At 39.2% G+C, this 72,049-nt stretch overlaps 5 long non-coding RNA genes, 2 other non-coding genes and 4 pseudogenes across 7 annotated transcripts; 2 read left to right on the forward strand and 9 right to left on the reverse strand.

Moving 5' to 3' along the window:
• Window positions 1–10,580: 10,580 nt before the first annotated feature.
• On the reverse strand, window positions 10,581–10,739 carry LOC121988273 (annotated as a pseudogene).
• Window positions 10,740–12,203: 1,464 nt separating this feature from the next.
• Window positions 12,204–12,383, reverse strand: LOC121988272 (annotated as a pseudogene).
• A 1,502-nt stretch (window positions 12,384–13,885) lies between these two features.
• LOC121988253 lies at window positions 13,886–14,082 on the reverse strand. Its single transcript, XR_006113986.1, has one exon. It is a non-coding gene; the product is annotated as a U2 spliceosomal RNA (small nuclear RNA).
• A 241-nt stretch (window positions 14,083–14,323) lies between these two features.
• On the forward strand, window positions 14,324–15,746 carry LOC121983961. The gene is made up of 2 exons (XR_006112742.1): window positions 14,324–14,460; window positions 14,545–15,746. It is a non-coding gene; the product is annotated as an uncharacterized LOC121983961 (long non-coding RNA).
• An 18,459-nt stretch (window positions 15,747–34,205) lies between these two features.
• LOC121988264 lies at window positions 34,206–34,402 on the reverse strand. The gene has a single exon (XR_006113997.1). It is a non-coding gene; the product is annotated as a U2 spliceosomal RNA (small nuclear RNA).
• A 152-nt stretch (window positions 34,403–34,554) lies between these two features.
• LOC121983960 lies at window positions 34,555–35,064 on the reverse strand. The gene is made up of 2 exons (XR_006112741.1): window positions 34,924–35,064; window positions 34,555–34,845 (listed from the first exon to the last, which is right to left on the reverse strand). It is a non-coding gene; the product is annotated as an uncharacterized LOC121983960 (long non-coding RNA).
• Window positions 35,065–36,915: 1,851 nt separating this feature from the next.
• Window positions 36,916–37,144, reverse strand: LOC121988269 (annotated as a pseudogene).
• Window positions 37,053–38,241, reverse strand: LOC121983962. Its single transcript, XR_006112743.1, has 2 exons — window positions 37,655–38,241; window positions 37,053–37,496 (listed from the first exon to the last, which is right to left on the reverse strand). It is a non-coding gene; the product is annotated as an uncharacterized LOC121983962 (long non-coding RNA).
• Window positions 37,387–38,316, forward strand: LOC121983963. Its single transcript, XR_006112744.1, has 2 exons — window positions 37,387–37,523; window positions 37,608–38,316. It is a non-coding gene; the product is annotated as an uncharacterized LOC121983963 (long non-coding RNA).
• A 1,725-nt stretch (window positions 38,317–40,041) lies between these two features.
• LOC121988274 lies at window positions 40,042–40,202 on the reverse strand (annotated as a pseudogene).
• Window positions 40,203–40,235: 33 nt separating this feature from the next.
• On the reverse strand, window positions 40,236–41,007 carry LOC121983964. The gene is made up of 2 exons (XR_006112745.1): window positions 40,799–41,007; window positions 40,236–40,566 (listed from the first exon to the last, which is right to left on the reverse strand). It is a non-coding gene; the product is annotated as an uncharacterized LOC121983964 (long non-coding RNA).
• Between the last annotated feature and the right edge of the window lie 31,042 nt (window positions 41,008–72,049).

Below are 72,049 nucleotides of genomic sequence, written 5' to 3' on the forward strand. Positions count from 1 at the left end.
AGAATTTGTGATTGGATCACAACTAGTGAACATCTTTACATTTGCAATTATGAATGCATTAAAATAAACTCTAGTCATTAAATTGATGAGTACGGATATGATCGATTCTGTGAGACTAGTACGTGTTATACTTTTTAGTTTATCCAAGCAGTTGTTCCTTACTATTGGAGACATTAGGGTATCAAGAGTTAAACTTGGATACTAGTTATGGTAACTAGTTCTTTGGAGTGACCTGTTATGAGACTTCATATGATTCTCTATATATATATAGATATATCAATGAATATCTCATTGCAGCTCGAATGCAAGTTTCTATTAACTTGATGTATTCAAGTCACTTTAGATATGAAGACTTATATTTTGATATTTTAAGCAACCATCACCGTATAGTATGAGTTCAGGATTATTGCGTATAAGTCAAAATGTGAAGGTTTTTGAATAGCCAATAAAGAATTCACCGCTCCTTATGATGAGATATATACCCTCTAGTCACTTGTGAGGATTGTTACTGTATTTGGCTAAAGCATTACATGTTAAGGATATTGTATTCTTAGATACATGTACGAGTAATTTGAATTGGCAGGACAGGGAAGTATTACTTGGGCTAGGTGTGACGTAATTAACTTAGTGGAAACTACAAATAGACTATGCTCTAAACCAAGCGGGTATAAGACAAATGAAAGGAACGAGATATAACTCACTGTAGCTGTTGAAAGGTTCAGAAATGGTTCTAGAATCGATTGTCAAATTTTTAATTAATTAGGGATCATAATGTACTATTAGGTGCTACTCATAATCGTTCTATAATTAATGGTTAATTATGCGCAACCAACATAAATAGATAATTTTTTGGGTCACAAGTACAATGAACGTATCCGAAAGACTTAAAATGAGTTTGACAATTTGATTTTCAAATCGAGAGAGATTAAGTTTGATTGGACTAGATGAAGGCCAAATATAGGAGATATTTTGTCGAAACGGACGCATGGATGAATCATATTTTTTGAAGACGAGTTGGACCTTTTTTGGTTTAATTATAAATTAAATTAGTTTAGTTTTAATTAAAAGAGTTTTGGTTATTAAACTAAATGGTTTAATTTTGAATCAAATGCTAATGGTATGGATTGTGCGTTAGTGGATATGAGTTTGGATGTGATCCAAATTCGATAGGAGATTTCTTTATTCTCTATCCCTTTTATTCTTTTCTTCCATCGTTTTCGAACAGAGAAAAAATGAAGAACCGACACCAACAAAAGGGGGTCTGTCGTCGCCGCCCCTTCTTTGTTGCCCAAGCCATCCGGACCCCACCTCCCTTCCGGCCATAAGCACCAGTTGGCCAAAAGGACGTCGAAGGGTGTTCTCCAGCCTTGGTTCGCCGCCCACGCAACGAAGAACCAGCGGATAGTATCAGTTCGTCGGCACTCATCTTCCCCCACCGGCTAAGCTGTTGTTTCAGCCAAAGGAAGCACTGCCAGCAAGCTTCCTCCTGTCAACAAATGTTGCTGTCGGATAGCGTCGATGTTGGTGGTGGCTCTGCTCCAGCCGAACAGAAAAGGAAGGCGGTGGAAGTCTGTTTCTGCTGATCTGTTGCTGTCGCATCCGTCCGCTAGAAGATTTGTTTCGGCTAACAACTGTTGCTGTTGGAACCTCTATTGTAACCGAATTTGCTTCGGCCGTTGGACACAAATCGAATAGTGATCCTGTCAATAAGTGCCCTGTGATAGTTTTGATGTGGTCCACCAATAAGTTAGATCCTGTTGCGTTTGACCTTGTGTCTAAGTGTGTAGGAACTTTGAAGCATAATTAGTCGAGCGAAAAATATAGCTAGTGAGAAGAATGACATGAGAAAGAGTCGATGGATTTGGTACGTCCGAGGGACGAGGTGCTGCGGAAGAGTACGTTGTCGGGCGAGAAGGAAGCGCGCGACATTTCTGAGAGACGAGAAGTTGGAGTGGAAGATTGCTTAAGGATGAAGATCAGCTAAGGAGCTGATCTGCTGAAGAGAAAGCGCATTCAATAGCTTGGAAGGCGTCTTCCATGAACAATGCTGAAGGCGCCTTCCAATCGGTTAAAGACGTCTTCCCTAGCCGTTAGTCGAAGATAAAACATTATCTTCTACAGATAAAGTTTTTCACTTGAAGGCGCCTTGAATCCTCTTGAAGGCGTCTTCCACCTACGGATAGGATTTTCAGGAGCTATAAAAAAAACTCCGAAGCTAGGAATTAATCAATAACTTGAGTAACATGTCTTGCACTTTTTCCTAGTCATTCTTTTGAGTTGTCAAATTGTGTAAGAGGTTTCTCCGCCTGCAGCGAAGGAGAATTCTTTAATGAGCTTTTCAATACCTTGGATTAACAACCACCTATGCTATAATTAAGTATTTCTTCCGCCTTTTTTATTTTAGTTGTTCAATAATTGTGCTGCTAATCTAAGTTGAAAAAATGAGAAGGGGTTAAATTTCATTTGACAGACAATTCACCCTCTCTTGTCGGTTGCATGAGACCAACAAATGGTATCAAAGCACAACCACTTCAGAAGGACTAATTACCGACTGAAGCACAGAAGACGATGGCCAGAACAAGTATTCATCTGCCTAAGTTCAAGGGAGACTTTGCCTACTAGAAGAAAATGGAGGTATGCTTTGAAAAAAATATTTTTCTAGTTTTGAAAAATGATTTTGTAGTATCTATTGACACCAACGACGATCTAAAGAAAGAGGACAACTGGACAAAGAAGGAACAAGTCAAATTTATGACCAACAGACAAATAGAATTTCATTTGTTGAGTGTGCTACCACCATAAAAGGTCAACATGATCGTAGTTTACAAGTTTGCAAAAGATCTCTAGAAATAATTCCTAGAACTTTATGAAGGATCCTCTGAAGTCAAGCTCGCAAGAAGAGATATACTTTGGAACCAACTAACAAATCTTCGATTGAAGGAAGGTGAAACGGTACCTCAACTGCACGCCAAGCTAAATAAGCTAATCATTGAATTCACGAATCTCAGAGAAAAGATAACCAACCGAAATTCGCTAAGGTATGCGGTTAACGTTTTTCCAAGAATACCAGAATGGTCGGCCTTAGTAGATGTATATTACATCTCTAGGGATTTAGAGATAAGTAACCTAGAAGAATTATTTTCTACATTTGAAATTCTTAAATCTAGATGTGCAGAACGAAAGAAGAAGCCGAATCAGAATGTTGCCGTAAGGACAAAAATGGATGAATTAGATTCAGATATTTCTATCGACGAAAATGAAGTAGTCCTAATGGTAAGAAAATTTAGTAAGTTTATTAAATGTAATAAATTTAATAAGATGTAGGCTAAGAAATAATCTCGGAGCAAAAGGAAGGTCAGATGCTACAACTGCCAAGAAGAAAGGTACATTAAGGACGACTGTCTTAAACTGAAGAATAAGGGCAAAAGACTAACAAGATCGAAACTCAAAACCCTGAAGACGACGTGGGACGAATGCCATCATTAAAATCAGAAGTTGAAGAATGCACCGGTCTAACCTTATTGGCAAACCACCAAGGAGAAGATGAAAACAGCTCAGAGATGAGCATCGATGAAGGGGGAGGATCTTCGGAAGAAAGTTACGATGAAAGAGGAGCATCACACCATAAGGTAAGTGAGGTACGTGCATTACCTCTGAATAATCTTTTAAATTTATCAAGATGTTATCTATGAATTTGTTAAAACTAGAAAAAGAGAATGCTAGGTTAAAATTAAACTTAACAAATTCATGCTTCTTATCTATGATAATTTAAAAATAGAAAATAAAAATATGAAAGAAAATTTTGTAAAAATGATAATGATCATGTATGTTCAAATAATTTTCAAAAAATCAAAGTTTAAAAATTATAATAGAATTAATTGTACATTAGAAATCAGAGACAAATTAAGAGAATCCTTAAGAAAAAAATATCACCAAGTTCTTGGTAAATCCAGTAGGTAGAAACTTATATTGGGTTCTAAAATCCATTTTAGATTAAATTTTAAATTTTTTTGAATTATTAAAATAAAAATTATTTTAATATGAAAAATATTTTTCAAGGAATTTTATATTCAAATTTCTTATTCAAAATTTTTATACTGATAGAATAATAAATTTTCTATTAATTTATATATTTTAAAAATTATTTGATGTATAATGCATTCATTGCAAATTAATTACCGAAAAATTATTTTTAATACTAAAAATTCATAAAAATCAAAATTTAAAATTTTAAAATTTTTCTATAGATCTACTTTCTGTTATAAAGATTTAGAAAAATTAATAGATTTTTTATACATAAAAACATACTTTTAAATATTAATTTCCAAAAAAATAGGTTTTTTAATAAAATAATTTATTACTATTGAAGTACAAAATATTTGTTTGTAACAATTTTTATACTGATCTAATGTTGTTGGTTAGAGTTTAACAAATTTTTTTTGGATTTTTCAAAATCAAGAAGTAATTTTTAATATTATTTTGGTCAAAATAGAAGATTAATCAATAAAATTTAAATATTTTTGAAAATAATTTTTGAAAAATGTTACTTTACTGGATATTCTTTTCATAAACCTCGAGAGAATTTCTCAAAATTCTATAACTATTTTTTAATATTTTTTATCATTTTTTTAAGTGATTAAAGGGAAGAAATTGGTCAAAGTTAAGAGAGATTAAAGGTGATACGGGTTATGATGAGTGGACCCAGAAGATGATGTGGTGGTCAAAATCCAAATGAGGGAGCGGTCAAAATCAATGTGTGGTAACAATCATACTCTAGAAGGAGTAAAATCCCCTCATCCGATTTTGATCAAATTGCCCCGTACTAAGCTTCTTTGATTCCATTTGATCGAATTTTAATCCGGTCGAGGAATGATGATTAGCCCTTAAACCGAACGAATCAGGAAGTCTAAGGTCTCATGGGCGGCCAAATCTTAAGATGATCGAACCTAAGGCCGACCGATCCTACATATCGGCCAGAATAAATGACTCACTCCATAGCTTACCAATCATATGTAACATTGTGCATGTACATCCATCCAGCCTCAGGGTCAGACGAGTATATATACCTTGACCATATAAAAATTCGGTCGGGCAAGGACATGACGTAGTTCAACTCAATATATCAACCGAGCTTATCAAAACATAGCTGCCTCTCTTAGTAGCCATTATAATCCTAGGCGGGAAAAGAACGACCGGGCTTACAGTACCTATCCTCATATTATCACCGGGGTGGGATTTCAACAAAGCACATGTTATCAGATGGACTTCTAGAGAGCATAGGGTGCTATATTATTTCTCGAGCATATTTTCAATGTGACTAAGATATTATTATAATACCCTCAAACGAATATCTCAGAACTGCGTAGAATATAACAGAGCGGCTGAATGACTGGTTAGGATAGAAGCGGTCGGCTTAAAGACTAATTGAGATATATTCAGCAGGTTACATCATCTTAACAAAGTGGTCGTCTTAAAGACTGACCGAGACATATTCAGCCAACAACATCATTTTAACAGGGCAACCGACTTAAGGACCGATCGAGTTTTATTCAGTTGACAATAACATCTCAACAGGACGGCCAGCTTAAGGACCGACAGAATCATGTTCAGCAGACAATATTCCAATAACTTACCATGATAACAACTTTGTGTCAGAGAATATTCTTCTGGAAACTTGTTCAAGGATCATCATGTCTCCTATCAGCAGACTAATAATAACAACATATTCCTTCGACAACCTTAGCAATAACAGAAGTTGTAAACGACAAAAAGGGTATACATGTGGGTACAACAATTTTCTCGCACGATTCTGGTGAACTGCTTAACAAACTCTGACACATTTTGCCACCTTATGATTGCAGATATTATAAGAGGTGACATACAAAGGGGGAGTCCTTTCCGCAACGAAGGTACACTCACTGACATTTGCAACTCCACTCTCGCGCATACGTTCTGACTGTTCTTCCATTCGTTCGGATCAGGACTAACTTGAGCGTCGGAGGACCTTTACTAGGGACTCCCCCTGGTTTCTAGGCACGAACGTTTTGTTGAATTGCTTGCTTGTGGCCAAGATCAAAGGAGAAATTTCTTTTGAAGAGAAAAGTCTTCTGACGGTCAATCACTCATCCACCATGCCTAACATGTTATCTCCGCAGGTCTCAGATGGGATCAAAGGAGGAGTTAGGATAATTTTTATAATTTTTATCCTTGTACTTATTTTGCAATATTAATGTAGTTAATTCATTGTGTTGCAATTTTTTTTTATATATAAGTACAATTTACTATGTTATTTCGTTATAATTTAACTCTAACTTTAACTTGAGTTGATGGACATAAAAAAGGGGGAGATTGTAAGTACTTCATGATAGTTTGGATATAATTAACCAAGTTAAGTTAGGTCATATTATGTTTGACCTTGTGTCTATGTGTGCAGGAACTTAGGAGCACAAGAAGTCAAGCGAAAGACGCAGCTAACAAGAAGAATGATATGGAAAGAGTGGACGGGCTCGGTGCGTCTAAGAGAGGTGCTGCGGAACAGTATGTTGGCGGACGAGAAGGAAACACGAGGCATTTTTGAGGGATAAGAAGTCGGAGCGGAAGATTACTCGAGGATGAAGATCAACTAAGGAGTTGATGGAAGACACCTTCCATGAACAGTGTCGAGGTGCATTCTAGCCAGTTGAAGGTGCTTTCCCTAGCCATTATCCATTAGCCGAAGATAAAACCTTATCTTCGGTGGATAAAGTTTGCCACTCGAAGGCGTCTTCCACCCACGGATAGAATTTTCCAGGAGCTATAAAAAAACCCCTAGAGTTAAGAATTAATCAATAACTTGAATAATAAATTTTGTACTTTTTCCTAGTCATTCTTTTAAGTTGTCTACTTTTGTAAGAGGCTTCTCCGCTTGCAACGAAGGAGAATTCTTTAGTGAGCTTTTCAACGTATTGGATTAACAACTACCTAGATTGTAACTAAGTAATTCTTCAGTCTCTTTTATTTTAGTTGTTCAATTAATTTATTAAAATTGTGCTACTAATCTAAGTTAAAAGAATGAGAAGGGGTTAATTTCATTTGATAGACAATTCATCACCTCTTGTTGGTCTCACAGGATCAACAAGTGATATCATAGTCCAACCGCTTCAGAAGGACTAACCGCCGATTAAAGCACAAAATACGATGGTCGGAACAAGTAATCATCCACCTAAGTTTGAGGGAGACTTCGCTCATTGAAAGAAGAAAATGGAGGTATACTTCAAAACATAGTTTGATATTTTTCTAATTTTGAAAAATAGTTCAGTAGTACCTACCGACACCAATGATGATCTAAAGAAAGAGGACAATTAGACAAAGAAGGAACAAGCTGAATTTGTGGCCAACAGAAAAGTAAAATTTCATCTGCTGACTGCTACCACAAGAGGTCAACCGGATCAGAGTCCACAAGTATGCAAAAGATCTCTGGAAAAAAATTCCTAGAGCTTCACGAAGGATCCTTCGATGTTAAGCTCGCAAGAAGATATCTACTTCGGAACAACTAACAAATCCTCGGCTGAAGGAAGGTGAAACGGTCCCTCAACTGCACACCAAACTAAAGGAGCTAATCACGAAACTCACAAATCTTGAAGAAAAAGTGACCAACCGAGATTCGCTAAGGTATATGGTTAACATTTTTTCAAAAACACCAGAATGGTCAACCTTAGTAAATACATACTACACTCTAGGGACTTAGAACTAAGTAATCTAGAAGACTAATTTTCTACTTTTAAAATTCATGAATCTAGATGTGCAGAACTAAGGAAGCAGACGAATCAGAACGTTGTCTTAAGGACAAAAATGGACAAACCAGATTCTGAAACTTCGATCGATGAAAATGAAGCAACTCTAATGGTAAGAAAATTTTGTAAATTTATTAAATCTAATAATTTTAATAAGACATAGGCTAAGAAATAATCTCATAGCAAAAAGAATGTCTTATGTTACATCTGCCAAGAAAAAGATCACATCAAAGACGATTGCCCTAAACTGAAGAACAAGGGCATAAGACAAACAAGATCGAAGTTCAAACCCCTGAAGGTGACGTGGGACGAAACGTTGTCATCAGAATGAAAAGTTGAAGAATAAGGTGACGTGGGATGAATCGTTGTCATCAGAATGAAAAGTTGAAGAATACGCTGACTAGCCCCTATTAGCGAACCATCAATGAGAAGATGAAAGTTGCTTAGAGATGAACATCGTTAAAGGAGGAAGGTCTTTAGAGGAAAGCTACGATAAAGGGGGAGCATCACACCACGAAGTAAGGTATGTGTATTATCCCCTAAATAATCTTTTGAATTTATCAAGATGTTATCTAAGAATTTGTTAAAAAAAAAGAAGATAAAGTTAGACTAAAATTAAATTTAGTAAATTCATGTCTCTTACTTATGTATTATGTATGATAATTTACAACTAGGAAATGAAAATCTGAAAGAAAAATTAGAGAAAATAGAAAATAGCCATGCATGTTAAAATAGTTTTCAAAAATTAAAATTTAGAAATTATGATAGAATCGTATATTATAAATTATTAAGGATAAATTAGGAATATTCCTAAGAAAAAAGTATCGCCAAAGTTCTTGATAAATCTAGTAGGTAGGAACCTATATTGAGTTCTAAATTTTTTTTAAGATTAAACTCTTAAATCTTTTGAATTATTTGGATAGATATTATTTTAATAAAAAATAATTTTTAAGTAATTTTTATCTTCGAATTTCTTATTAAAATTTTTATAGAGATATAATAGTGAACTTTCTATTAGTCTAAGTATTTTCGAATTGTTTGATTTATAATAAATTTATTATGAATTAATTATTGAAAATAAATTTAATACTAAAAATTCACACAAATCGAAATTAAAATTTTTTAATTTTTCTACCATTCTAGTTTTTTATACTGATTTAAAAAAATTAACAAAATTTTTAAATATAAAATTATATTTTTAAATAGTAGTTTTTGAAAAACAAGTTATGTACTAAAATGATTTATTTCTATTAAAATATAAAATATTTTTTGTCAAAATATTGTGTATTGATCTAACGCTAATGTTTGAGTTTGATAAAAAAAAAAATTTAGATTTCTGAAATCAAAGAAGTAATTTTTAACATTATTTTGGTCAAAATAGAAAATTGAAGATTAATCAGTAAAATTTAAATATTTTTTAATATAATTTCTGAGAAATATTATTTTACTGGATATTCCTTTTATAAATCGCAAGACAATTTTTCAAATTTTTATCGCAATTTTTTAATATTTTTTTATGTGATCGAAAAGGAGAAATAAGTTAAAGTTAAGGGGTATTAAGGGGAAGTTTGGATAATTTTTATAATTTTTATCCTTATACTTATTTTGCAATATTAACTTAGTTAATATATTGCATTGCAATTTTTTAAATATAATTATAATTTACTATGTTATTCAAAACATTAACTTAGATTGATGGGAGAGATTGTAAGCACCCGTGTCAGTTTTGATGTGGTTAATCAATTTAAGTTAGGTCCTGTCGTGTTTGACCTTGCGTATGAGTGTATAGAAACTTAGGACTACAAGAAGTCGAGCGAAAGACAGCTAGTGAGAAGGATGACATGAAGAAGAGTCGACGAGCTCAGTGCGTCCGAGAGACGAGGTACTGCAGAAAAGTACGCTGGCGAACAAGGAAGCATGCTGCGTTTTCGAAGGACGAGAAGCTGGAGCGAAAAATTGCTCGAGGATGAAGATTAGTTAAGGAGTTGATCTGCTGTAGGGAAGACACCTTCAATGGCTTGGAAGGCGTTTTACATGAACACTACCGAGGCGCATTCTTGTCGGTTGAAGGCGCCTTCCCTAGTCATTAGCCGAAGGTAAAATCTTATTTTCGAAGGATTAAATTTTCCACTTGAAGGCGCCTTAAACCCTCTTGAAGGCGCCTCCAAGAGGCGCCTTCAACCTATGGATAGGATTTATCAGGAACTGGAAAAAGGTCTATGGAGCTAAGACTTAATCAATAACTTGAACAAGTCTTGTACTTTTTCTTTGTCATTCTTTTGAGCCGTCAACTTTTGTAAGAGGGTTCTTCGCGTTCTTCGCCTACAACGAAGGAGAATTTTTTAGTGAGATTTTCAATGCCTTGGATTAATAACTATCTAGGTTATAACCAAATAATTCTTCCGCCTATTTTATTTTAGTTGTTCAATTACTTTTTTTATAATTGTACTTCTAATCTAAGTTGAAACAACGTAAAGAGATAATTTTGCCTATTTTATTTTAGTTGTTCAATTAGTTTTTTATAATTGTACTACTAATCTAAGTTGAAAGAACATAAAGAGATTAATTTCATTTGACTGGCTCTTGTTGATCGCATGGGACCAATATATCTCCTCTTGTTGATCGCAGGGGACGAACATATCCCTCTCGACATCGCTCGTGGATACGAATAGAGACAAAACAAATTTGTTAATCCTATCATGATTAATTTCTATAAAATTTCAATTGTATCCTTACATGCATGTTTTAGCTTTGCAAAAAATTAATATAATTTTTACCAAACTAATTTTGTAATTTAAATTATATTTGGTCAGGTGCACCAACCTATGCAATAGTGCAACACAAAGGAGATGGAATCCAATAGGAAGTTATTGTGGTGAACCCTGGACCAATGGCCCACGTATCAAATATTAAATTGATAAGAACAGATACTACACTTGATCTTAGCCAAATGGCCGAGAAAGGTATGAATTAAACGATAGGATCCTTCCTTCTTTTAAGGTTCTCAGTCGCACTCGGAGAGTTAGATTTAGCGATGTGGGACTAAAATTTCATTGTTCTTCGACCTCACCTCCTCTTCGTCTCGCTCAACACTTCGCTCCTCCCCTTCTCCTCTTGAGCTCTCTGGCCATTGTTCTTTGTTTATCATGCCTCACCTCCTCTTCGTCTCGCTCAACCCTTTGTTGCTCCCCTTCTCCACTTAAACTCTCTGTCTCTTTAGCGGCTCGGTTTGCTTGGATCATACTCCCCGACTTCTAATGGAGACGTTGATGATGTCGACTCTTGGTGGCACTCTGGTTGCTGGAAGAGCCCCTCTTCCTTAGGGATCCATGGGGACAAAGTAAGGTATCAAATGTTTTTCAAAGAACAAAACTGTATCTTTTTTTCCTTGCTCAAAATAGACTTTATATCTGTTTTTTTTCATTCAGATTCAAAAAAACTCAGAGACACAGATAACATTAACCTTGAAAACTCACAAGTACTTCACTGCTCATCGATATCTGTTAGATTGATGCACACCAAAATGGGAGAGATTGCAAGCACCCTGTGTTAGTTTTGATGTGGTTAACCAAGTTAATTTAGGTCCTGTCGTGTTTGATATTGCGTATAAGTGTATAGGAACTTAGGAGTACAAGAAGTCGAGCGAAAGACAGCTAGCGAGAAGAATGACACGGGAAAGAGTCGACATGCTCAGCGCGTCTGAGGGATAAGGTACTGCAGAAAAGTATGCTGGCGAACATGGAAGCGTGCTGCATTTTGGAAAGACGAGAAGCTAGAGTGAAAGATTGTTCGAGGATGAAAATCAGTTAAGGAGTTGATCTGCTGTAGGGAAGACACCTTCAATGGCTTGGAAGGCGTTTTCCATGAACAATACCGAGGCGCATTCTAGTCGGTTGAAGGTGTCTTCCCTAGTCATTACCCGAAGATAAAATCTTATTTTCGACGGATTAAGTTTTCCACTTGAAGGTGCCTTAAACCCTCTTGAAGACGCCTTCAACTTATGGATAAGATTTTTCAGGAGCTATAAAAAGGTCTCTGGAGGTAGAAAATTAATCAATAACTTGAACAAGTCTTGTACTTTTTCTTAGTCATTCTTTTGAGCCGTCAACTTTTGTAAGAGGGTTCTTCGCCTGCAATGAAAGAGAATTTTTTAGTGAGCTTTTCAACGTCTTGGATTAACAACCACTTAAGTTATAACCAAATAATTCTTCCGCCTATTTTATTTTACTACTAATCTAAGTTGAAAGAACATAACGAGATCATATCTCTCTCGACATCGTATCAGATACGAATAGAGGCAAAACAAATTCGTTAATCCTATCATAATTAATTTCTATAAAATTTCAATTGTATCCTTACATACATGTTTTAGCTTTGCAAAATTTTAATATAATTTTTACCAAGCTAATTTTGTAACTTAAATTATATTTGGTCGGGTGCGCCAGCTGATGCAATAGTGCAACGCAAACGCGACACGCAAGGATTCCAATAGCAAGCTATTGTGGTGAACCCTCTCCTCATAAAATATTAATTTAATATCATAGTGGACCAATGGTCCACGTATCAGACAGATACTACACTTGATCTTAGCCAAAAGGCTGAGAAAGGTATGAATTAAACGATAGGATCCTTCCTTCTTTTAAGGTTCTCAGTCGCACTCGGAGAGTTAGATTTAGCGATGTGGGACTAAAATTTCATTGTTCTTCGACCTCACCTCCTCTTCGTCTCGCTCAACACTTCGCTCCTCCCCTTCTCCTCTTGAGCTCTCTGGCCATTGTTCTTTGTTTATCATGCCTCACCTCCTCTTCGTCTCGCTCAACCCTTTGTTGCTCCCCTTCTCCACTTAAACTCTCTGTCTCTTTAGCGGCTCGGTTTGCTTGGATCATACTCCTCGACTTCTAATGGAGACGTTGATGATGTCGACTCTTGGTGGCACTCTGGTTGCTGGAAGAGCCCCTCTTCCTTAGGGATCCATGGGGACAAAGTAAGGTATCAAATGTTTTTCAAAGAACAAAACTGTATCTTTTTCCTTGCTCAAAATAGACTTTATATCTGTTTTTTTTCATTCAGATTCAAAAAAACTTAGACACAGATAACATTAACCTTGAAAACTCACAAGTATTTCACTGATCATCAATATCTGTTAGATTGATGCACATCAAAATGGGAGAGATTGTAAGCACCCCGTGTTAGTTTTGATGTGGTTAACCAAGTTAAGTTAGGTTCTGTCGTGTTTGACCTTGCGTATAAGTGTATAGGAACTTAAAAGTACAAGAAGTCGAGCGAAAGATAGCTAGCGAGAAGGATGACACGGGAAGGAGTCGACAGGCTCAGCGCGTCCGAGGGACGAGGTACTGCAGAAAAGTATGCTGGCGAATAAGGAAACGTGCTGCGTTTTGGAATGACGAGAAGCTGGAGTGAAAGATTGCTCAAGGATGAAGATCAGTTAAGGAGCTGATCTGCTGTAGAGAAGACACCTTCAATGACTTGGAAGGCGTTTTCCAATCGGTTGAAGGTGCCTTCCCTAGTCATTAGCCGAAGATAAAATCTTATTTTCGACGGATTAAGTTTTCCAATTGAAAGATCCTTAAACCCTCCTGAAGGCGCCTTCACCTTATGGATAGGATTTTTTAGGAGCTATAAAAGGGTCTCTTAAGGTAGGAATTAATCAATAACTTGCCCAAGTCTTGTACTTTTTCTTAGTCATTCTTTTGAGCCATCAACTTTTGTAAGAGGGTTCTCCGCCTGCAACGAAAGAGAATTTTTTAGTGAGCTTTTCAACGTCTTGGATTAACAACCACTAAAGTTATAATCAAATAATTTTTCTACCTATTTTTTTTTAGTTGTTAAATTAATTTTTTTATAATTATACTACTAATCTAAATTGAAAGAATGTAAAAAGATTAACTTCATTTGACTAGCTCTTGTTGATCGCATGGGACCAACATCTCTCTCAACATCGTATCAAATACGAATAGAGGCAAAACAAATTCATTAATATATCATAATTAATTTCTATAAAATTTCAATTGTATCCTTACATGCATGTTTTAGCTTTGCAAAAATTTAATATAATTTTTACCAAGCTAATTTTGTAACTTAAATTATATTTGGTCGAGTGCGCCAGCCTATGCAATAGTGCAACACAAAGGCGACGCGCAAGGATTCCAATAGCAAGCTATTGTGGTGAACCCTCTACCCATAAAAAATTAATTTAATATCATAGTGGACCAATGGCCCACGTATCAGATATTAAACTGATAAGAACAGATACTACACTTGATCTTAGCCAAAAGGCCGAGAAAGGTATGAGTTAAACAATAGGATCCATCCTTCTTTTAAGGTTCTCAGTCGCACTCGGAGAGTTATATTTAGCGATGTGGGACTAAAATTCCATTATTCTTCAGCCTCACCTTCTCTTCGTCTCGCTCAGCACTTCGCTCCTCCCCTTCTCCACTTGAGCTCTCTGGCCATTGTTCTTTGTTTATCATGCCTCACCTCCTCTTCGTCTCGCTCAACATTTTGCTCCTCCCCTTCTCCACTTAAGCTCTCCGTCTCTTTAGCGGCTTGGTTTGCTTGGATCATACTCTCTGGCTTCTAATGGAGGCGTTGATGATGTTGACTCTTGGTGGCACTCCAGTCGCTGGAAGAGCCCCTCTTCCTTGGGGATCCATGGGAACAAAGCAAGGTATCAAATGTTTTTCAAAGATCCAAACTGTATCTTTTTTTCCTTGCTCAAAATAGACTTTATATCTATTTTTTTTTCATTCAGATTCAAAAAACGCAGCGACACAGATAACATTAACCTTGAAAACTCACAAGTATTTCACTGCTCCCCGATATCAGTAAGTTAACAATTAAAGGGAATTTTACTCGAATTGAGAATGGCAGTAAGAGGACCTAGATATATGGCAGCAGGTATAGTGCCGGCGTCGATTGAGAAGGCGATGAGTGCGACTCCGAGCCCGTCAGTGGCCAGGCAGTTCGGATCCTCTGTCCCGAACATTCTTTGTCCCCATGTCCCACTGTCGATCGAACGGTCCAGATTATATCTCAAGGTATCATGATATCTTTAAGATGTGTAAAGTATCCTTAAGATGTAATCTGGATCGTCCGATCGATAGTGGAATATGGGGACAGAGAAGATTCGGAACAGAGGATCCGAACTAGTGGCCAGGAGGGAGAAGCAGATGTTTGCGTCGGTTTCTTCTCTCTCTTTCTATCGGGATGGGGATTTGGGAAGTAGCCGTTGGTGGTGGAATGAATCAGCGTTCTCATTGCTGCCCCTCTCTTTCCTCGTCAGCGGCGTCAGGGCGTGTCGACGGTCAAGTTAACCCCGCCGTCACGCACGGACGAAACACGGTGAAGAGATAGACGGACGGCTGAGATGGGCCTGTTAATGATCAAGTTAACCACGTCGTCACGCACGGAGGTGGACCCCAGACAGCGAAGCTTTTTTGGCAGGTAGGGACCGCTGCTTTCTTATCTCGTTATTGGTTGGGGCATGGGTGGAATTATTGCTGGTAATTTATTGCACCAACCAACGTGGTTGTCTTCTCGCACGCTCCTTGTCAATAATTGGCGGAGGTGGAACCTGGCGAGTGCCAATTTTCTAGCCCTATTAACTATTTTGAAAAAATAATCAATACCATAAGACGAGTTGTGTGAATAGAAGTATTGATTTGATGAACTTTGATAATATTCCGACCCATGCTGCTCAACCACATCTCTCCACGGATTCAAACCGGTAGAGATTTTATTTTTCTGCACTCGGACGGTTATTGGAACCTTTGTCAACATGCATCACGCAGTCAGTGTGATCCCTCGAACGATCAAGTTAGCGTGAGACTGAGAAAAAGAAAAATGGAAGAGCATAAATGAAAGGCTTGGGCTCTCGTAGAGAAAAGTTTGTCTTCAATAATCATCACATCATCATTATCCGCTCTTTTATACAGTTGAACCATGTTTATAAAATCGTGATCTTGAATTGTAAGATCGTATGATCCTACCATCTAGAACATCTAATTGATCTTGGATCATGTAGGATCATTTTTTAGTAGAATCGGAACATGATTGGTGGGATCATGGCACGATCGGTAAGATCAAAGCAAGATTGGTGTAGGAACAAACAAAAGTTTGAGGAATCATAACTTTTGATTCAGGTTGAACATGAGACTTATAATACATCAAATTGGAGTTTATTCAGAAATCTATAATTGATTATCGGAAACCTATAACAACTCAGTTTCAGACTAAAAAATATCATTTAAAACCTTTTTAGAGGTCTAAAAGATATTTAGTCTTTATTTATTATATTTTAAATTATTTTATAATTTAAGTTATTTTGGTTAAAGCTAGATGTTCTTGTCCAAAAACGGAGAAGATGACAAGCTGGCGATGTGGTTAGAAAGTTAACGGGACGAAGACTCCACGTAGTCCTGCAACATAGAAGCGTTAGCGCCGGGACGGGAAGGGGTTCCCGGCGTCGGTCTTCCGACGCTCAAGTCAATTTCCGATGATATAGAGAATAGTGAAAAACTGTAGCTAAAGCATGTAGAATAACAAAGTTGTGCATACCTTCGCCTGCATATGGGAACTCCTTTTTATAGTGTCACTGTAGTACCTGTGCACGCATCTCAAAGCGTACCTACATTTTCTCAATTGTCCTATGAAAAGACAAGTCAAAAGATGTCCCTAACACCTTTCCTTAAGCGTCCATGCATATCTTTGATGCAACAGGTTGGAAACTTCCGAAGTATGATTTGCCTACGGAACATGCTCTGTTGTCAGTGGCACAAACCTCCAAAAGAGTATGAGGAGATACGCGACTGGGTCCCATTGTAGGTCGGTCTGCGTCCGCTCGGTCGAGACACATCTGCTCGGTCGTGCTGAACATCACAATCTTCCTTTACTTAGCTTTTCCGATGTTGGAAGGTTGCCTCTCATCCAGACGGGCATGCCTTCCACTCGGCGGGGACAATGACAGGGGGATACACTACATGTTTGTCTCTTATCTTCGAGCTATCTATTTAGCCTTACTCGTTCGCTCGAACATGCTGTTCACTCGACTGTAACACCTCTCGCTCGGCCGACTGTGATTTTCTTTGCTCAAAGATTTATAGCTATCGCTTGACTGTAATGCTCATCTGCCGCACGACAATCTCATAGCCAACACTTAGCCCTTTTTTGCTTTCCTTCTGATCTTTGTTACAACTGCTCAATCCACGTTGTGCCTTTCAGATATTGCTAATGTCACCCTGATTTCTAGAAAGTCGTTCAAACCCCCAACCATTAATGCAAAGCATGTTTGACCACACCCTGTAATCATGCTCTCTGCCTTCTCAATAATGTCACCTGTAATCAAATGTCGTGTGTCGCCTCCTGTAGGTCGTCGCGTGTGTGATGTGACAGGTGACTGTTTAAGCTTGATGTGATGGCTGCCTTTTCGAATTCAACGGTCACGATAAAGCCTCGTTTTCCAAAACCCTCAATCGGACGGCCCGAGTCGATTGCCCATTGGGGTTTTAAACCCTTAGCTTTTTTCTTAGTCCCATCGCATTCCTTGCCTTCGCCTTCCTCATCTCCTTGCTCTTCTTTTTGTGCTTATCATCGGTGATCTCTCTATTCCAGTAAGTTCCTTCTCCTTGTAAGATTGTAAAGTCGCTAGCGAGTGAATAGCGATTTTCAAAAATTGAGAGTTAAAAACAAGTCGCAACGGAAGAGTAAAAGAGAGAAGCTAGAAGAAGAAAGATAATCACATACTAACACAAGTAGTTTTACTTGGTTTAGAGTCTTCGACGACTCCTACTTCAAGATCCACTCATTGAGTACTTTCGTTGGGCAATCCACTAATAGTTTGAATAATTACAAAATTAAGTATAAAAACTACAAGAAAATGTTACCGATAATAGAGAAAATAAACAAATCTTGATCGTTAGTTGTCGAAGGAATTTTACAGCGCCATAGGACCTTTTTCGGAGCACCACACAAGAATGAAACTCATAGCAGTTGATGTTATGAAGCTACTCATTGAAGGCCCTTATATAGGCTCATTCCGGACGTTTGGAACCCCTCCGAGCGCTTGGACCATACTGACGTGGCTCGACCACTCGACGCGCTCCAACTCAGCTCCTGGAAAAGTTTTCTGGTCAGAGCGTAGACTAACTCCGGGCGCCTGGACCGCCTGAGTGCTTGCAGCACTTGCCCGGGCAAATAGGTCCGGGCGCTCGGACTCTCCTTTTCTTTAGCAACTTCTTCCCTACAAAAAGGGTTAGTCTAGGCAACAGAAAATATATTTACCCTGCAAAACAGAGTTACTACAACATAATAAAATAGTAGTAATTAGATCCTGCCTCCCTGACACCAGGATCCAGTCAAGGTCTCAGCTTCTGTTTCCCAAATGGGCCTAAGCTGGATCGACGCCTACAGTTCCCTCAACAGGGGAATGCGTCCTTACTGGATCTCTCCTCCAATTGCTTACCTTCACTTACCAACTGCAATCGTTTGACTTGCCTTTGACCCACTAGGTCTTCCCGTCAGATGTTAGGTCCGCCGTATGCTTGCTTACCTCCAAGCACTACCATATGCTTGCTTTACTTCTAATCTCCACCACTATATACATAAGAGTGCACAATAAAATAATGAAGCCATTTTTGAAATGTAAGGGAAATATAATCAAGGCAAATGATAGTGGTAAGAAAAGGAATAAGGAAGGTAAAATAAGGTAATGGTGGAAGACATGTATATATTGGAATGTTACATAGATGAGTACAATAGAACAATGCCCAAAAAGATATTCCATCCAACTCCCAAGCTAGCTCTAAAAACTCAATAAAAATGTGAACAATCTCTACGATAGCTTTTCAATAAGCATTCACTCATGATCTACAATAAAATCCAAATTTTGCTATCATAAAGATTGTTACTCACAAAAAATTCTATCACATTCCATCAATACAATAAAAAATGTGAACAACTCATACTCTAGCATTTCACACTAAAAATCTACACATGATATACAATAATATCTCAATATCGCTAAAGTAAAAAATTGTCATTCACAAAAATTCTACCACAAATGAATAAAAATGGCACATGTCAACGTTTCTCACAAATCCAATAAACATGTAGACAACCTCTACTATAGCTTTCTAATAAAAATCACTACTCATGATATACAATAAAATCTAAATATTGTTACAATAAAGATTGTCTCTCTAAAAAGTTCTACCACACATGAATACAAAAATAACACAACATGTCAAATGTTTTTTTTTTTGGTTTTCACATTTTTTTTCTCTGTTTTTGTTTGTTTTTCACGTTTCTGTTTCCTTTGTTTTTTTTTCTTTTTGTTTCTCTTTTTTTTTTTCTTTCTTTCTTTTTGTTTGCTGATTTTTTTTTTCTTTTTTTTTCACTTTTATTTTTCAACATGTTGTGCAACATTATACAACATTATCAATAGCTCAAATAAAAAGATAAATAACATGGTTTACCTATGGTGATCAAGCATGATTCACCTATGCTTCCACTAAATTCCACTAAGCTATCTCTCTCCCCCACACTTAAACTTTTGACCGTGTCGGGCAAAATACTCATCATATAACATTAAAAAATATCCACATCCTTAGAGAGTAAGAGAGTGCAATAAATGGAAATAAATGGAAGAGAGAAAAGAATGATATAATGGATGATGTGGAATTTATTTAAGAAACATATGATAACAAAAGGAATGAATAAAAGAAAGTGAGATAGCCTTCATAAAAATCATGCAAACTTATGATAATGTGGTCTTGAAAGAATTAAGAAAGTTCTAGAGTAGCATTAACCACAAGTGCATCACACATCAATAGGAATAATAGACTCAAAAATATCCTCACTAGGTATATCAAAAATTATCATCTCAATCTACCAATATGAAATCCATCACCAAGTTGTAATCACATGTAATCCAAGAATCCAATCATGACAATAAATCATCAAATTCGACAATCAAATTTAACTAGCTTTCACAATATCTAAAATGATAAAAGAATGCATAGGAAATTTATTATAAAAAACCCGACTAGACAAACTAAAAATGAACTACCTAGTAAAAATAAACCAAGCAAATAAAGCAAAGAAATATATACAAGTAAAAAAGAAAAAGAAAAAGTAAGATGAAACAGACTCCCCTGAAATTCTGGTGGTCGGAGTCTATTTAGGTCCAGAAGCCAATCTTTAAGTGGAATGGTTATAGGTGAAGTGAAGAATGCTTCCCCCACGTTCGTCTCCTCAAAAATTTTCTCCGGTGGACGAAGACGGTTCAATTGGAGTGTCCACTCCAGGAGCTTCATTATTGCATAAAATGTTAGGGCTTTCTTCAAGTGATAAAATGTATCCTTGAATGATTTACTGCAAATAAAATATCTGAAAAATTCCTGTGAAATAAAAAGAGGATGCAAATCCTGCACGCATACTGAGTAAGATGTATCAGAAACAATATCAAAAGTAACAGAGCATAAATCAAAAGACATGTCACATCCACTACAATCAAAATGAACTACCTCCATGGTATTTCCTAAAAATTCAGAAGAAATATCAACCTTACCAGCCTGAAAGATACCTGGAGGCTCTAGTATAGTGAATGTGGCATCATCTCGATCAGGTAAAGGTACTGGCTCTGGATCAAGTTCAATCAACGAAAGTGATTCTTGAGTTTCCCCTACACTTCCATCGTCACTAGGTACAATAAAAAACTCAACCGGTGGTAGAATAATCGAAGGAAGCGATTCTTGGGTCTCCCCTACACTTCCATCATCAATATCACCTACAACATCAAGACTATCTGGAACAACAATATCATCGACAACAACATTATCAGGATCAACTACAACATCACAATGTAAAAAACTAGAAAAGTCATGTAGAGAAGCAGAATAAAAGTCAGGAATATCACAAACTCTACAATTTATCTTCTCATGAATTGATGTGGTAGGTTGATCTGAATGCAACTGTAACTGTGTTGATGAATGTGTTCTTGGCTGAAACTGTATTTCTTGATGTTGCAAAAATTGTTGTGACTGCTCCCAAAAATTCTGCTCAAGCTGATGGTGCTGAAAATAAGGCTGAAAAGACTAGGGCCACTCAGAAGTCCCTTGTTGTATATTCTCACACCCGAATCCTTCAATTAAATTATACCTGTCCTGCTGATGAGTCTGATAATACTGAGGATCAAGCTGGTGATACTGGATCCTGGTCGGAAATACACTGGCAAAGGAATGAACATCCTCGATAATCGTCGGTCTAGTCCCATATTGCTGATAATTTGAAGCCATAATCTCGATAAGTTATTTGGCCTGAGTAGATGTTTTGTTAACTAGAGCCCCTCCACTAGCTGCATCAACCATACTCCTGTCGATGGGAAGCAATCCCTCATAGAAGTATACAATTAGAAGCTGATCGCTTATCTGGTGCTGAGAACAACTAGCAACAAGCCTTTTAAATCTTTCCCAATATTGTTGAAATGGTTCTCCTGTGAATTGTTGGATTCCACAAATACTCCTCCGAATAACTGCAATCCTAGAAGCAGGAAAGAACCTTGCCAGAAATAATTTCTTCATCTCGATCCAGTTGGAAATTGAATTGGGTGGGAGACAATACAACCAATCTTTTGCTGAATCTGCAACTGAAAATGGAAATGCTCTAAGTCTAACATCTTCTTCTTGTTGGTTGCTACTCGGAAAACCTATAGGTTCCACTGTACAAAAATTTTGTACAAAGGTCTGAACCTTTTCCTAGCTACCATGTGTTCTTTTAAATTAAATTTTGGATCGCCTGCGGAACTTAACACGTTTGATCCAAAACTTAATCTATTTGTTCTTTTAGGTTTTGACTTGGATCTCCTGCGGAACTTAACACGTTCGACCAAAGTCTCCTTAAGTTATTAATTCCATTAAATATTAATTTCCATAAAAGGTTCCCAGTACTGACGTGGCGAGGCACATGGCCTTCTTGGATATGGGAGCAACCACCACCGACTAGACAAAACCTTTAATAGAAAGCTAATATTTAATTTCCTAAAATAACTTTAGGTTAACCAATGAGAACAATCAAATCACAAGGAAAAGAAAGAAACAAAAGAACACAACTTCGAAAAACATATTCGAAATTCTAGAACGTAAGCCTCTTGTATTTGGTATTATTTCCATAAATAACTAGCATGATGCGGAAATAAAATTTACTAGTTATACCTTGTAGAAAAACCTCTTGATCTTCTACCGTATTCCTCTTCTAACCTCGGACGTTGTGTGGGCAACGATCTTCCGAGATGAGAAACCACCAATCACCTTCTTCTCCTCCTAGCTAGGTTCGGCCAACCAAGAGGAAGCTTCACCAAGGAAGAAAAACAAAATACTAACCAAGCTCCAAGAGATGCTAGCTTTCTCTCCTTCTTCTTCTTCTCCGAGTAGTATCCAGCCACCACAAGAGCTCCAATAGAAGGGTAGGGTTCGCCACCACAAGAGGAAGAGAGGAGAGGTTGCGGCCACACCAAGGAACAAAGAGGAGAGGAATAATAGATGTTGTCTATTGTGAAGGCACCTCACCCTTCTTTTATATTCCTTGGCCTAGCAAATTAGGAAATTTAATTACAATAAAATTTCCTTAATTTCCTTGACTTGATTTAATTGAGAAAAATTAAATAAAATTTCCCAATTTAATCTCTAATGGCTGGCCACTTCTAGAGAAATAAATTAGACAAGTTTTAACAACAAATTAAAACTTCCTAATTTGTTCGGAAATTTTAAAAATAAAATTTCTCTTTAAAAATCTCTTCATGGTTGATAAAGGAAATTTCTATAATTTTAATTTTATCAACATGTGGATAATTTTAAAGAGAAAATAAAATAACTCATCAATCTACAAATAAGGAAAGAGATCTAATCTCTTTCTTTAATCTTTGTAGATCTTTTACAAGAGAGATATTTTAATTTTAATTCTTTTAAAAATTATTTCTTCCACATAATAAAACTAAAATTAAAATCCTTTTTAATTTAATTTGGCGGCCCCACTAGCTTGGGTTCAAGCTAGGGCCGACCACCAATAATATACCTAGGTCGGCCCTAGTTTGGTTCCCAAGCTAGCTTGGCCCTTATTAGTGGGTATAGAAGGTGGGTATAGGTGGGTATAAAACTTCTACAAATAAGAGGCTACGATAGGGACCGAGAGGAGGAATTGGTTTTGGTCTCCGATAAAATTCCATGTTCGCCGAACACACAACTTAATTTTATCAATGATAATTCATTCCACTAGAGAATTATCATTGAACTACCGCACCAATCCCAAATTACATTTTGGGCTCCTTCTTATTATGAGTGTGTTAGTCTCCTGTGTTTAAGATATCAAATGTCCACTAATTAAGTGAGTTATTGACAACTCATTTAATTAATATCTAAGTCCAAGAGTAGTACCACTCAACCTTATCGTCGTGTCGGACTAAGTGTTTAACACGACAATCCTTATGAGCTCCTCTTGGGGACATTATCAACCTAGTATCTCTAGGACACAGTTTCCTTCTATAATCAACAACACACACTATAAGTGATACAATTTCCCAACTTATCGGGTTTATTGATTCATCGAACTAAATCTCACCCATTGATAAATTAAAGAAATAAATATCAAACATATGTGCTTGTTATTATATTAGGATTAAGAGCACACACTTCCATAATAACTGAGGTATTTGTTTCTTTATAAAGTCAGTATAAAAGAAACGACCTCTAATGGTCCTACTCAATACACTCTTAGTGTACTAGTGTAATTATATAGTTAAGATAAACTAATACCTAATTACACTACGACCTTCCAATGGTTTGTTCCTTTCCATTATGGTCGTGAGCTACTGTTTATAATTTATAAAGTACTGATAACATGATCCTCTGTGTGACACCACACACCATGTTATCTACAATATAAATTAATTGAACAACTACATTTATCATAAATGTAGATATTTGACCAATGTGATTCTTATTTCTAGATAAATGTTTATACCAAAAGCTAGGCTTTTAGTATACACTCTAACAATCTCCCACTTATACTAAAAGACTAAGCTGCCATATCTGCTGCCATACATCCGATTCCAACCCTTCAACATGTCCATCAAAAGCTCTCGCCTTAAGGACCTTAGTGAAAAATCTAGCCATCATCCGATGCATTCTAGGCGATGACAACTTCTCCTCGTTTAACGATTTCTCGTATTAGGTGGTACTTGCGCTCTATTGTGTTTACTTGCCTTTATAGACTTATGGTTTCTTGAGTTTGCTACTGCACCAATATTATTTCAATAAATTGTAATAATCTTTGACAAACCGAAATCATATCTAAGTCTATCTTGAGGTTATTGAGTCATTCACTTTTATGGCTACCTCAGAGGCTTGCCATATACTAAACTTCTATGGTGGAGTCCAAAAAAACACCTATGCTTATCACTCTTCCATAGTTATGACTTTACCTCCTAAAGTAAACACAAAACCCCGAGGTTGACTTATTATTGTCCCTATCCGATTGGAAGTCAAAATCCATGCAACCCACAAGGACCAAATTAACTGCCTTGTAAGCTAGCATATAATCTCTAGTGCATCTAAGGTACTTCAATATATGCTTTACTGCAGTCCACTGTCCTTGTCCAGAGTTACTTTGATATCTGCCAACTATGCCCTTGGCAAAACAGATTTCTTATCTCGTGCATAGCATTCATTAGGCTTCCGACAGCCGAAGCATAAAGAACTGCCTTTATTTCCTTTATCTCCTTTAATGTCTACAGAGACATACCTTTAGATAAAGTTACTCCATCCTGAAAAGGTAAGAAACCTTTCTTGGAGTTTTGCATGCTTTAAAACGAGAAAGGATTTTTCCGATGTATGAAGCTTGGGATAAGTAAAATATTCTTTTCTTGAGATCCCTTATTACTTTGATCTCAAGAATATATACATTCTCCCAAGTCCTTTATATCTAATTGTTTGGACAACCATACCCTTACTTCTGACAACATTTTGATATTGTTTCCAACTACCAAAAATGTTATCTACGTATAGTACAAGAAATACCACCACGCTTCCATCACACCTTTTGTATACACAAGACTTATCCGGTTACTAAATAAATCCATAGGTCTGAATTACTTTGATAAACCGGATGTTCCAAGACCTTGAAGCTTTGCCTCAGTCCATAGACTGATTGAGCTTTACACAAGATGCTCTTAGCCCTTTGCAATGAACCCTTCGGTTGCTTTATATGGATGCTTTCTTCAAGACTTCCATTAAGGAATCTGTCTTGACATCCACTTGCCAAATAGATAAAAGAATCCGGATAGACTTAAGCATGGCTACCGGTGAAAAAGTTTCCTTTTCCATCAAGCCTTGCTTTGAAGGTTTCAACCTTCCTGTCTATCCCTCTTTTCCTATTACAGACCTTTTACACCCAAAGGCTTTTACACCACTTGGTGGTTCTATAAGCTTCCAGATTTTATTAGAATACATATATTCTAATTCTATTATTCATTACTCTTTGCCAAGATGCTGCATATTTATCTTGGAGTGCTTCGTCATATGTCCGGAGATCAGGTTTATGTCCTTCAGGGATCGAGTCCAAAAACTCTCCCAAAACATGAACATATTTAGGTTGCCTAACAACCCTCCCACTATGACAAGACACTTTATGCAATTGTGTATCATTTGTGATATGTGTTGCAGTTTTCTTGTGGTATCTCATCTTGTACAGTTGGTACTAGGTTAGACATGTCCTTTATTATTTCCTTAAGAACAAATTTACTTATGAGCACTTGGTTCATTATATAGTCCTTTTCTAAAAATCAGTCATTGATGCTAACAATGACCTTCTGATTTTTAAGACTATAAACCTACTTTTGTTTATCTAGGATAACTTACAAACAAGTGAACTCCTATCCAACTTATCATTGTCTCTCTTTAACATATGTCTGGATTACCGAATCCGAATATGCTTCAAAATAGGTTTTCACCTATTCAGCGATTCTATAGAGAGTTCTAACTTGGAAGGTACTATGTTCACTTTCGTTTTCAAAGTTTATCCTTAAAACAAATTTGGTAATTTTCTGAATAACTCATCATCTATCTAATTATTCCATAAGAGTCCTTTACCTTCTTTATACTACATCATTCTGTTGGGGTGTACCAGATGCAGTTAGTTGGGATTGAAATCCAACTTCTGATAAGTGACTCCTAAAATCTCTCAAGAGGTACTTGCCACTACGATCTTCCATAGTGACTTTTTACTTTAACATTTCTCCGCATCAACCTTGTACTCTTTGAACTAATCAAAGTACTTAGTCTTGCGGTACATTAAGTAAATTTATTTGTATCTTGAATAGTTGTCTATTAAATAGACAAAATATTCAATACTACCTCTTGTCTGGATAGTCATAGGATCACACAAATCAGAATGAACCGTTTTCAACATATCTTTGACTCCATACCCCTTGGACTTAAAAGCTTCTTGGTTATTTTCCTTCCAAGTAAGACTCGTAGGTTGGAAAGATTTCCACTACCAATGAACCCAAAAGTTTATCAGCTACCAATGAATCCTACTCAAGTATAACCTAGCTTTAGATGCCAAAGATATAATTGGTTCATTTCCGAAGGTTGCTTTCTCTTAAAATTAGAAGATGTGTTACTAATTTCCATTTGTTGCATCGTGGGAGTTTATTGGATTATAAATTGTCAACCATCATACCAGAATAGATAACTTTCCTATTTTTCTTGATAACAACTTTGTTATCAAAATAGACATAATATCTATAATAGTTTAGAAACTGAAATCAGGTTCTTTCTAAACTTGGTACGTAAAGACAATTACTTAAAATCCATATTTTATTCTTATCAAAGGATAAACATCTCCCACTGCAACAGTTACCACTTTTACAGTAGTGCCCATGTGGACGGTGATTTACCTTTCATTTAGTTGTCGGGTTTCCTGGAACCCTGCAATGAATTGCAGACATGATTAATGACATCTTGTATCTACACTCCAGGTTCTGGTAGATAACACCACTAGACATGTTTCAACTAATGAATTAAATACACCTAAATTGTTCTTAGTTCTAAGAAGATAACCTTAATGTCCAAGTCCTATTTCCAATCATTACAATTGGGACTACTAAGTCTTTTTCTATAGTATGACTACTAGGAATTGACAAACATCCTAAGAATCACAAAAATATTTGGTCAAGATCAACTCCTTAAAATCTCCATGAATTTTGTGTATACAAAATCGAAGAGGAGATTTTATTCATTAATTTTATTATCTCGTCAACTTTACTTTATGACGAATAAAATAGTTGTCTTTGATCAAATATTTGGTCAAAACTCTTTGAATTTAAAATAACATTGATTCCTCAAACAATATTATTTAAATTTACCAACACCTCAAACACCGTGAATTTTGCATGCCACGTTAGTGTGGACGTATACAAATTCAACATTTGTAAAAGGAGGGTTTTACCCATTAACTATCTTGTCAACGTATCTTTATGACAAATAAAATTATCTCAAACACCGTTAATTTTGTATGCCACGTTAGTGTGGACGTATACAAAATCAATCATTTGTAAGAGGGTTTTAACCCTTTAATTTTATTATCTTGTCAACCTAGTTTTATGACAAATTAATAGTTGGTTTCATTTGGTCACACAAATAATAGCACTCCGATGGGAGGATACTATTAGATGTGTCTAAGTGTATACCATTACTTGACACTAAGTCCATTAATAAGATTATGCCCTTCCGTTGGGGAGATCACACGCTCTTAATTAACTTCCTATAGTCATCCAAAATGGAAGTTCAGTGATCCACAAACAAGCTCATCCGCATGGAGGAAGGCACTCGAGCCAACGCAAGCTTGTTTGCATCACTTACAAACCAAGAATGGAGACCATGGATTTACTTAAAATCCCTCTCCCACTTAGTTATTTATAAATGAGGAATTTTAACTATGCTAGCCTACTAAATATGTAAACAAACACAGGACAATATAAAAGCAATAAATAGAAAATCTAATTTTCAACTATTATGGCTTTTATCTCTAGTCCTCCGTGTTGTCATCCCAAGCTGCGCCATATTTGGCCACCGCTATCGGGTCTAGTTGTCGATCCATCTTGCTCCTAGTTCCGCCTCGGTCCTCGAAGGTTCCACGCTTTGCAAGATTAGATCCATGACATAAATAGAATTTTACATTTTGATCCTATATTCCATAAAAGGAATGTATATGTATCTAGATCAAAATAAAATCCTAATAAAACTAAATACACCCTGTATTTTATAATACAATCACGCACACACAATAAAATGCCTTGACATGTCCAAGGGTCCAATCACACACATAATAACTATAAGCCGTAATAGTTGGATCCTGCGATCCACAAAGTTAAGACATCCTACTATTAACCTCGCCTAAATTATGTATATATGCATAATTAAACTAATACCAAATACACGAGGCAAAACCCTAGCTCGATACCAATTGTTGGTTGCTACTCGGAAAACCTATAGGTTCCAAAAATTTTGTACAAAGGTCCGAACCTTTTCCTAGCTACCATGTGTTCTTTTAAATTAAATTTTGGATCGCCGGAACTTAACACGTTTGATCCAAAACTTAATCTATTTGCTCTTTTAGGTTTTGACTTGGATCTCCTGCGGAACTTAACACGTTCGACCCAAGTCTCCTTAAGTTATTAATTCCATTAAATATTAATTTACATAAAAGGTTCGACGTGGCGAGGCACATGGCCTTCTTGGATATGGGAGCAACCACCACCGACTAGACAAAACCTTTAATAGAAAGCTAATATTTAATTTCCTAAAATAACTTTAGGTTAACCAAAGAGAACAATCAAATCACAAGGAAAGAAAGAAACAAAAGAACACAACTTGAAAAAACATATTCGAAATTCTAGAACGTAAGCCTCTTGTATTTGGTATTATTTCCATAAATAACTAGCATGATGCGAAATAAAATTTACTAGTTATACCTTGTAGAAAAACCTCTTGATCTTCTACGTATTCCTCTTCTAACCTCGGACGTTGTGTGGGCAACGATCTTCCGAGATGAGAAACCACCAATCACCTTCTTCTCCTCCTAGCTAGGTTCGCCAACCAAGAGGAAGCTTCACCAAGGAAGAAAACAAAATACTAACCAAGCTCCAAGAGATGCTAGCTTTCTCTCTTCTTCTTCTTCTTCTCCGAGTAGTATCCGGCCACCACAAGAGCTCCAATAGAGGGAGAGGTTCGGCCACCACAAGAGGAAGAGAGAGAGAGGTTGGCCGGCCACACCAAGGAACAAAAGAGGGAGAGGAATAATAGATGTTGTCTATTGTGAAGGCACCCTCACCCCTTCTTTTATATTCCTTGGCCTAGGCAAATTAGGAAATTTAATTACAATAAAATTTCCTTAATTTCCTTGACTTGATTTAATTGAGAAAAATTAAATAAAATTTCCCAATTTAATCTCTAATGGTGCCACTTCTAGAGAAAATAAATTAGACAAGTTTTAATCAACAATTAAAACTTCCTAATTTGTTTCCGAAATTTTAAAAAATAAAATTTCTCTTTAAAATCTCTTCATGGTTGATAAAGGAAATTTCTATAATTTTAATTTTATCAACATGTGGATAATTTTAAAGAGAAAATAAAATAACTCATCAATCTACAAATAAGGAAAGAGATCTAATCTCTTTCTTTAATCTTTGTAGATCTTTACAAGAGAGATATTTTAATTTTAATTCTTTTAAAAATTATTTCTTCCACATAATAAAACTAAAATTAAAATCCTTTTAATTTAATTTGGCCGGACTGGGTTCAAGCTAAGGCCGACCACCCAATAATATACCTAGGCCGGCCTAGTTTGGTTCCCAAGCTAGCTTGGCCTATATTAGTGGGTATAGAAGGTGGGTATAGTGGGTATAAAACTTACAAATAAGAGGCTACGATAGGGACCGAGAGGAGGAATTGGTTTGGTCTCCGATAAAATTAAACATCCCGTGTTCGCCAACACAACTTAATTTTATCAATGATAATTCATTCCACTAGAGAATTATCATTGAACTACCGCACCAATCCCAAATTACATTTTTGGGCTCCTTCTTATTATGAGTGTGTTAGTCTCCCTGTGTTTAAGATATCAAATGTCCACTAATTAAGTGAGTTACTGACAACTCATTTAATTAATATCTAAGTCCAAGAGTAGTACCACTCAACCTTATCGTCATGTCGGACTAAGTCCACCTGCAGGGTTTAACATGACAATCCTTATGAGCTCCTCTTGGGGACATTATCAACCTAGTATCTCTAGGACACAGTTTCCTTCTATAATCAACAACACACACTATAAGTGATACAATTTCCCAACTTATCGGGTTTATTGATTCATCGAACTAAATCTCACCCATTGATAAATTAAAGAAATAAATATCAAAAATATGTGCTTGTTATTATATTAGGATTAAGAGCACACACTTCCATAATAACTGAGGTATTTGTTTCTTTATAAAGTCAGTATAAAAGCTGCTAATAACACTTCTGATATGCCGTGTGGGTTCCATGAAGAACAAACCATCTCCAAATCATGCAAATGTCTATTGGGATCTTCACCAGAAAGTCCATGAAACTTCGGTAATAAATGTACAATAGTCCATAACTCGAAGTCTGCATCTAAATCAAAATATTGAATGCAGAATGAATCAACTGACAAATCTGGTGTCCAAAGCTCTCTGAGAGTCTTTTCAGTGTTCTTCATTTTACTCATCAATTATGAAGGTCTGATCACACTGAATCTCTAAAGCTGCTAATAACACAGATTTGCAGGTCTATCCTGAAACACTCATGCAAATATCATCAAAAAACACAGAAAATAGACAAGATAACACACATGCATACAAGAGATGAAATAATTAAGCCCTTAACAATGTTTTTGAATTTTTGGAACCACAAAAAATAGAAACAAGAAAAGAAAGAAAATAGAAAAACAATCCTAAGATTATCAAACACCGCTACTTTCTCCCCGGCAACGGCGCCAATTTGATTACAGTCCAATTTTGTCGTGAATTGGGCATCAAATTATGAAGTACCAAACCCCTCCTACACTAATGTAGCATAGGAATGACTCGGGTCGTCCGCCAACGAAAGTAACGATAGGGTGGTAAACTTAGGATCGTATGTTATTTCTATTTTTTTGGGGGTTTTTAATATGGAAATGGGGTTTTTGATTTTGATTATAAACCTAACAAATTAAAAGCAAGACAAGTAAGAAATTACACTAATGCGGAATGAAATCTAACTAAGTGTGAATAATTAATCCACAACGCATTGTCACTCTACGCTATGAATTAACTATCAACACAAATAAACTAAGAAACAGAATGACAAAGCATTAAATGAAACCTAATCTAGTAAATGAAAGACAATGCAAATAAAAAAACTATATCTATCCTAACTAACCATTGAAGATTTTCCTACATCGCATTGTCACACTACGATACAAGATAATCTATCAATGGGCATAACATGAAGTAAAGCATTAACGAAACTAAGAATGCAATGAAACCTAAAACATGTAATGACATTCTAAACTAATCTAGCCTAATTGCATTAAATCAAAGCTAGAACTTAAGTAAATTGAAAGAACAAGACAAAGTAAAAATTAACCGAACTAAAATGCGTCAAAATAAACCTAACACTTGGTTGAAGCAATTCATCGAACACTTTGTATGCGTTAAGCTAATTAAACGTAGTAAGTGCAATTCAAACATGAACAATCATATTCAATACAAGCATTCAACAATAGAACTTCAACACAAGCAAATTAACAAAATAAACAGAATTAAACTCTAAACTAATCCAACCACAATTCACATATCCACTTCCGATTACCAATAACTATCTTCGTCGTCACACGAAGACCCGGCTCGGAACCCCCAAAACCGGTGGACAGCGCACAATCTGCTGGAATGCTGCTAGCTGCGACAACGAAGATGGTGAACGGATCTTCCACCGAAGAACCCCTCCGCTGGAAGATGGCTGGAAATGAATGTGGACTGCTGTGAACTGGAACGAACCGCCGCCTGCTGCTCCTTGCTCTGCCGCCTGAACCCCAAGCAGTGGAGCTGCCAGGAAGAAGCTGGACGGTGGAGATCACACCGGAGAACCCCTCCGGCGAGGTGGATTGGGTCGGAAATCGCTACCAAAGCTCGTCGTTCCTTGCCGAGTTGTTGTTGCCGCTCGCCTCTGGAATCTGAGAAGAAGTATGGCTGTGGATGGCCGGCCGGCGGCGAGAAAAAGAGGAAGAGAGGCCGCCGGCCGGAGAGAAGAACGGAGAAGAAGGAGGTGCTGTGGAGAAGTCAATGCCCTAGCCGCGCCCTGCAATTCGCGAACAGAGAAGGTGTTCCACCACTGTAGCGTTGCGTGAAGTGCTTAAGAGAGGATTTCCTCTCATCTGATCTGGGCCGTCCATTCAATAGGAGTGGATGTAGGGTTCAGATTTGATGATAAAGATGATGGGCGGCTGGATCTTCTACTTAATGAGGCAAAGGTTCAGATTGTTCCAGATGCGGATCAACAGTTGATACTGATTCTGCTAGATCTCACTCATTTGATCTCCAAATCAAGTCAAATTTGATTCGATCAGACCATAATCCATGACTCTTTAGATTTCCTATAAAACCACATAAAAACATGAAATTAAATTTCATAATTTGTAGAAAATTTATAATTAAGTCCAAAATAAGTTTCACTCACAACACATAGTATAAACATCAAATTAAGCATGTGAGAAGGTCAAAATGTCAATAATAAGAACCAAAATAACCAATAAAAATGCTCATTATCACTATTCTGCTGACTCCTCCTTCCTTTGATCGGACTTCATTGTCCACGTTGCTGGTTGGGGCCACACTCACACCCTCAATTGCCTATCTTCCTTCTCCACAGATTCGCATAGAAGCACCGCTGTCCATTATTCGCTCCTTCTCGAAGTCCAAATCCAAAGGCTCAGCTACCTTAAACCCTTCAACTCCGAGCGGCGGTAGACTCATCAAGGCTATCCTCTGTCTATAGACTGACGAGTGGCGCCAACCAGACGACGACGTGCCCCGCTCCCCACAGCATCAAATTACCATTCAAGGTCTTCTAGCACGGGTCTGGGCCGACACCAGGACCTGAGCATCGACTATCCTGCCTGGGGAACTTGCTTACAGTTTCTCCCAAAAAGCCACTGGGGTAAGTATAGTCGCATCGTTTCTTTACTTTTCTCGATCGGTGCTAAGTAGCTCCATTTTGCCTGTAGTACTGGGTGAAAAGTTTGGCCATGTGTCAGCGGCTGGCCTTCTCGAACATGAGAACTAGCAGCTCCGAGCGCTAGCCGTTCAATTGGACACAACATAGGGTCAGGTTGAGCAGCTAATCACCGAGGTTGCTCAACTAAAAAAAGACTTTGACATGAGCTCTGAGAAATTGTTGAGGTTCGAGTGGACGCTAACAGTTGAAAAGAACAAAACTTATAATCAGGCGCTACAGCTCGACCGGCTGACCAAGTAGGGCCACCACTACGAGTCGAAGATAAATTCTGCTAATACCAGGGAACTCTGAGCCATCGAAGATTTGGAGACAGAAAACAAGGAGGCTCATGTCTTAGCCAAAAAGCTCAAAGAGGCAGAGGCAACACTTGCGACTGAGCAGGTTAGCCGAACGACAGTGCAGGCGGCGAGTGAGCTCAAGCTCGGGGAACAAAAATGAACAAAAGACAAGCAAGCGGTCGAGCTAGCTGCGTTGAAGGCTGAGTTAGAGGAGTCCTAGGCTACATTTAACAAGTTCAAGGAGGAGAAACCTGATCGCTAGGAATCTTTCAAGGTGAAGTACCTTCGCTGCCCTGAATTCAATGAAATATTCATTGACTGGACTCTCCACTTTTTTGACTATGGTATCAATGGGACCCTCCAACAATTGAAGGACGACGACTACCTCTCCCTTGATCTGTCAAGGACGACTACCTCTCCCCTGATCTGTCAAGCAGAAATATAAAAAGAGAAGAGATCCCAGATTCGTTCCTTGACGATGTGCTCGACTAGCTAGCTTAGTTTCTCTAATAAGTTTATCAACAGTTTTTTGTATTTGTCAAGCACGATTTGTAAAAAGAAATTATAAGTATGAATCCACGCGCTCTCATTCGACGCTGTCAAATTCTTTGTTATGGAGCCTTGCGATCCTTAGCGTGATATACTTGGCTTTTTATACAAGAGGGAAAGGCTCTTGGTGGTTAGCAAGGTCTCTAATGTTTTTTAAAGAAGCAAAACATAAAGACTTAAATTTAGAACTAACTCAATTTAATATAGCTTTAATAATGCTAATTTTGTTATTTAAATTATATTTGGTCGGGTGTGCCCGCCTATGCAATAGTGCAACGCAAAGACGACACGCAAGGATTCTAATAACAAGCTATTGTGATGAATCCTCTCCCCATAAAAAATTATTTTAATATCATAGTGAACCAATGGTCCACATATCAGATATTAAACTGATAAGAACAGATACTACACTTGATCTTAGCCAAAAGGCCGAGAAAGGAATAAATTGTATAATAGGATCCTTCCTCCTTTTAAAGTTCTCAGTCGCACTCAGAGAGTTATATTTAGCGATGTGGGACTAAAATTCCATTGTTCTTCGGCCTCACCTCCTCTTCGTCTCGCTCAGCACTTCGCTCCCCCCCTTCTCCACTTGTGCTCTCTGGCTCTTGTTCTTTGTTTATCATGCCTCACCTCCTCTTCATCTCGCTCAACACTTTGCTCCTCCGCTTCTCCACTTAAGCTCTCTGTCTCTTTAGCAGCTCGGTTTGCTTGGATCATACTCTCCGGCTTCTAATGGAGACGTCGATGATGTCGACTCTTGGTGGCACTCCGGTTGCTGGAAGAGCCCCTCTTCCTTAGGGATCCACGGGGACATAGCAAGGTATCAAATGTTTTTCAAAGAACAGAACTGTATCTTTTTTTCCTTGCTCAAAATAGACTTTATATCTGTTTTTTTTTTCCATTTTTGGCATTCAGATTCAAAAAAACTCAGAGACACAGAGAACATTAACCTTGAAAACTCACAAGTATTTGACTGCTCATCGATATGAGTAAGTTAGCAATCAAAGAGAATTTTACTCGAATTGAGAATGGCAGTAAGAGGACCGGCGCCGATTGAGAAGGCGATGAGTGCGACTCCGAGCCCGTCGGTGGCCTCACGTCGTCACGCACGGAGGTCGACCCCGGACAGCGAAGCTTTTTTGGCAGGTAGGGACCGCTGCTTTCTTATCTCGTTATCGGTTGGGGCATGGGTGGAATTATTGCTGGTAATTTATTGCACCAACCAACGTGGTTGGCTTCTCGCACGCTCCCTGTCAATAATTGGCGGAGGTGGAACCTGGCGAGTGCCAATTTTCTAAGCCTATTAACTATTTTTAAAAAATAATCAATAGCATAAGACGAGTTGTGAATAGAAGTATTGATTTTATGAACTTTACTTGAATGACTGATAATATTCCGACCCATGCTGCTCAACCACATCTCTCCACGGATTCAAACCGGTGGAGATTTTATTTTTCTGCACTCGGACGGTTATTGGGACCTATATCAACATGCATCACGCAGTCAGTGTGATCCCTCGAACGATCAGGTTAGCGTGAGACTGAGAAAAAGAAAAGTGGAAGAGCAGAAATGAAAGGCTTGGGCTCTCATAGAGAAAAGTTTGCCTTCGATCATTATCATTTTCATCATCATCATCATCCACGGATCATAACAAGATCGGTAAGATCAAAGCAAGATTGATGTAAGATCAATAAAAAATTTGAGGAATCATAACTTTTAATTCAAGTTGAACATGATATTTATAATACATCAAATTGGAGTTTATTCATAAATCTATAATTGATTGTCAGAAACCTATAACAACTCAGTTTCAGACTAAAAAAATATCATTTAAAACATTTTGAGAGGTCTAAAAGATATTTAGTCTTTTTTATTATCTTTTAGATTATTTTATAATTTAAGTTATTTTGGTTAAAGTTAGATCTTCCTGTTCAGGGGTGTAATCGAGCCGAGCCGAATCGAATTCTTGAATGTTTGATCTTGGTCGTTTATAATCAAGCTGAGCTCGAGTTTTATTTAACGAATATATTCATGGCTCACGAGTTTATTCGAGTTTTTATCGAACCTAAACGAACTTAATAAATATAAATCATAAATTTAAATATTCATTAAAAACTAAATTATATATTTAGAGAAAATTATAATATTATTATTAAAATTTATAATTTTATTCTAATAATAAATTTAATATATTTGTCTATATTCTTCATAAGTAAAGTGTAAAATCTATAAATTCAATATCAAAACTATTTTTTTTTATTTAAAAGTTTTTTTAATGAGCTTAACATACGTGTTCACGAGCTAACGAGCCGAATATTGCGAAACTTGAGCTTGGTTTGCTTATCTTAACGAGCCTCATTAAACGAGCTCAAACGAGCTTTTATCGAATCGAGCTTCGAATAGCTCGCGATCGGCTTGGTCCATTAACACCCCTATTCCTGTCTAAAAACGGAGAAAATGACAAGCTGGCGATGTGGTTAGAATGTTGACGAGGCAGAGACTCCACGTAGTCCTGCAACACAGAAGCGTTAGCGTCGGGACAGGAAAAGGTTCCCGGCGTCGATCTTCCGATGCTCAAGTCAATTTCCGATGATATAAAGAATAGTGGAAAACTATAACTAAAGCATGTAGAATAACAAAGTTGTACATACCTTTGCTTGTATATGAGAATTTTCTTTTATAATGTCACTGTAGTACCTAAGGGTGAGCAGTCAATTCGCCAAACTGACCCGCTTATACCGACTCGAATCGAAAAAAGAATTCATCAGATATAGAGTCAAATGTAAGGTCCTAATAAATGTAAGGTCCTAATAATAAATTATCTAACCTAATAGAGTCAGATAATTTTTTATCTACTATTGATAAATTACTACACATTATAACAACTTCAAAATTTTAATATAATATTTTTAAGCTAATTTAAATTATATTTGGTCGGGATTTAAATTATATTTGGTCGGGTGCGCCAGCCTATGCAATAGTGCAACACAAAGGCGACACGCAAGGATTCCAATAGCAAGCTATTGTGATACGCAAGGATTCCAATAGCAAGCTATTGTGATGAACCCTCTCCCCATAAAAAATTAATTTAATATCATAGTGAACCAATGATCCACATATCAGATATTAAACTGATAAGAACATATACTACACTTGATCTTAGCCAAAAGGCCGAGAAAGGTATGAATTGTATGATAGTATCCTTCCTTCTTTTAAGGTTCTCAGTTGCAGTCGGAGAATTATATTTAGTGATGTGGGACTAAAATTCCATTGTTCTTCGGCCTCACCTCCTCTTCGTCTCGCTCAGCACTTCGCTCCTCCCCTTCTCCACTTGAGCTCTCTGGCCATTGTTCTTTGTTTATCATGCCTCACCTCCTCTTCGTCTCGCTCAACACTTTGCTGCTCCCCTTCGCGACTTAAGCTCTCTGTCTCTTTAGCGGCTCGGTTTGCTTGGATCATTACTCTCCGGCTTCTAATGGAGACGTTGATGATGTCGACTCTTGGTGGCGCTCCAGTCGCTGGAAGAGCCCCTCTTCCTTAGGGATCCATGGGGACAAAGCAAGGTATCAAATGTTTTTCAAAGAACAAAACTGTATCTTTTTTTCCTTGCTCAAAATAGACTTTATATCTGTTTTTTTTTCCTTCAGATTCAAAAAACTCAGACACACAGATAACATTAACCTTGAAAACTCACAAGTATTTCACTGCTCATCGATATCAGTGAGTTGACAATCAAAGGGAATTTTACTCGAATTGAGAATGGCAGTAAGAGGACCTAGATATATGGCAGCAGGTATAGGGGCCGGCGCCGATTGAGAAGGCGATGAGTGCGACTCCGAGCCCGTCAGTGGCCGGGAGGGAGAAGCAGATGTTTGCGTCGGTTTCTTCTCTCTCTTTCTATCGGGATGGGGATTTGGGAAGTGGCCGTTGGTGGAATGAATCGGCGTTCTCATTGCTGTCCCTCTCTTTCCTCGTCAGCGGTGTCAAGGAGTTCGACGGTGAAGTTAATCCCGCCGTCACGCACGGTCGAAACATGGCGAAGAGATAGACGGACGGCTGAGATGGGCCTGTCGATGATCAAGTTAACCACGTCGTCACGCACGGAGGTGGACCCGGACAGCGAATCTTTTTTGGCAAGTAGGGACCGCTGCTTTCTTATCTCGTTATTGGTGGGCAGGGGAGGAATTATTGCTGGTAATTTATTTCACCAACCAACGTCGTAAGCTTCCGGCACGCTCCCTGTCAATAATTGGCGGAGGTGGAACCTGGCGAGTGCTTTAAAAACCCTATTAACTATTTTTAAAAAATAATCAATAGCATAAGACGAGTTGTGAATAAAAGTATTGATTTGATGAACTTTACTTGAATGACTGATAATATTCCGACCCATGCTGCTCAACCAGATCTCTCCACGGATTCAAACCGGTAGAGATTTTATTTTTCTGCACTCGGACGGTTATTGGGACATATATCAACATGCATCACGCAGTCAGTGTAATCCCTCGAACGATCAAGTTAGCGTGAGACTGAGAAAAAGAAAAATGGAAGAGCATAAATGAAAGGCTTGGCCTCTCGTAGAGAAAAGTTTGCCTTCGATCATCATCATTTTCATCATCATCATCAACAGATCATAATAGGATCGGTAAGATCAAAATAAGATTAATGTAACATCAATAAAAAGTTTGAGGAATCATAACTTTTGATTCAAGTTGAACCATGATATTTATAATACATCAAATTAGAGTTTATTCATAAATTTACAATTGATTATCAGAAACCTATAACAACTCAGTTCAGACTAAAAAAATATCATTTAAAACCTTTTGAGAGGTCTAAAAGATATTTAGTCTTTTTTATTATCTTTTAGATTATTTTATAATTTAAGTTATTTTGGTTAAAGTTAGATCTTCCTGTTCAGGAGTGTAATCGAGCCGAGCCGAGTCGAGTCGAACTCTTGAATGTTTGATCTTGGCTTGTTTATAATCGAGCTGAGCTCGAGCTTTATTTAACGAATATATTCATGGCTCACGAGCTTATTCGAGCTTTTATCGAGCCTAACCGAACTTAATAAATATAAATCATAAATTTAAATATTCATTTAAAACTAAATTATATATTTAGAGAAAGTTATAATATTATTATTAAAATTTATAATTTTATTCTAATAAATAAATTTAATATATTTGTCTATATTTTCATAAGTAAAGTGTAAAATCTATAAATTCAATATCAAAACTATTATTTTTTTTATTTAAAAGTTTCTTAATGAGCTTAACGTACGTGTTTTCACGAGCTAACAAGCCGAATATTGCGAAACTTGAGCTTGGTTTGCCTATCTTAACGAGCCTCATTAAACGAGCTCAAACGAGCTTTTTATCGAATCGAGCTTCGAATAGCTCGCGAGCGGTTTGGTTCATTTACACCCCTATTCCTGTCTAAAAACGGAGAAAATGACAAGCTGGCGATGTGGTTAGAATGTTGACGGGGCAGAGACTCCATGTAGTCTTGCAACACATAAGCGTTAGCGTCGGGATAGGAAAGGGTTTCCGACGTCGATCTTCCGATGCTCAAGTCAATTCCCGATGATATAGAGAATAGTGGAAAACTATAGCTAAAGCATATAGAATAACAAAGTTGTACATACCTTCGCCTGTATATGAGAATTTTCTTTTATAGTGTCACTGTAGTGCCTAAGGGTGAGCAGTCAATTCGCCAAACCGACCAACCCGCTTATACCAACTCGAATCGAACCGAAAAAAAATTCGTCGAATATAGAGTCAAATGTAGGGCCCTGATAATACATTATCCAATCTAATAGGGTCGGATAATTTTTTATCCCAATAACCAAACCAATCGATCACCCCTACTTGTAACAACTGCTGTTGATAAATTACTACACCTTATAGTAGTTACTATTTACTATTGATAAACTACTACACATTGTAGCAACTTTGCAAAAATTTAATATAATTTTTCCAAGCTAATTTTGTAATTTAAATTATATTTGGCCGGGTGCGTAGCAACTTTACAAAAATTTAATATAATTTTTCCAAGCTAATTTTGTAATTTAAATTATATTTGGCCGGGTGCGCAAGGATTTCAATAGCAAGCTATTATGGTAAACCTTCTCCCCATAAAAAATTAATTTAATATCATAATGGACCAATAACCCACGTATCAAATATTAAATTGATAAAAATAGATACTACACTTGATCTTACCCAAAAAGCCGAGAAAGGTATGAATTACATTATAGAATCCTTCCTTCTTTTAAAGTTCTCAGTCGCAGTCGGAGAGTTATATTTAGCGATGTGGGACTAAAATTCCATTGTTCTTCGGCCTCACCTCCTCTTCGTCTCGCTCAGCACTTCGCTCCTCCCCTTCTCCACTTGAGCTCTCTGGCCATTGTTCTTTGTTTATCATGCCTCACCTCCTCTTCGTCTCGCTCAACACTTTGCTCCTCCCCTTCTCGACTTAAACTCTCTGTCTCTTTAGCGGCTCGGTTTGCTTGGATCATACTCTCTGGCTTCTAATGGAGACTTTGATGATGTCGACTCTTGGTGGCACTCCAGTTAGTTGCTGGAAGAGCCCCTCTTCCTAAGGGATCTATGGGGACAAAGCAAGGTATCAAATGTTTTTCAAAGAACAAAACTGTATCTTTTTTTCCTTGCTCAAAATAGACTTTATATCTGTTTTTTTTTATCATTCAGATTCAAAAAACGCAGCGACACAGATAACATTAACCTTGAAAACTCACAAGTATTTCACTGCTCCCCGTTATCAGTGAGTTAACAATCAAAGGGAATTTTACTCGAATTGAGAATGGCAGTAGGAGGACCTAGATATATGGCAGCAGGTATAGAGGCTGGCGCCGATTGAGAAGGCGATGAGTGCGACTCCGAGCCCGTCGGTGGCCGGGAGGGAGAAGCAGAGGAGGAGAGATGTTCGCGCCGGTTTCTTCTGTCTTTCTATTGGGATGGGGATTTGTGAAGTGGCCGTTGGTGGTGGAATGAATCGGCATTCTCATTGCTGCCCCTCTCTTTCCTCGTCAGCGGTGTCAGGGCGTGTCGACGGTCAAGTTAACCCGCCGTCACGCACGGTCGAAACATGGCGAAGAGATAGACGGACGGCTGAGATGGGCCTGTTAATGATCAAGTTAACCACGTCGTCACGCACGGAGGTGGACCCCGGACAGCGAAGCTTTTTTGGCAGGTAGGGACCGCTGCTTTCTTATTCGTTATTGGTTGGGGCATGGCTGGAATTATTGCTGGTAATTTATGTCACCAACCAAAGTAGTTGGCTTCTCGCACGCTCCCTGTCAATAATTGGCGGAGGTGGAACCTGGCGAGTGCCAATTTTCTAACCCTATTAACTATTTATAAAAAATAATTAATAGCATAAGATGTGAATATCAGTACTGATAATATTCGGACCCATGCTCATATGAATAAAACATATTTATATAAAAAAATATTTGCTAAAAACTCATTTACATCTCTAACAGATTGTTCAGGATAATCAAATCACGAAGGATACATATTTATATAATATAACAAACAAAAAACTTATAAAACTAAAATTTCTTTATTTTAATTTAATATATTTAATTTAAAAAATTGAACCAAAATCCATTATTAATCAAATAAATTCGTCCAAAGACTCCAAAACAAAAGAAAAGGTCGTAAATTTATTCCGACCCATGCTGCTCAACCACATCTCTCCACGGATTCAAATAGGTAGAGATTTTATTTTTCTGCACTCGGACGGTTAGTGGGACCTATATCAACATGCATCACGCAGTCAGTGTGATCCCCATCAAGTTAGCATGAGACTGAGAAAAAGAAAAATGGAAGAGCATAAATGAAAGGCTTGGGCTCTCATAGAGAAAAGTTTGCCTTTAATCATCATCATCATCCTTCAACTCCTCCGCTCTTTTATACGGTTGAACCATGTTTATAAAATCATGATCTTGAATTGTAAGATCATATTATCCTACAATCTAGAACACCTAATTGATCTTCGATCGTGTAGGATCATTTTTTTATAGTAGAATCTGAGCAGAATCTTTGGGATAATGGCAGGATCGGTAAGATCAAAGCAGGATTGGTAAAGGATCAATAAAAAATTTGAGGAATTATAACTTTTGATTCGGGTTGAACCATGAGATATAATACATCAAATTGGAGTTTATTCAGAAATCTACAATTGATTATCGGAAACCTATAACAACTCAATTTTAGACTAAAAAATATCATTTAAAACCTTTTGAGATGTCTAAAAGATATTTAGTCTTTTTTATTATCATTTAGATTATTTTATAATTTAAGTTATTTTCGTTAAAGTTAGATGTTCTTGTCCAAAAACGGAGAAGATGACAAGCTGGCGATGTGATTAGAAAGTTGACGGGGCGAAGACTCCACGTAGTCTTACAACACAGAAGCGTTAGCGTCGGGACGGTAAGACGTTTCCAGTGTCGATCTTCCGATACTCAAGTCAGTTTCTGATGATATAGAGAATAGTGGAAACCTGTAGCTAAAGCATGTAGAATAACAAAGTTGTACTTATCTTCGCCTATATATGGGAACTCCCTTTTCTAGTGTCACTGTAGTGTCTGTGCACACATCTCAAAGCGTACACACATTTTCCCAAGTGCCCTATGAAAAGATAAGTCAAAAGATGTCCCTGACACCTTTCCTTAAGCGTGCATGCATATCTTTGATGTAACAGGCTGAAAGCTTTCGAAGTACGATTTACCTGCGGAACATGCTCTATTATTAGTGACACAAACCTCCAAAAGAGTACGAGGAGATACGCGGCTAGGTCCCATTGTAGGTCGGTCTGCGTCCGCTCGGTTGGGACACATCCACTCAGTCGTGCTGAACAACACAATCTTCCTTTACATAGCTTTTCTTATGTTGGAAGGTTGCCTCTCATCCGGACGGACATGCCTCCCGCTTGGCAGGGACAACGACCAAGGGATGCACTGCCTGTTTGTCTCTTCTCTTCGAGCTATCTATTTAGCCTTACTTGTCTGCTCGGACATACTATTCACTCGGTCATAACGCCTCCCGCTCGGTCGTCTGTGATCTTCTTTGCTCAAGGGTTTATAGTCACCGTTTGACTGTAATGCTCATCTGTCGCACGATGATATCATAACCAACACTTAGCCCTTTTTTGCTTTCCTTCTGATTTTTGTTCCAACCGCTCAACCCACGTTGTGCTCTTCAGTTATTGTTAATGTCACCCTGATTTCTAGAAAGTCGTTCAAATCATCAACCATTAATGCAAAGTACGTTTGACCACGCCCTGTAATCATGCTCTCTGCCTTCTCATTAAAGCCACCTGTAATCAAATGCCACGTGTCATCCCTGTATGTCGTCGCATGCATGATGTGACAGGTGACTATTTAAGCTTGATGTGATGACTGCCTTTTCGAATTCAACTGTCACGATGAAGCCTCGTTTTCCGAAACCCTCAATCGGACGGTCCAAGTCGATTGCCCATAGGGTTTTTAAACCCTTAACTTTTTTCTTAGCCCAATCGCATTCCTTGCCTTCGCCTTCCTCATCTCCATGCTCTTCTTTCTGTGTTTATCATCGGTGATCTCTCCTGTTCCAGTAAGTTTCTTCTCCTTGTAAGATTGTAAAGTCGCTAGGGGTGAATAACGATTTTCAAAAATTGAGATTTAAAAACAAGTCGTAGCGGAAGAGTAAAAGAGAGAAGCTAGAAGAAGAAAAACAATCACACGCTAGCACAAGTAATTTTACTAGATTCAGAGCCTTTGACGACTACTACTCAAAGGTCCACTCGTCGAGTGCTTTCGTTGGGCAATCCACTAATAGTTCGAATGATTACCAAATTAAGTATAAAAACTACAAGAAAATGTTACCGACAACAGAGAAAATAAACAAATCTTGATCGTTGGTTGTCGGAGGAACTTTACAGTGTTGTAGGAGCTTTTTCGGAGCACCGCGCAGGAATGAAACTCGTAGCAATTGATGTTTTGAAGCTACTCATTGAAGGCCCTTATATAAGTCCATTCCGAACGTCTGGAACCCCTCCGGGCGCCTGGACCATGTTAACATGGCTCAACCACTCGATGCGCTCCAACTCAGCTCCTGGATAAGTTTTCTCGTCAGGGTGCTTGGACCAACTCCAGGCACTCGAACCGCCCGAGTGCCTGCGGCACCCGCCCGAGCAAACAGTTCTGAGTGCTCGGATTCACCTTTTCTTTAGCAACTTCTTCCCTACAAAAAAAAGGGTTAGTCTAGGCAACAGAAATATATTTACCTTGCAAAACAGAGTTAACACAACATAATAAAATAGTAGTAATTAGATCCTGCCTCCCTGATACTAGGATCTAGTCAACGTCTCAGCTTTGGTTTCCCAAATGGACCTAGCTGGACCGACGCCTACAGTTCCCTTAACGAGGAACACGATCTCACTGGATATCTCCTCCAGTTGCTTACCTTCACTTACCAACTGCAATCGCTTGACTTGCCTTTGACCCACCAGGTCTTCCCGTCAGATGTCAGGTCTGCATACCTAACTGGACTTTGACCGATTGTCAAGTCCTGCAGATCCAACTGGACTTCCCGCCAGATATCGGGTCTCATGGATCTATCTGGACTTCCCACCAGCTATCAGGTCCGGCGGACCTAGCTGGATTTCAGCTCGGTGTCAGGTCTTTCAGACCAGTTAACTCTTGTACACTTGGTAGAAACATTAGACAAATAACAAATCTAACTTTAATCTATTTGTCATACATTAAAACTAGATTATTAATGCAACCTGCACTAACACTCCTTTCTTCCTTTCAATCCTTGCTTTCTATCCTTTGTTCGATGACAGTCTCTCCTTCTCCGCCCTGGACATCCCCAGGCTGTGGTACACCTCCACCGAGGCCAAGTTTAATGGTGATAAAGTCGACCAAATGAAACTCACCTATCGCTTCCCCGACGGTTATCAAATTGCTATTCTCTCTACATACAATCACCCTCACACGCCTCTAGATGGTTTTTTGCCCTTTTTCAAGGACCAATTCTATGTCGGCTTTCGATTTCTCATCCATCCTTTTTTCTCTGAAATTTTCACCTACTTTCACATTCTTATACATCTGTTAGTACCCAATTCCTTCAGATGGCTCTGCGGGGTTGTGGTACTATTCCATCTGTATGGGTTCCTTTTGTGCCTCATGTTTTTCATTACTTCTACTATTCCATCTGTACTCTTCCAAGCCCAAGTGGGGGTTGTGTATTTTAACAAAAAGTCCTCCTCCAATAAACACTGGAAGGAGCATTATTTCTATGTTTGTTTGCCCGTTCGGTTTGCCTTTCAAACTGGCTGGCAAATTGAACTTTCGAAGCCTCCCCCGCTCAAAAGGTATCAAAGCGCGCCGGCCTACCTTGAAGCAGCTACGAGTCTGGCCGATAAAAAATACCATATACATAGGCTATTCTTAGAGGGAATCTTGTATTTGTTCGGGCTGAGCCTTATACGAACACGACTACACGTCCCTCTAGGTATGCCCTTTTTCTTCCTATTGTCTTGGAATCTAACTGATTTCTCTTCTTTTTTTTTGCAGATCAAATCATGAACCGCACATTATTGAGTGGCAAGTGTAGGATCTCTAATACATGCATTAATGCCAAAGGAGTGGCCGAGTTGGAGAGTTGTGGCTTGTTGCCGGTCAAACACTCCGATGAACCGATCGACAAGGCAAGGGGAAGCAAGGTGGCGACCAGCGATTCGACAGGCACCACTGGCGAGCTGCCTCGCAAGCGCCCCTCCATGGCTCCGATTGTCATTCCGTCCGAATCGGCAACGTCGAGTGAGCCTTTGATCCAATGCTGCAAGCGACGCTGAGCGGAATCATCTTCCTGCTCGGCGACCTCGGCTCTTTAGGCTCGTGCTTCAGCAACGACTTCTTGACCTCCATCCGAGTGAGGAGAGTCCTCCACTTCTGCGGTTGCTGAGAGGTTGTTCTGTCGACTCCCCCTTCCTCTGATCGGACTTCATTGTCCGCGTTGCCGGTTGGGGCCACACTCGTGTCGCCGATCGCCTATCTTCCTCCTCCACAGATTGGCATAGAAGCACCCCTGTCCATTATTCGCTCCTCCCCGAAGTCCAAATCCAAAGGCTCAGCTACCTCAACCCCTTCAACTCTGAGCGGTGGTAGACTCATCAAGGCTATCCTCTGTCTACTGACTGACGAGTGGCGCCAACCCGACGACGACGTGCCCCGCTCCCCACAGCATCAAATTACCATTCAAGGTCCTCTAGCACTAGTCTGAGCTGACACTCAGAGCTGAGCGGCGACTATCTGATAACTTGCATTTTTCTACGATAAAATTTATCATTTTGTTAGATGTTTAATCTGTTTGTGCGTTAATTCACAGCATTTACCAGGTTTCACGAATGTGGTGGACTTTACTCTTTTGCTGCAAATATTTGCTAATTTTATGGTTCCAGCACTAATTTGTTGTTGTTGAATCATGTAGGGGGGAAAAGATTAAGTGGGAGGGCTTTTTGGTCATTCGCATGCAGCCAACGGTGGATGCAGTTGAGCTCTAATTTCTGTGGTCATATGTGTTGCTGGGAAGGAGTTATTAAAGCCACGAACAGCAGCTAAGTGAGTACCTTTCGACCTAGAAGCCCTAGCAGCCATCACCCCCTCCGCGCACACCACTTCCTCTTCTTCCTTGGATGCAAGGAGAAGTCGCCGCATCAACACATTCCAGCAAGTGTTCGCCACTCCACCATCTATTCTTTTCATCTCCCTCTCCACAGATCTGAAGAGGAATTTCGAGATACCTTCGCGTCCAACCAAATTTGGCTGGATTCGGACTACCACTGAGGTTCAGATCCGGAAACTCTGGATGCCTCACCTTTGTCATCTTCCTACGGAGTTTTGATTAAGATTTTGAAGACGCGTGCTGTAGTGTGTTGCTCATCTTCGGGCAAATTCTGGTGGACTGGTCATTTCTATTCTGTTAATTTCTCGTTTGCATTAAGTAGTGCTTCATCAGTCATTCTCATATCGGACTTTTGTATTGGATTTACATTTAGCTTATTTTAGATTAGTTTTCGAACTTGTATTGTACTGTTTCTGTGTTTGGAATTAGTTACTGGCAGATTTCTTTAAGTTATGACTGATTTATGTCCCTTAATTTTTCTAGTTAGCCTTTTAGTTGTTTAGTTGTTGCCTTACATGACTCTCAACTGAGAATCGAATTAAAAGGATATCATGATTGATAAGAAAAGTTGTCTTTAGAGTAGCTTCCACGGTGATTTCCTTGGGAGACGATCCGTGTCCTTTGCCATATCTGCTATTTAATTTACGAAATTAAGTTGGCATTGTAGTGTGAACCGTGCAACGACATAATCATTAATTATCGGTTTACAAACAAGTGCCAATTTTTGGCGCCGTTGCCGGGGAAGTTACGGTGTTAGTTAATCTTTAGATTTGCAATAAATTCTGCGTAATTTTTGTTTGTTGAATTTATTGACTTGGTGGAATAGCATTCAAATGTATGACCAGATCATCTACCAATAATTTACTTGATCTTGACCCAGAAATTGAAAGAACATTTCATATTTTGCTGAGAAATCAGAAGGGAGCAGAAACAACCTCAACGAGTAGCTTCCCAGTGACTGGATTTAACATGGACAATAAACAAACACTTAGGGAGTTGGCTGCACCAGATGTCTCTTATAATTCATTTTGTATTCAATATCCTGAGCTAGATGTGGATTTTGAACTGCGTTCAAGGCTTATTCATCTCCTTCCTAAATTTAATGAATTGTCTGGTGAAGACCCTTCTAGGCACCTTCAAGAATTTCATGCAGCTTGCTCTACCATGAAACCACACGGTATTAGGGAGGAAGATATTTATCTGAGAGCCTTTCCATTTTCATTAGCAGGAGCAGCGAAGGATTGGTTGTACTCTAGAACTCCTGGTACAATTACATGTTGGGTGGATATGAAAAGATCATTTTTAGAAAAGTTCTTTCCTGCTTCACGAGCAGGGGCTATTAGGCGAGCAATTGTAGTGTCCAGCAACTCTCTGGGGAGACATTGTATGAGTATTGGGAACGTTTTGAAAAGTTATGTTCTAGTTGCCCCCATCATCAAATCAGTGATCATTTGCTCATACAGTATTTTTATGAGGGACTCTTGCCCATGGATAGATGTATGATCGATGCAGCAAGTGGGGGAGCGTTAGTGAATAAAACACCTGCAGAGGCAAGAGAGATCATTTCTACTATGGCAGCCAATGCCCAACAGTTTGGGTGTAGACAAGCATCTACTAAGGGAATAACTGGAGTCCAGTTATCTAGGGTAGATACTCAAGAAATTAAGAATAGCTTGCTACAAGAGATGACCTCTGCATTCAAATAGTTGGCATTTAGCTATTCACAGCAGCCCACAACTCAGACAGTGCCAACAACAATGATTTGTGGACGTTGTTTCTGCTCATCTCACACTACCGACATCTGCCCCTTGTTACAGCAAGACGAAATTTCCTCTTTTACAGACCAAGTGGCAACAGTAAATAATTGTCAGCCTCGATCTCAATTTTTCCAACAACAATCTGGGAATAAACAGCCATACGATCCTTTTTCTACTACATATAATCCAGGATGGAGAGATCACCCTAATTTGAGGTATGGGAATCCATATCAGCAGCAGCAACCATATCAGCAACAGCATGCGTATCAGCAACTATCTTCTTCATCCCAGAGGCCAGTAGTGTGTCCATTCCCTCAACTGCCTTATCGTCCATCACAACTCCAATTGCCCAAACCGGAACTTACCACACAAAAGCTAGAAGAGCTTATACAGCAGATGCAATTAATGACAAGTAATCAACAGAACTTAGAGAGACAAATTGGACAGATGACATCAAGTATTACCCAACTGCAGTCGCAAGGATCGGGACAGTTACCTTCGCAGAGTGTGCCAAACCCAAATGGGAATGTTAGTGCTATCACACTTCGGAGTGGGAAATCTACTGGGGAAGAGGAACTCATCCCGTTGGCACCAGCTACAAATTCAGTATGTTTGGAACAAGAAACTGAGCAAAATAAGCACTTACCATTTTCGTAGAGATCTATTGAAAATGGGCAAAAGGATGATAGGAAGGCAGAGGAACTACGAGAGCTAGTGGATACCTTCAGTAGAGTAGAAGTGAATATTCCATTACTGAAAGTCATTAAGCATATTCCGAAGTATGCAAAATTTTTGAAAGACCCGTGTGTTCATAAGAGAAAACTAAAGGGCAGCGAGCTAGTCAGTATGGGTAAAAATGTATCAGCACTAATTCAGACAATGCCACAAAAATGCAAGGATCCAGGAGTCTTTACGATACCTTGTGTTATAGGGGATAGTGATTTTGGAGATGCAATGTTGGATCTAGGAGCCTCAGTTAATGTGATGCCAAAATCCATTTTTGAAGCACTTTGTATTGGACCCTTACAAACAACCGGAGTAGTTATTCAGTTGGCCAATCGTAGTTTAGTTCATCCCGTGAGTGATAGAAGATGTCTTGGTAAAGGTACATGATTTAATTTTTCCAGCAGATTTTTATATTTTGGATATGGAGGGGAATGTCTCTCCGGGACAAGCACCATTAATCCTTGGGAGACCGTTTCTAAAAACTGCTAGGACTAAAATTGATGTACATGTCGGGACACTTACCATGGAGTTTGGCGATATAATAGTACGATTCAATATTCTTGATGCAATGAAATCCCCAGCAAAGGATCATTCACTCCTGAGCATTGATGTATTTGATGAGCTGGATTTTGAGATACTAAGTGATGCTGCAGCAGAATTAATGAACATTTCTGAAGAGACCAGCTTTGCAGGAGATGAAGTATCCTCCAATCTAGAGGATAATGGCAATAACTACAGCCTAGAAAGCATAGTTGCTGGAGAATTCATGGCAGAGTTGTATTCAGAGAAGTCAGATTCAGTAGTAAAACAGGAATCAAAATTAGAGTTGAAACCTTTACCAGATCATCTCAAATATGCTTATTTGGTAGACGGTAATCAGCTGCCAGTAATCATTTCAAAGAATTTGGATCCGAATCAAGAAAGTAAGCTTTTGGATTTATTACGACAACATCGGAGAGCTATTGGTTGGATGCTTGCAGATATACCAGGTATTAGTCCGGTCATATGCAAACATCAGATATTTTTGGAGGCTGATGCTAAGCCAATAAGATAGCCACAACGCCGTCTTAACCCACTTATGCTAGATGTAGTCAAGGTTGAAGTAACTAAGTTGCTGTGAGCAGGGATTATATATACCATTTCGGACAGTCAGTGGGTCAGTCCGGTGTAAGTGGTACCGAAGAAATCCAACCTCACCTTGGTGGCAAACAGAGAAAATGAATTGATACCTACCCGAGTGCAAAATGCATGGAGAGTCTGTATTGATTATCGCAAGCTCAACCAAGTCATAAGAAAAGATCATTTTCCCTTACCCTTCATCGACCAAATGTTGGAAAGATTAGCAGGAAGGTCACGTTATTGCTTCTTGGACGGGTTCACGGGTTATTTCCAAATTCCAGTGGCTCCAGAGGCCCAAGAAAAGACGACTTTTACGTGCCCTTTCGGAACTTTTGCATATCGACGAATGCCATTCGGACTATGTAACACTCCAGGTACTTTTCAACGATGCATGATTGGTATTTTTTCTGATTACCTTGAACATTGTATGGAGATATTTATGGATGACTTCACTGTTTATGGTTCATCTTTTGATTCATGTTTGGATAATTTGGCACAGGTGTTACTTAGGTGTATAGAAACTAACCTTTTGTTGAATTTTGAGAAATGTCACTTCATGGTTAAGAAGGGTATAGTCTTGGGTCATATAATTTCAAATGCTGGAATATAAGTAGATCCTGCAAAAGTTAACGTAATATTATCTTTGCCTTACCCCGTATGCATACGGGATGTGCGATCATTTCTTGGACACGCAGGATTTTACAGACGGTTCATACGGAATTTCAGAAAGATCACTTTACCACTGACTCATTTGCCACAGAAAGAGGTGGAGTTTAATTTTGGCCAGGATTGCAGAGATTCGTTTGACAGGATTAAGAAGGCTCTCACTTCTGCTCCAATTATCAGACAGCCGGACTGGACACTTCCATTTGAAGTGATGTGTGATGCATAGAATTTTGCAGTGGGAGCAGTATTAGCTCAGCAGGTGGGAGGAGTGCCTCATGTCATTTATTATGCTTCCAGAACATTAGATTCAACCCATGCTAACTACACTACAACTGAGAAAGAATTGTTATCTATTGTGTTTGCACTAGATAAATTTCGATCTTATTTATTATTCTCTCACGTGACTATTTTTTCAGATCATGCAGCTATTAGGTACCTTTTAATGAAGCCATCAGCAAAACCAAAGTTAATTCGGTGGATGCTCCTACTCCAAGAGTTTGATATAGAGATTCGCGACAGGAGCGGAAAGGAGAATTTAGTAGCAGATCATTTGAGTAGGATTGAAGGGAATTTGAATCCATTTCCAATTGCTGATTGTTTTCCTGACCAGCAGCTTCTGCAGATTAAAGGTAAGGAACCATGGTATGCTGACCTAGTAAATTATTTGGTTGCAAGTGTCTTCCCTACACATTATTCTAGAACTCAACGTGACAAATTAAAAAGTGATTCTAAATACTATGTTTGGGATGACCCATATTTATGGAAATTTTGTAGTGATCAAGTGATTAGGAGATGTGTTTCAGACAATGAATTTAACTCTATATTATCTTTTTGTCACTCACTTTCATGTGGAGGCCATTTTGGGCCGCAGTGCACAGCTAGGAAAGTTTTAGATGCAGGACTATACTGGCCCACATTATTTAGAGATGCATCTAGATTTTTAAAGAATTGTGAACGTTGTCAGCGTATGGGTACCATAGGACGAAGAAATGAAATCCCTCAACAACTTATACTATTTTGTGAGATTTTTGACGTATGGGCCATTGATTTTATGGGCCCTTTTCCTAATTCTTTTGGTTTTATTTATATACTTCTTGCTATTGATTACGTTTCTAAATGGGTGGAGGCAATTGCAACAAAACTAATGATGCTGCTGTTGTTGTGAATTTTGTTAGGAATAACATATTTTGTAGGTTTGGAATACCTAGAGCAATCATCAGTGATCAGGGATCGCATTTCTGCAATAGACATATGAAAAGCCTGCTGAGCAGCTATGGCATAATTCATAAGGTATCGACCCCTTACCATCCTCAAACAAACGGGCAAGCCGAAGTCTCTAATAGGGAGATCAAACTGATTCTGGAGAAAACAGTAAGACCCGACAGAAAAGACTGGAGTACAAGGTTGAGTGATGCTTTGTGTGCCTATCGGACAACGTTCAAGACACCAATTGGTATGTCACCATACATAATTGTTTATGGTAAGTATTGCCACTTGCCAGTGGAAATAGAACACAAGGCATACTGGGCAGTTAAATCTTGCAACATGAACCTAGAAGAGGCTGGAATTGGGAGGAAATTGTAGTTGCAGGAACTTGAAGAACTTTGATTGGAAGCATATGAAAGTTCCCGTATTTATCAGGAAAGATCTAAGGCCTTCCATGACCAGCATATATTGACGAAAAATTTCAATTCTGGAGATAGAGTGCTGTTGTATAACTCAAAACTTAAGTGGATGCCAGGTAAGTTGAAATCCCGATGGCAAGGTCCATTCATTATTACTAATGTGCTACCCTATGGTGTTACAGAATTGCAGGATCCTATTTCTGAGCATGTATTTAAAGCGAACGTGCACAGAATCAAGTTATTTCAGGAGCTGGATAAAGGTTCAATGTTGGAAGCTACATCTTTGATTGATGCCAAATACCAAATTTGAGGGAAGTTGTTGTTTTTTATTTAATATTTCTTTGTTCATTTTCAATTTTCTGGCAGTTTACATTAGTTAGTTTGTTTTCAATTTTCTAGCAGTTTACTTTGGTTAATTTATTTTGGTTGTGTGTCGTTTCTCGTCTTCTGGGAGCTAAATTCATGCCTCAAATGTTTGTCCTTTTACTTTAATTTTTTTCAAAGTCTGTTATGTTGATAGTTGTACCTGGTGATTCTGTCTACATGATTGATTCTGTTTCTTGCATATGGTTGGTGGTATGGTGTGGGAAATAATCTTGTTAGCTATGGATGTTGTATTTCTTTTACCTAGTGAGGAATATAGCCTATTTCTTTTATGTGTGCATCACTCATAGTGAATATCTCCAGAACTTACTTGGCTCTTTTCAAAATCGCATGAACACTGGTGCAGGATTTGCTGAGGTTCCTTCCATCTGTTCTTTTGATTGTCCTTGCTTTTGTTTTGTCTGTTAACTTTATTTCCTTATCTCTTTGATATATTGGATGTCGCCTTCTTCTTCCACCTTCTATAATTTTGTCTGTTAACTTTATTTCCTTATCTCTTTGATATATTGGATGTTCCTTTGCTTCTTGAACTTTAATGCTACCTGTTGCTATCATGTTGGGTTGTTAACCAAGACGGTCAACTTCAAGTGTGGGGGTGAGACGTGGGGGCATTGAAGCTTGTGTGATAGATAAGCTTTAGTAATTTCGAGCATGACGAATACTGTTAGTTGCTAGATTTATTTTAGAGAGTGGTTACAACTAGTGTTTGATCAACATCCTGATATGTTTCATAATTCAGTACTTGACAGAAATAAATATTTCATGAAAAAAAATAAATGAAGGAAAAAAATAGATTAAAAAAAGAATGAAGAGGGAAAAAAAAGAATGGAAAAAAAAGAATGAAGAGGGAAAAAAAAGTGCAGATCAATGAAAAAGAAGTGACATGTACATTTCCTTTTGAATTGCTCTTTATGACTACTACATCCCACATTATAGTTAGCTGAGAAGGAAGGATTGGGTTTAAACTAAAATAAGAGAGATAGGAAGATATTTGAAACATTTTGCAATGGGCTCAAATTGATAGCATACGAGTAGCTTTGGGTTATGTTTCATGCATCTAATTCCCTTGATTGGCATTTCTAATTCCCTTGATTAATTTATGCCAATTGAAATTAAGCATATTCCTCAAGTGTTGGCATATTTCATTTTTCCACAAGAGTAACACTTTAAAGTTAAGGCCCGGATTGCCTTAAATTTCCTAAGAACATACCAAAATCCCAACTTGGTAGCTCTTATGAATTTCCCAATATGTGCCTTTTAAGATTAAAATCAAATTTTCACCACTAGGCACATTTTACTCTTTCAAGGAGTAAATAATAGTTCCATTTCATTTTCAAAGGTTAACAAAAACCTTGAAAATGCTCCTTGAGTGTCAATTTCCTCAAAGTTGGGTTAACTACCCTTCTTATTGGAGTTGACACTCTCTAACCCATTTATGGGGTAGAGAAGATGCTCCTAGGAACCCAACACCTATTGGTGCTCCTTGGATGCTCTAGGTACTCACTAGGGATAACTTCCCTAGATACCTTCCTAGTGACCTTGTTGGGCTTCTTAGAAGCCTTGGTCACATTTTCTAGGTCAACCCTAGGGATAGCCTCCTTGTGACCTTGTTAGTGACTTTCTTAGACTTCTTAGAAGTCTTAGTCACTTTGGTTGCAAAAATACTCTTAGGGATGACTTCCCTAGTATTCTTGACTTGACCACTAAACCTAGGGTTTGTTCCATAACTATATGGAACCCTATGATAACTAGGCACATCTTTCTTAGCCTTTGGTTTGTATCCCAAACCTCTATGGCTATTTGATGGCTTTGACTTTCCTAGCCCTAGGTTTTGCTCATTTTGCCCTTTTAGGATATTTTCCATCCTTTTTAAGGCCTTTTCCATTTTATCAAGTCTTGATCTCAAGACTTGATTTTCTATCATTAAATCCTTAGAATTTGGTTTTTCATTAAGTCCATGAGCATGTTGGGTTTTAGGCTTGTATCTAAAATCCTTAGAGTTATTTCCTAGACTTTTACCTACATTCCTAACCCTAGGAGTGATAGTCTTAGCATGTAGGGCCACATGCTTTTCCTTAAAGCCCTCATGCTTTCTATTCTTATGGTAAATTGCATTAAAATGATAAAAGTTAGACCTATCATGCTTTTTACCATAATGTAAAGGAGTAGGCTCAATAAATGTTACCTTCTTCTTTACCTTGGAGGCTCCCTCTTGACTAGTGCCTCCTTGAGCCTTGACCTTCTTCTTCCCCTTGGGGCATTGACTACGATAATGCCCCTTTTGATTGCAAGAGAAGCATATAATATGCTCCTTGCTCTTCTTTGTGTTGGGGATGGTCTCCTTGGGCTTCACCTTGCCCTTTTGTGCCACTTGGCCCTTCTTCTTGGCTAATTTAGGGCACTTGCTCTTGTAGTGCCCATGTTCCCTACATTCAAAGCATATAATATGATTTTTATTATTAATTGAAATATTTATACCTTTGCTTGTAGGGGTGGCATCTTTTTCTTTGGATCCGGAGGTAGAAGCTTCCTCTTGATCGGACCTTGATTCTCCTCCATTTGATTTTTCTTGACTTGTGGAGGTAGAAGCTTCTTCCTCCTCTTCTTCTCTTGACCCGGATGTAGAAGCTTCTCCTTCTTCTTGATCCAGCGTCACCAAGGATTGCTCCCCCTCAATCCTAGAGGTGGAGGCTTCATCATCTTGAATATGAAACAAGGAGTATGCTCTCTCCTTGTTCCCTTCGTTGCATTCCCTTGAGAATGAAGCTTCTTGGATTTTCTCTTCTTCGGAGGTTGAGCATCTCTCAACCTCGGAATCCTCCTCTTGGTCTTGCTCCAAAGAGTCACCCTCTCTGGATTCTTCTTGATCTCGTACAGTGGAGGGGATCTCTTCATGAAGCTTGGCCAATTTGCTCCAAAGCTCCTTGGCATCTTCGAATTCTCCAACTTGAGCCAAGATGTGGCTAGGCAATAAGTTGACCAAAAGCTTGGTCACTTTGTCATTTGCCTCGCCCCTTTGAATTTGCTCCGAGCTCCATCTGCTTTTCTTTAGAAGCTTGCCCTTGGAGTTCGTTGGAGCTTTGAAGCCTTCCATTAGAGCAAACCATTGCTCTATCTCCATCATAAGAAAGTTTTCAATTCTTGATCTCCAAGAATCAAAACTTGTGGAAGTGTATGGTGGAGCCACCCTTGTGTCAAATCCAAGTCCATCTTGGAATTGCATCTTGAAGTTGAGCTTGATGAAGTCTTGAACTTGAAGAATTTGCTCCAACTTCTTCACCCTCTAGCTTTTCTTGATATGCTTGACCCTTCCGGCGATGATTCCGGTGAAGAGCGGCCTTGCTCTGATACCACTTGTTAGGTCCAAAAGTAGCTAGAGGGGGGGTGAATAGCTCGTCGCGTTCGCTCGGTGCGCTTCGTTGCTTGGCGTTGCTTGTTTCTTCTTGGATGTGCAGCGGAAAATTTAAAGAAACAACACACAACGCTAACACGGTTGGTTTACTTGGTATCCACCTCACAAGAGGTGACTAGTCCAAGGATCCACACCACACACGCACCCTCCACTATGAAAACACTCCTTTATGGTAACTACCAAAGGCGGAGAAGCCCTACAACACTCTCAATACAAGAAGAAGAAAGGGAAATACAAGTTAAGCAAAAGCTTACAAGATGTGCAGTAAAAACCCTAACCCTAACTTCTTCCTCTTGCAATAGATCCGCCTCTTGACTTGGAAAGCCTCCAAGAACCTTCAAGAACTGGCGATCACGTGCTTGTAGAGAGCTGTGGAGGCGGAATGAATCTGAGAAGAGCTTGTGAAAGGATGCCGAAGACCACGCTCGCCTGCGAACGACGCGACGGTCGGATCCCGATCGATTCAAATGTTCGAATCGATCGGGGAGCCTTGGATCGATCACGGATCGATCCAGAGCGCCTCGTGCGAAAGCGCTGGATCGATCCACGGATCGATCCGGCGCTTATCGCGCAACATCGCTCCGATCGATCGGATGATCGATCGGGACCTGAATCGATCCACGGATCGATCCGAGCTTCTGATGAAGAATCCGGATCGATCCACCGATCGATCCACATCTGAATCGATCCACGGATCGATCCGACTGGATTTTGCCCAAACCAAGTCCCAAACCTCTAACCAACATCCGGTCAACCTTGACTGTTGGTACATCATGCCTCGCATCCGGTCACTCCCTTAAACTCGCTCACCAGTGTCCGGTCAATCCCTTGACCCACTTGGACTTTTACTCGTCGTGCCAAGTATCCGGTCACTCCATTGACCTACTTGGACTTCCTTCCTTGCCAAGTATCCAGTCAATCCCTTGACCTACTTGGACTTCCCAACACCGGATGTCCGATCATCCTTGATCCATCTGGATTTTCCCTTGCCTTCACTCACGGACTTTCACCTAGCTTCACTCACTAGGGTTTTCCATCCGCCTAGCTTCACTCACTAGGACTTTCACCGGGCTTCACTTTCCTTCCGCCTAGCTTCACTCACTAGGACTTTCACCTGGCTTCACTCACCAGGATTTCCTTCTGCCTAGCTTCACTCACTAGGACTTTCACCTGTCTTCACTCACCAGGATTTCCTTCCGCCTAGCTTCACTCACTAGGACTTCCATACGCCTAACTTGCCAGTTAGGACTTCCCAGTCAAGTATCCGGTCAACCTTGACCTACTTGACTCTTCTTCGATCAATATCTTATTGTCAAACATCTAAACCCTAACCAAGACTCAGCTTAGTTAACCAGGTCACCCTTGACCTGAGGGATATTGCACCAACAATCTCCCCCTTTTTGATGTTTGACAATACCACAATAACACTTACAATTCCACATGTAAGTTAGGCTAATCCTATAGCCTCCTTCTTCATGCCACTAGGTAATGAACCCATAAATTAAGCTTTTCATTCTCCCCCTAAGAGGGCAAACTCCCTCTAGGTAATGAAAACTTAACTTACTTCCTTTAATTCTCCCCCTATTGGCACACATCAACCCCTTACAAAAAACATCAACCCGTCTTTGGACACACATCAACCTATGCTCCAATTTTGGGCACACTTCAACAACTCCATTTGTTGAAGACTCTCCCCCTGAAGAGTTGCTCATCGTGATCACAATTTCACTCATGTGATCAACTCAATATTGAAGGTCTCATACCCTTCATTATCCTTAACTTTTCCCTCAATGTTGACAAATACCCAACCTTGAGCATTTTCAACCACTTGAGTTGCCACTTGAAATGATGAGGATATCCACTCCCCATTTATCCCCATTTCAAGTTTAAATGCTCAACTTTGAGCAAGTTCACAACGGAAGGTTAACCACCTTCCAAGGTTCATGAAAAATAATTTTCATGTCTTTAAAGAGTCCCTCCCCCTAAAGACATGGTGGTAACTTCTGTCATTGCACCAACAATGACTTGGAATCCCTAAACCTTTAGGAAACCCAGATTTAGAAGTTTTGAGGTTCAAATGTTCAAAATTTGAAACAAACCTCAACCTAAACTTCAATGAAGTCTTCCTTTACCATTCCATCCTTGTTTTCAACACGAAAACACCCTTTTATGTATACAAATGTATTTTAAGGGTTTGGAATGGTTACCTAGACTAAAATAGGTTCAAAGTGCTGAAATCAGGCTTTCCAGCCAAAATCGACAACTTGGATCGATTGGAGTTGGGTTCAATCGATTGAACCTCTGAATCGATCACCGATCGATTCAGACTACTGAATCGATCGGGTGATCGATCCAATGAAGTTCCGATTGGAGTGCCCGAATCGATCCATGGATCGATTGCACCCAATCGATCCCGATTGATTGGAGCTCCGATAGTTGCTGAAATTCCATTTCAGACAAGAAACCCTAGAAAATTCTACAAAATCCAAAATTATGAAATTTCGTGTAGACATTGTTTAGGGCATATATTATCAAGGAAAAATAGTTTTCTATGAAAATACATCATATTTTCAAAGATTGACACAAACTTGAAAACTTGCAAAAACTTTAGTGTTTTCTTCAAGTTTGTGTCTAACTATTCAATGGTGATTACTATCAACAGATAGCCTTCACCAAGGTTTTCCAAAAACATTTTAAAAACATTTTCAAAACCAATATCCCATCATGTTCCTTGGGCATAATGCACATGACTTGTACATTAGCTTTCCCAATGATGGGAAAACACATAACTATGTGTTTTGATGAACCTAAAACTCAAAAGAATGCACTAAATCAACATTTTGAGTTTTGTTCATCTTCCTAACATCTCACTTGTATCTAATGTGCACTAAAACACATACAAGTCATCTTATAGTCCTTGTGAGATGTAAGATTTTGGTTTTGCCCTATTCTAGGGATCATGCATATCTATCTAGGCATTTCAAAGATATTAGACATCCACCTAGGATGTCACTTGTTAATAAGTGTTGTTAAATGCCATTTATCCTTAATTACAAGAATTTAAACTAATGCATGATAATGTTATGGCATACATCAAAAGGAAATAATTTTCAAAAGAAAATATCCTATAACTACATGATGTATGAATGTCATGACATGGTATTTTTGTATTTTTTTTTCATAATAAGTCATGAATGCAAAAGTAGACATGATGTCATGGCATATGATGGGCAAACAATCATGGCAAGATTTAGCATAAATAAAATATACCTAGATTAACTATCTAAGTATCCTTAAAACCTTAGCTAAACTTACAACTTAAACCTAGATTGCCCTTAAGTGCGTCAAGAAAACGCCAAAACCTAAATTGGCATTTCTAATTCCCTTGATTAATTTATGCCAATTGAAATTAAGCATATTCCTCAAATGTTGGCATATTCCTTTTTTCACAAGAGTAGCACTTTAAAGTTAAGGCCCGGATTGCCTTAAATTTCCTAAGAACATACCAAAATCCCAACTTGGTAGCTCTTATGAATTTCCCAATATGTGCCTTTTAAGATTAAAATCAAATTTTCACCACTAGGCACATTTTACTCTTTCAAGGAGTAAATAATAGTTCCATTTCATTTTCAAAGGTTAACAAAAACCTTGAAAATGCTCCTTGAGTGTCAATTTCCTCAAAGTTGGGTTAACTACCCTTCTTATTGGAGTTGACACTCTCTAACCCATTTATGGGGTAGAGAAGATGCTCCTAGGAACCCAACACCTATTGGTGCTCCTTGGATGCTCTAGGTACTCACTAGGGATAACTTCCCTAGATACCTTCCTAGTGACCTTGTTGGGCTTCTTAGAAGCCTTGGTCACATTTTCTAGGTCAACCCTAGGGATAGCCTCCTTGTGACCTTGTTAGTGACTTTCTTAGACTTCTTAGAAGTCTTAGTCACTTGGTTGCAAAAATACTCTTAGGGATGACTTCCTAGTATTCTTGACTTGACCACTAAACCTAGGGTTTGTTCCATAACTATATGGAACCCTATGATAACTAGGCACATCTTTCTTAGCCTTTGGTTTGTATCCCAAACCTCTATGGCTATTTGATGGCTTTGACTTTCCTAGCCCTAGGTTTTGCTCATTTTGCCCTTTTAGGATATTTTCCATCCTTTTTAAGGCCTTTTCCATTTTATCAAGTCTTGATCTCAAGACTTGATTTTCTATCATTAAATCCTTAGAATTTGGTTTTTCATTAAGTCCATGAGCATGTTGGGTTTTAGGCTTGTATCTAAAATCCTTAGAGTTATTTCCTAGACTTTTACCTACATTCCTAACCCTAGGAGTGATAGTCTTAGCATGTAGGGCCACATGCTTTTCCTTAAAGTCCTCATGCTTTCTATTCTTATGGTAAATTGCATTAAAATGATAAAAGTTAGACCTATCATGCTTTTTACCATAATGTAAAGGAGTAGGCTCAATAAATGTTACCTTCTTCTTTACCTTGGAGGCTCCCTCTTGACTAGTGCCTCCTTGAGCCTTGACCTTCTTCTTCCCCTTGGGGCATTGACTACGATAATGCCCCTTTTGATTGCAAGAGAAGCATATAATATGCTCCTTGCTCTTCTTTGTGTTGGGATGGTCTCCTTGGGCTTCACCTTGCCCTTTTGTGCCACTTGGCCCTTCTTCTTGGCTAATTTAGGGCACTTGCTCTTGTAGTGCCCATGTTCCCTACATTCAAAGCATATAATATGATTTTTATTATTAATTGAAATATTTATACCTTTGCTTGTAGGGGTGGCATCTTTTCTTTGGATCCGGAGGTAGAAGCTTCCTCTTGATCGGACCTTGATTCTCCTCCATTTGATTTTTCTTGACTTGTGGAGGTAGAAGCTTCTTCCTCCTCTTCTTCTCTTGACCCGGATGTAGAAGCTTCTCCTTCTTCTTGATCCAGCGTCACCAAGGATTGCTCCCCCTCAATCCTAGAGGTGGAGGCTTCATCATCTTGAATATGAAACAAGGAGTATGCTCTCTCCTTGTTCCCTTCGTTGCATTCCCTTGAGAATGAAGCTTCTTGGATTTTCTCTTCTTCGGAGGTTGAGCATCTCTCAACCTCGGAATCCTCCTCTTGGTCTTGCTCCAAAGAGTCACCCTCTCTGGATTCTTCTTGATCTCGTACAGTGGAGGGGATCTCTTCATGAAGCTTGGCCAATTTGCTCCAAAGCTCCTTGGCATCTTCGAATTCTCCAACTTGAGCCAAGATGTGGCTAGGCAATAAGTTGACCAAAAGCTTGGTCACTTTGTCATTTGCCTCGCCCCTTTGAATTTGCTCCGAGCTCCATCTGCTTTTCTTTAGAAGCTTGCCCTTGGAGTTCGTTGGAGCTTTGAAGCCTTCCATTAGAGCAAACCATTGCTCTATCTCCATCATAAGAAAGTTTTCAATTCTTGATCTCCAAGAATCAAAACTTGTGGAAGTGTATGGTGGAGCCACCCTTGTGTCAAATCCAAGTCCATCTTGGAATTGCATCTTGAAGTTGAGCTTGATGAAGTCTTGAACTTGAAGAATTTGCTCCAACTTCTTCACCCTCTAGCTTTTCTTGATATGCTTGACCCTTCCGGCGATGATTCCGGTGAAGAGCGGCCTTGCTCTGATACCACTTGTTAGGTCCAAAAGTAGCTAGAGGGGGGGTGAATAGCTCGTCGCGTTCGCTCGGTGCGCTTCGTTGCTTGGCGTTGCTTGTTTCTTCTTGGATGTGCAGCGGAAAATACAAAGAAACAACACACAACGCTAACACGGTTGGTTTACTTGGTATCCACCTCACAAGAGGTGACTAGTCCAAGGATCCACACCACACACGCACCCTCCACTATGAAAACACTCCTTTATGGTAACTACCAAAGGCGGAGAAGCCCTACAACACTCTCAATACAAGAAGAAGAAAGGGAAATACAAGTTAAGCAAAAGCTTACAAGATGTGCAGTAAAAACCCTAACCCTAACTTCTTCCTCTTGCAATAGATCCGCCTCTTGACTTGGAAAGCCTCCAAGAACCTTCAAGAACTGGCGATCACGTGCTTGTAGAGAGCTGTGGAGGAGCTGGAATGAATCTGAGAAGAGCTCGTGAAAGGATACCGAAGACCACGCTCGCCTGCGGCTTTAAACCCGACGCAACGGTCGGATCCCGATCGATTCAAATGTTCCGAATCGATCGGGGAGGCTTTGGATCGATCCACGGATCGATCCAGCGCTTGCTCGATAAGCGCTGGATCGATCCACGGATCGATCCGGCGCTTATCGCGCGAAGCCCGATCGATCGGATGATCGATCGGGACCTGATCGATCCACGGATCGATCCGAAGCTTCTCTGGGAAGAATGCGGATCGATCCACCGATCGATCCACATCTATCTGCACGGATCCAGCTCATGATTTTGCCCAAAACCAAGTCCCAAACCTCCCTAACCAACATCCGGTCAACCTTGACCTGTTGGTACATCATGCCTCGCATCTGGTCACTCCCTTGACCTGCCAGGACTCCCCACCAAGTGTCCGGTCAATCCCTTTGACCCACTTGGACTTTTACTCGTCGTGCCAAGTATCCGGTCACTCCATTGACCTACTTGGACTTCCTTCCTTGCCAAGTATCCAGTCAATCCCTTTGACCTACTTGGACTTCCCAACACCAGATGTCCGATCATCCTTGATCCATCTGGATTTCCTTCCTTGCCTGGCTTCACTCACCAGGACTTTCACCTAGCTTCACTCACTAGGGTTTTCCATCTGCCTAGCTTCACTCACTAGGACTTTCACCTGGCTTCACTCACCAGGATTTCCTTCTGCCTAGCTTCACTCACTAGGACTTTCACCTGTCTTCACTCACCAGGATTTCCTTCTGCCTAGCTTCACTCACTAGGACTTCCTTCTGCCTAACTTGCCAGTTAGGACTTCCCAGTCAAGTATCCGGTCAACCTTGACCTACTTGACTCTTCTTCGATCAATATCTTATTGTCAAACATCTAAACCCTAACCAAGACTCAGCTTAGTTAACCAGGTCACCCTTGACCTGAGGGATATTGCACCAACATCCACTACCTAGTACCTTTGGTGAGGATTCATCATTTTTAGGCTATTCAAGATCTATTGAAAGTGCCATACTTGCTAGCTGATGTAGCAACTGAGTCATGAATGTTGCGGTTTCGAGGGGATTGACGATTCAAACAGCGGTCTTTGTTAATTTTCTTGATGTTAGGAGGAATTGTTTGGGGCAAGGAATTCGGTTACCTGTTGAATTTTGATTACTTGCACGAGACATGCAAGATTAAGTGTGGAGGAATTGATAACTTGCATTTTTCTACGATAAAATTTATCATTTTGTTAGATGTTTAATCTATTTGTGCGTTAATTCACAGCATTTACCAGGTTTCACGAATGTGGTGGACTTTACTCTTTTGCTGCAAATATTTGCTAATTTTATGGTTCCAGCACTAATTTGATGTTGTTGAATCATGTAGGGGGAAAAAGATTAAGTGGGAGGGCCTTTTGGTCATTCGCATGCAGCCAACGGTGGATGCAGTTGAGCTCTAATTCTTGTGGTCATATGTGTTGCTGGGAAGGAGGTATTAAAGCCACGAACAGCAGCTAAGTGAGTACCTTTCGACCTAGAAGCCCTAGCAGCCATCACCCCCTCCGCGCACACCACTTCCTCTTCTTCCTTGGATCTAAGGAGAAGCCGCCGCATCAACACATTCCAGCAAGCGTTCGCCACTCCACCATCTATTCTTTTCATCTCCCTCTCCACAGATCTGAAGAGGAATTTTGAGATACCTTCGCGTCCAACCAAATTTGGCTGGATTCGGACTACCACTGAGGTTCAGATCCGGAAACTCGGGATGCCTCGCCTTTGTCATCTTCCTACGGAGTTTTGATTAAGATTTCGAAGACGCGTGCTGTAGTGTGTTGCTCATCTTCGGGCAAATTCTGGTGGACTGGTCATTTCTATTCTGTTAATTTCTTGTTTGCATTAAGTAGTGCTTCATCAGTCATTCTCATATCGGACTTTTGTTTTGGATTTACATTTAGCTTATTTTAGATTAGTTTTCAAACTTGTATTGTGCTGTTTTTGTGTTTGGAATTAGTTACTGGCAAATTTCTTTAAGTTATGACTGGTTTATGTCCCTTAATTTTTCTAGTTAGCCTTTTAGTTGTTTAGTTGTTGCCTTACATGACTCTCAACTGAGAATCGAATTAAAAGGATATCATGATTGATAAGAAAAGTTGTCTTTAGAGTAGCTTCCACTGTGATTTCCTTGGTAGACGATCCGTGTCTTTTGCCATATCTGTTATTTAATCTACAAGCGAGACGGAAATTAAGTTGGCATTGTAGTGTGAACCGTGCAACGACATAATCATTAATTATCGGTTTACAAACAAGTGCCACTATCCCACCTGGGGAACTTGCTGACGGTTTCTCCCAGCAAGCCATTGGGGTAAGTATAGTCGCATCGTTTCTTTACTTTTCCCGATCGGTGCTAAGTAGCTCCATTTTGCCTGTAGTACTGGGTGGAAAGTTTGGTCGTGTGCCAGCAGCTAGCCTTCCTCGAACATGAGAACCAGTAGCACCAAGCGCTGGCCGGTCAGCCGGACACAACATGGGGTCGGGTTGAGCAGCTAACCGCCGAAGTTGCCCAATAAAAAAAAGTCTTGGACACAAGTTCCAAGAAATTGCTGAAGTTCAAGTGAGCGCTAATAGTTGAAAAGAACAAAAATTATAATCAAGCGCTACAGCTCGACCGGCTGACCAATTAGGCCCACCATTGCGAGTCAAAGATAAATTCTACTAATGCCAAGGAACTCTGAGCCATCGAAGATCTGGAGACAAAAAACAAGGAGACTCAGGTCTTGGCCAAAAAGCTCAAAGAGGCAGAAGCAACACTTGCAACTGAGCAGGTTAGCTGAACGGCAGAGCAGGCGGCGAGTGAGCTCCAGCTCGGGGAACAAAAATGAACAAAAGACAAGCAAGCTGCCGAGCTAGCTGCGTTAAAGGCTGAGTTAGAGGAGTCTCAAGCTACATTTTGTTGGAACCCCAATGTGTTTTGATGTGATCGAACAAGTTAAGTTAGATCCTGTTTGGTTTAACCCTTGTGTCTAAATGTGCAGGAGCTTAGGAGCACAAGAAGTCGAGCGGAAGACGCGGCTAGCAAGAAGGACAACACGGGGAGAGAGCCGACGGGCTCGGTGCGTCCGAGAACGAGGTGCCGCGAAAGAGTACACCGGTGGACGAGAAGAAAGTACGCGACGTTTGAGGGACGAGAAACCAGGGAGGAAGGCTGCTCGAGGAGAAGGCCGGAACTTGGGTTCGGGTGATCCCTATTCTGGATGGCCGAGATCACCCAAGCTAATAGAGCCGGAGCGGAAGACCCAGACCGAGACGAACTGAACCGGTGCAGAGGAACCAAACCGCAAAAAGTCAACTCGGTTGACTTATGTGGTTTGGGCGCCCGGAACCATTCTGGGCGCACGGAACCCTTCCGGGCGCACGGAACCTAAATTCTATTAGCAATGATGTGGACGTTGACCGACGGGTTGGGGATAAAATTCTATCCTCCCCCAAGCGTCCGGAACCCTTCCAGGCGCCCCGAACAGTGCTATAAATATAACACTGATTTCAACAGTTATTTCAATTCACTTGTAATCCATTTCTTTGTGTTATACTTTTCTTCTGTGCTGTTAACGCAATAAGTGGCTACTCCGCCCGAAGGAGATCTTCAAATAGTGCACCACTTTCTCCTTGGATTAGTAATCTTCTGATTGCAAACTAAGTAACTCCTTTGTGTCCGCTTTCTTTTAATTAGTCTCTGTCTTTTTAATTACAAGTATTCTTTATTTAGTTGATAGTCCGAGAAAGGGTAGATTTATTTTTTCAGGGCAATTCACCCCTCCCCTCTTGCCGGCCTCCAAAGGGACCAATAAGTGGTATCAGAGAAAGGACGCTTCAGAAGAACTAATCGCTTACCAAAGCAAAGCAACCAATGGTCGGACCAAGCATCATTCCACCAAAATTCGAGGGACTGGAAACGTCGTATAGAGGTATTTCTGAAAATCAATTTTGAACTTCGTTTAATAATAAAATACGATTTTGTAGCTCCTATGAATCAAAATGGAGAAGAAAAAAGGAGAGAGTCTTTGAACGAAGAAGGTGCAAAATGATTCAGTAGCGAATAACCGAGCGGAGTATCACTTGCTGAGCGTGCTGCCGCCTCAAGAAATCAACCGCATCGGAAGCTACTCGTCGGCCAAAGAACTCTGGAAAAAAATTCTTGGAACTTCACGAAGGCACGCCCGAAGCCAGACTCGCTAGAAGAGATATACTTCGGAACAAGCTAACAAATATCCGTCTGGAAAAATGTGAGAAGGTAGCCGATCTACACACAAAGGTAAAAGAACTAATTACCGAACTCAAGAACCTCGGTGAAATGGTAACCATCCGGGACACGATACGCTACTCACTCAACATCTTTCCTAGAATTCCAGAATGCACCTCAATCATCAATGCCTACTACATCTCAAACGATCTGGAGGTAAGTACCTTAGAGGAATTATTTTCTACTCTTGAATTACATGAAACCAGATGTGCGGGAACATCAAAAGACTCAAGCCAGATTATGGCGCTAAATGCAACCAAGAAGGATGAACCCAAGTCAGATTCAGAAGAAGATCAAGAAGTTTATATGGTAAGAAATTTCAAAAAGTTCTTTAGATCTAATAAATTTAAAGAAATGCAAAATAAGAAAAATCCAAGAAATAGAAGAAGGGTTTGTTGCTACCAGTGTTAAAAGGAAGGACACTTAAAAGAAGATTGCCCGGAACTCAAAAAGATAATGTCAAGATACCCAAGAAGCACAAGAATCTAAAAGCAACTTGGGACGACAGTTCATCATCTGAGTCTGAAATACAAGAATATACCGGACTAACACTGATGGCGACTATGAAGGGCAAAGTACATCAGAAGCCAGCATCGATGAAGGGGGAGCGACTTCAGATGAAAGTAGTGAAGCAGGGGGAGAGTCAAGCTTCAAGTCTGATATGGTAAGTGGGGTATGCCTCTTACCTCCTGATCAGCTTTATTATAGTATTAAGTCAATGGCAAAATCCATGTACAAATTAAAAAGTAAAAATAATAAATTAAAAAATAAAAAGCATTTTAGCAAAATCATGTCTGTTAGAAGATCTTGATAAAGTAAGACTTGAAAATAAATAATTAAAAGAAGAAATAGAAAACTTGAAAAATTCTACTTATTCAAATATTTCTGCTTTTAGAAATTATAGAGGATTAAACTGGTACTATAGGTTTCACAAAAGTTAAATCTGAAAAATATCAAAAGCCTATATACCTAAAAAATATCTGATTAACCCTGTAGGAATGAACCTCTATTGGGTTCCAAAAACTTGTTTAATTTAAATATAAAATTAAGACCTAGCACTTTCCGTGAGAAAATTAAACTTTTAAATTCTTTATAAGGCTTTATCTAGAAAGTGGTTGTTGCTCCAATAACCAAGAAGGCCTAGTGCCTCGCCACTGGCTGGATGCCGAGTATTGAAATAAAAAATTTAATTGACTAACTGAAAAAACATTGAATTGAAATTACTTAATGCTTTTAAGGGTTATTCAATGTGTTTTAGAAAATTCTCAAAAATATTTATGTTTGCAAAAACTTAAAAAAATTTCTCATTTAGAAGTTTTCTTAATAAGAAATTTTTTTCTGCCTGAAAATTTTCTAACTTAAATTTTTGTTAACACTTAATTTTTTTTAACACAAATTTTTTTAACTTAGAAAATTAAATTGTTCTTACTTAGAAATCTTCTTAATTATAATTTTTTTTCTGCCTGAAATTTTCTTACTTAAATTTTTTTTAACACTTAAATTTTTTTTTCCAAATTTTTTTTAAGTGTTAAAGTTAACCTTAGACGTGTTATGACCCCATGTTTTTATGTGATCAAAGGAGGAGGAGAATGTTAAGTTTAGGGGGAGGTATTCATTGAAAAACCTTATTTGCACTTATTTACAAAATTATTTGTCTTTACATTATGTTTGTTTTACCCTAGCTTAACTTAAGTTGCTCACATCAAAAAGGGGAGATTATTGGAACCCCAAGGTGTTTTGATGTGATGAATCAAATTAAGTTAGGTCATGTTTGGTTTAACCCTTGTGTCTAAGTGTACAGAAGCTTAGGAGAACAAAAAGTCGAGCGAAAGACGCGGCTAGCGAGAAGGACGACACGGGGAGAGAGCCGACTGGCTCGGTGCGTCCGAGGGACCAGGTGCCGCAGAAGAGTATACCAGTGGACGAGAAGAACGTGCGCGACGTTCGAGAGACGAGAAACCAGGGAGGAAGGCTGCTCGAGGAGAAGGCTGAAACTTGGGTTCGGGTGAGCCCTATTCCGGATGGCCGAGATCGCCCAAGCTAACGAAACCGGAGTGGAAGACCCGGACCGAGACGAGCTGAACCAGAGTAGAGGAACCAGACCACAAAAAGTCAACTCGGTTGACTTATGTGGTCCGGGCGCCTGGAGCCTTTAATGTGGTCTGGGCACTCGGAACCTAAATTCTATCAGCGATGATGTGGATGCTGACCGACGCATTGGGGATAGAATTCTATCCCCCCCCCCCCCAAAAAAAAAAAACCCTTTTAGGCGCCCTGAACAATGCTATAAATATAGCAATGATTTCAACAATCAATTCAATTCACTTGTAATCCATTTCTCTGTGCTATACTTTTCTTCTGTGCTGTTAATGATGTAAGAGGCTACTCCATCTGAAGGAGATCTTCAGATAGTGCACTACTTTCTCCTTGGATTATCAATCTTCTGATTGCAAACCAAGTAACTCCTTTGTGTTTGCTTTCTTTTAATTAGTCTCTGTCTTTTTAATTACAAGTATTCTTTATTTAGTTGATAGTCCGAAAAAGGGTAGATTTATTTTTTCAAGGCAATTCACCTCTCCCCTCTTGCAGGCCTCCAAAGGACCCAACACATTCAAGGAGGAGAAACCTGATCGGTAGGAATCTTTCAAGGTGAAGTACCTTCACTCCCCTGAATTCAATGAAATGTTCACTGACTGGACTATCCGCCTTTTTGACTATGGTATCAATATACCCTCCAATAATTGAAGGACGACGACTACCTCTCCCCTGATCTGCCAAGCAAAATTATAAAAAGGGAAGAGGTCTCATATTCCTTCCCTGACAATGTGCTTGACTACCTCGCTTAGTTTCTCTAATAACTTTATCAACAGTTTTCTATATCTGTCAAGCACGATTTGTAAAAAAAATTTATAAGTATGAATCCACGCGCTCTCGTTCAGCGCTTTCAAATTCTTTGTTATTGAGCCTTGCGATCCTTTTTCTTATACTTAGCGTGGTATACTTGGCTTTTTATATTTGTCCATGTAGTATGTTGAACAAAATTGCATCTTTGCCGAGCAGCTCATGCCTCTTTAGCATGTAGTGCAGATGCTTAGCTTACTTATGTCAGAGCCGAATGGCGCGCAAGTCTCTGACACTTAGCGTGAGTCCTTAGCTCACTTATAACTCGCCCAAACGGGTTGAGAGTCTTTGACATATTTAGCGCGAGGGCTTAGCTTGCTTATAACCTGGCCGGCTGCTCGAGAGTCTTTGACTCTTTAGTGCAAGAGCTTTACTTGCTTATAACAAGGCCGAATGACAAATGAGTTTTTGACACTTTAGCGTGAGGGCTTTGCTTGCTTATACTCGCCCAAACAGGTCGAGAGTCTTTGACACTTTTAGCACGAGGGCTTAGCTCGCTTATAACCCAGCTGGCTGCCCGGAAGTCTTTGACTCTTTAGTGTGAGGGCTTTGCTCGCTTATAACATGGCTAAACGACATGTGAGGCTTTGATACTTTAGCATAGGACTTTGCTCACTTATAGCTCGCTCGAACGGGTCTAGAGTCTTTGATTTTACTCGCTTATAACACGGTCGAACGGTAAGTGAGTCTTTGACACTTTAACGCGAGGGCTTTGCTAACTTATAACTCGCCTGAACGGGTCAATAGTCTTTGACACTTTAGCGTGAGGGCTTTGCTCGCTTATAACTCGCCCGAACGGATCGAGAGTCTTTGATACTTTAGCGTGAGGGCTTTGCTCGCTTATAACACAATCAAACGACATGAGAGTCTTTGACACTTTAACGTAAGGGCTTTGCTCGCTTATAACACGATCGAAAAACTCATGAATCTTTGACACTTTAGCACGAGTTCTTTGCCCACTTATAACTCTCCCGAATAGATCAAAAGTCTTTTGCACTTTACCATGGAGGCTTTGCTTGCTTATAATAAGGTTGAACGGTTCATGAATCTTTGACACTTTAGTGCGAGGGCTTTGCTCGCTTATAATACACTGAATGGCTCGTGAGTCTGGAACACTTAGCGAATTTTCATATAAACTTTCCTGCATTCATAGAAGAAATGTTTTTTTAATTTATAGGAATTTAATCTCGAACTTACTATCCTGCCCGGTAGGGCTATAGATGATTTGTACTCCAAGGCTGCTCTAGGTTTCTTTCTTTTTCATCTTGTAGATAATAGGATCCTGAATTGAGCTTTTGGATTACTTTGTACGATCCTCCCCATGGGACCTCAGCTTAGTGACATCGTCGACCGGCTTGACTCTTTTCCAGACTAAATCACCGACTTAGAAAGATCTGGGAATCACCCTCCTATTGTAGTTTTGCTTCATTCTCTACCGATATGTCATCAGTCGCACAACTGCTTTGTCTTTGATCTTGTCTATTAAGTCTAACTCCATGAGGCGTCGTTCGAGGGTTTTCTCGTTGTAAAGCTGCATCTGATCAGACTCAATCCCTAACTTGACCGACACTACTGCTTCTTCTCCGTATATTAAATGGAACAGTGTTATGCCGGTAGCTTCCCTGGGCGTGGTGCAGTAGGCCTACAGTACATTAGGTAGTTCATCTGCTCAACTTCCTCCAACATGGTTGAGCTGAGTCCAGAGCCCTCTGAGGATTTCTCTATTGGTGACTTTTGCCTGGCTATTGCTTTGGGGGTAAGCTATTGAAGTGAAGGCTTGCGTAATACCATAACTCGCGCACTTCTCTCTGAGCTTTCGCCCTTAAAATTGTCTTCCATTGTCGGAGACAAGTTTCTGAGGGGCGTTGAACCGACATATAATGTTCTGCTACAAGAACTTGATAACCATTTGTTCGGTTATTTTGACGAGCGGCTCGGCCTCCGCCCATTTGGAGAAGTAGTCTATCATCACAAGAAGAAATTTCCTCTGTCCGGTCTCCAATGGAAAGGCTCCCACAATGTCCATGCCCCATTGGTCAAACGGACAAGAGACAATAGATGCCTTCAGCTCTTCCGTAGGTCTATGCGGTATGTTCTGATATTTCTGGCAAGACAAATAGGTTACTACCGTCCGAGCGGGATCAGCATACAGACTAGGCTGAAATAGCTCGCCAACAAGATTTTTCTTGGCAATGAACGACTGCCCAGATGACTACCATAAGAGTCATGGTGAACTTCTTATAGAATGTACTGAATGTCTTCTGCCCGGATGCACTTCAGCAGGAGTCTTGAGAAAGCACTTTTATAAAGGTGCTCTCCAACTAATGTAAATCGTCCGGCTCTCTTTTTTATTAGCCGAGTTTGCTCTTGATCGGCAGGCACGCCGCCCGATCGGA

This window comes from Zingiber officinale, chromosome 5B (assembly GCF_018446385.1).
Source record: "Zingiber officinale cultivar Zhangliang chromosome 5B, Zo_v1.1, whole genome shotgun sequence".
In the NCBI taxonomy this organism is placed as follows: Eukaryota; Viridiplantae; Streptophyta; class Magnoliopsida; order Zingiberales; family Zingiberaceae; genus Zingiber; species Zingiber officinale.